The following is a 72089-nucleotide window of genomic DNA, read 5'->3' as shown; positions in this document are numbered from 1 at the left end:
AATGTCCCAGGGGAGTAGTGAGAGAAGAGATTCATAGGAGGGTTGAAAATAGTCGCTAATTATAGGACATTTGTGGTCCATGAGGGTAAACTGTCAGAATCAAGGCAAGCCAATTGGGTATGAATATGTGACTTTGTTCAAAACAGATATCAAGTCAGAGCCTAGAACCAAGAGAAGTGTGTAAAGACTTTGGAACTACCACGATGTAAGCGCCTTAAGAATGGATTACTGTGTTTCTAGATTATCACATTAGTTACTATAGGGAGATTTTTACAAGATCTCAATTTTGATCCTTCAACTGGCAAACCAATCATTTTTTCCTTTTCTCCAGGAAATTGGCCCAGTGTCTACAGAGTAAATCTGTCAAGCTTCACCTCGTCTGAGTTTTCAGGCTTCTTGTTATGAAATGACATCAGTGTTTCTCATAAGGACAACTATAAAGCATTCCAAATTCAGATCCCAATATCCATGAATAAAATAGCATTGGAACACAGGCCACACACGTCTTGCTGTTTCATCTGTCCTGTTGTTTTGTTTTATTTTGTTTTGTTTGTAAAGCAGAAGCTGAGAAATTAGTAGCAACAGAAATTTTACAACCCTCAAAGGCTTAAGACTGGTCCTTCAAAGACAAAGTTTGCTGGACCCCAGAATAGAACCCGTTCTCTTGCCTACCTATTTCCTACGCTCTTCATAGACCTAGCTTTCTGATTCTATACATGGTGCACAGTTCTGCTCCCTCAGCTCAGGGCTGTATACAACATCTGCTATGTCCTACATCCATATCTACTGGCATGAGGTGGTGGTGATAATTCTCCATGTGGTGGCTGTGGACTGATAAATCAGGAAGTCCAAGGCCCCACAGAGACTTAAAATAACCATTTTCCCCAAAGTGCATCTTTCTCCTCCCCTGTGCAAACGCACGTGCTGTTTGTGAAGTCCTAACAATTCTAGTCATAATGGAAAGGAATCTCACCCATTTTATTGCCATAGTTACCGAGATTGCAAGTTTAGATGCTGTATTAGCAGTAAGTGCACAGTAATAATAGAAGTCAGGGAGGAAGGAAAGAAAAGGCTCCTGCTTCTCCCTACAGCATCCTTCAGGGCAAATATACCAGAGACGGTTTGCATTAAATTGCAAAGTTAGCGATTTTCTTTAAAAAAAAAAAATCCAAATAATTGTTTTAAAATCTCTTGTCTTCCCCTGACTGGTTAACCCTCATGCAGCCCACCTCATCCTGAAACAATGAAAAGGAGGTTAAAAGAAAAATAAGTGGCCAAGGTTACTATGGAAACCAAAGTAGAAAGCAAGTGAAAGTCAATTTAAGGTTTAAATGCATATGATGTAGAAGTACATGCGTGGACATATTTGCATATAGACATCTATCTCTCATCTTCTGTGTTAGTCATAATGCATTTTCCCTTCTAGACCCACCTCAGGGTTCTTCCAGAGAGATTGTCCTGACAATTATAATTCCCTGTAATCTCTGCCTTCTAGAACTCTATTTGAACTGCAGTCTGGACACAAGATTTGACTTCTTCATAGACATTGCTCTGGTAAGGGAATATCCAGTCCTCTGAGACAGCTGACCACTGTCTGCTCTTTTATCCCTATGCATTTCATTTTAGTATGTACACAATCAGTGTACAGGCTTGCCCACTCTCTTTGACAGCGATCTCCTTTCAAGTCCCAAGTCTTTATGTAGACAGCAGTTTATATTCAGTATTTTCTCAGTACTTCTGTGTCTCCTGTTAGGTGAGGGGTGTCTCTTCAGTAGTTAAAAAGTTTAGCTTACCTTTTGTCACACTGAGTTGTAATTGCTACTTACAGGATTCTTTACCACTCTCCAAAATACTTTGTATACCCTTATTGCTAATGAGTAAATATGAGAGTAAGACGATCGAAATAGGTCAAAACAGCCATCTCCATAGACCACAAACAGCTGGTAAATGTTATTATTATAGCTTCTAATTATTATGATTATCTTCGCAAGTACAAGGTACAATTCTTCCCCCTTGCTTCTAAGGAGAATCTGGAATATATGAGGCAGGTGCAGAAAGGGAAGAGATTGGGGGCTGGCACGAGAAACACTGTATCTTATGAAAAATGGGTCAAAGATCCTAGCATGCCTGGTCCAGGAAAGACAATGGTAACATGACATTCTATTAAATTCACTTCTCAAAAGAGACTCATCCTACAGAGTGTTTGCAGTGAGGCAAGTGCAGGGGCAGTTGCATATTAAAGTTATAGAGCAGTCTGTTTCATATGCATAGGCATGCAGAGATTCACAACTCTTCAATATTACAAAAGATTGTTGTGTGGAATACTGAATTTTCCAGCACAGGGAGCATGTAGATGGTAACCATATGACTGTGACCTGGGAACCTTTGGTGAAAGATTTGGTGTTTGTTTGACAAGCTACCACCAGGAAACTGTGGCATGATTTGATGCAGGTAGGAGAAGCCAGCCATGACCAGGACAAAATAGGTGTAAGTAGGAGAATCTAGAAGATAGTTTAAAGAGCTCACAGCCGACACTGGGGTTCTTGCATTAGTAGTTCCTGTGCACCAATGACTGCCTGGGAAAGGACTTGAGGTAGAGTGTAACACGAGCCTTGATGCACGCTTTGAAGATGACTTTTTTTTCTGTCTATGAATAAGAAAGAATGGGGTTTGGGGCAGAGTTTCAGGCCTGGAAGACACTATTCAGATGTCACAATAACCATTGATAGTGGCTTGAGTGATGTTGGGAGCCGAGGAATGGAAAGGGGAAAGGTGGAGATATCAAGGGTATGATATCAAAGCAAAAGAGACAGAGTATATCAGACTGTCCTTCCAAGCATATTCCCTTCACTGTGGAGGTGTGCCACCCCTATGGATGCGATCCTGGAAAACAGGCCAAGCTTCTTTATTCACAGTGCAAACTCAGACTGTTACTGGGCTGCGAAGGTTGCAGTCACCTTGAGTGGATTCCCCACGCAGCTCAGCAAGAGGCAGAGCTTTTCCTCTGCTGCTCTGTCAGCTCCACTTTGCATCAAGACTGCTTTGTATGTCACCAAGTTATTAAAGTTGCGGTTTGCAGTGCTGTGTCAGGCGTTGTAGTGCTGAAACTGGGTCAGCAAGAGCTGTCTCTCAGGCAAGACACAGGTTCCTGGTGTCCCCACACACCAGCCCTGGTTGCAAAGATACTTTGCCTACTTCTCCCTAGACACTATAGAGAGAATGACATTGCAACCCACGACCTGGCCTTTCTATTTAGCAACTCTGGTGGTAAATAATTCCCTACATGAAGATTTGAAAGGAGTTCCTTTGTCCTCTCTGGCACTCATTTAGCTTACAGCAATGCAAGGTCAGGGTTTTTAAAGCCTCTTTTGAATCCTTCCTTTTCAGGGATAGAATGACTCTAGGAATTGAGGAATCAGCTATTTCAGATCTAGAGTTTCCCTTCTGCTGCTCTAGGCAGCTCACTGGCAAAAGAGCAGAGACAGGTGCAAAGACAAACATGGTCAGCCACTGAGGGAGTGCATGACAAAAAAAATGCAAAAATCCTCCCCAGTAGTAGGACTGGTGACAAGACAAAGAGTATGGCAGGCCACAATCTCAGAGTCAGAAGACAGAAGAAGAGCCTCAAGTCTGGCTAAAGACAGGTCTACCTCACTGCTATCAAAAATGTGTACACAGCATCTCCTATGTAAAAAGAAATATATTCATGAAGAAAACAAAACAAAACAAAACAGAAAGCAAAGAGAACTGTCTTGCAAAATTTATGTTCTGACAGAAGTAAACCATACATCATAGTGTAAATCACATGATACACTAAAAAGTAACACACTATAGATATTTTCATTATAATTTGTGAGAAAGTTACATGAACATTTATTGAACAACAATGAAGAATGAAGTCAGAAAGAGAGGGACAGAGGAAGAGAGAAAATACAGAACCAGATATAGGAAATAAAAATGCTAAGGATCTGCGTTGTAATTATGTTGAAGGCTGGGCAGGATAGATTACATTACATGAATAATGGCTACATAGAAAAGGAAAGTAGATAAGAGAGTTTAAAAAAATGCATAATCTTATATTGTGTGTTCCATAGAGGAGGAAGAATTCCAAAGTTCGATCAGGACCATTCATAGCAAGGAAGATAGTGACACTGGAATATAGAGGTGATAAGAATAACAGCAAATAAATGAAACTCAGATGAGACCATAAAAAGACCTGTAGATTTATATGATGATTTCAGCAAGATTCATCAATGAAGTCTTTGCCATAATCTCTCAGGAAATTATATTCTAGAACAGTGGTTCCCAATCAGGCATTTTTTCTTTCCAAGGAGTACTGAGAAATGTCCAGAGGTAGTTTGGCTATTAAAGGTGGGGCTAGTCTCTAGTGAATAGAGTGTATGAATTCTCTTGAATATACTCTAGTGAGCAGAACAGCCTTCACAGCACAGGGCTATACCAGTGCAAATGTCAACTGTGATGAACTTGAGAATTCCAGTTCAAACAGAAAAATCAAACTTCCCTTGACTGTCAATCTCCATGTTATTTGAGTAAAATGCACCACCATTTTTAGGAAATATGCAGGCAAACATAAGCATCCAGGAAAGTAGGCACAGTGCCAGGATACCTTCAGAAATGCATAACATGTATTTGCATTTATCATAAAAGAATAATGTATAATTGATGCTGTATCTATTACATTCTGTTACTCTCTATACTAAAAATGTGATAGTTTTAATTTCTTATTTTTATGGTTTTGATATAGGGCCCTACTATGTAACCTAGACTAGTGTCAAAAGTACTGTGAAGCATGGACTAGCTTTGAACACTTTATCTTCTTATCTCTTGTTCACCTCCATTTAGGATCTGCACAGAATGGTCTATCCCAGAGATGGAAATTTAGGGCCATTCTTGGGCTCATATTGAGTCTCATATTTAGGTTATAGCAGCTTCCTCAAATGAAGGAAATGAAATTGGATGATAAAATAAGCTAAAGCTCTCCATGCCCTTCTTTGAAATTTTGCAATACTTCTCTGCTGTCCTTACTCTTTGACAGAGTATTTCTCTTAGCCTTTATAATATTGTTGTGAATCACAGAGAAAGAAGTTCTTACCATACCTATTTCTGATATGTAATAATAGAAGCTCAGAGATCCGCATGATGTGGTACAGAGTTAAGAACAGATAAGAGTCAGAGAATAGAAATCCAAGCCTTGACTTTTCTTTCTGGACTGTCCTTCAAGCCATCACTTTTTACTATTTTCAGTATTCCATGTGGTACCTTACACATACTTTGCATTAAAATTCTTATTAAATGAATATTTAAATCAATTTCTTAGTGAAGAGACCACCATTAGTCTAGGCACTAAGAACAGCATTTAATAAATGGGACCTCATGAAAAGTTTCTGTATGGCAAAGGACACTATCACTTGAACAAAGTAGAAAGATGAAAGAAAGGGAAATTTGGTTTACCAAATGCATATATGATAGAGGGCTCATATCCAAAATACATAAAGAATCTAACAAACTGGAAATAACAATAATAAAATACCAAGTTGGATATGAATCTAAACAGAGTTTTCTAAAGAGGAAACTCAAATGGCTGTAAAACACTCAAAGAAATGCTCAACATCCATAGTCATCAAGGAAATGCAAATTAAAACTACTTTGAGACTTAATCTTACACTAGTCTGAATGATTAAGATCAATAGAAACAAGTGACAGTTCTTGGTGATAAGGATGTAGAGTAAGGGGGACACTTGTAGTAGTGCAGACTTGTTTAGTCAATATGGGAATCAGTGTGGTTTGTCATGGATCTGGGAATAGAATTTTTTCAAAATCCCTTTATATCACTTTTAGGCAGACACCTAAAGGTCACAACATTCTTTTTTTTATTCGATATATTTTTTATTTACATTTCAATTGATTTCCCCTTTTCTGGTCCCCCACTACCCAAAAGTCCCATAAGCCCTCTTCCCTCTCCCTGTTCTCCTATCCACCCCCTCCCACTTCCCTGCTCTGGTTTTGCCCTATACTGCTACACTGAGTCTTTCCAGAACCAGGCCACTCCTTCTTGGACATCGTTTGATGTGTGGATTATGTTTTGGGTATTCCAATTTTCTAGGCTAATATCCACTTTTTAGTGAGTACATACCATGATTAATCTTTTGAGACTGGATTATCTCACTTAGTATGATGTTCTCTAGCTCCATCCATTTGTCTAAGAATTTCATGAATTCATTGTTTCTAATGGCTGAATAGTACTCCATTGTGTATATATACCACATTTTTTGCATCCATTCTTCCATTGAGGGATATCTGTGTTCTTTCCAGCTTCTGGCTATTATAAATAAGGCTGATATGAACATAGTGGAGCATGTGTCCTTATTACATGCTGGGGAATCTGCTGGGTATATGCCCAGGAGTAGTATAGCAGGATCCTCCGGAAGTGACATGCTCAATTTTCTGAGGAACCGCCAGACTGATTTCCAGAGTGGTTGTACCAATTTGCAATCACACCAGGAGTGGAGGAGTGTTCCTCTTTCTCCACATCCTTGCCAACACCTGCTGTCTCCTAAATTTTTAATCTTAGCCATTCTGACTTGTGTAAGGTGAAATCTCAGGGTTGTTTTGATTTGCATTTCCCTAATGTCTAATGAAGTTGAACATTTTATATGATGCTTCTCAGCCATCTGAAGTTCTTTGGGTGAAAATTCTTTGCTTATCTCTGTACCCCATTTTTTAATAGGGTTATTTGGCTTTCTGGGGTCTAACTTCTTGAGTTCTTTGTATATATTGGATATTAGCCCTCTATCTGATAGAGGGTTGATGAAGATCTTTTCCCAATTTGTTGGTTGCCAATTTGTCCTTTTGATGGTGTCCTTTGCTTTACAGAAACTTTGTAATTTTATGAGGTCCCATTTGTCAATTTTTGATCTTAGAGCATAAGCTATTGGTGTTCTGTTCAGGAACTTTCCCCCTGTACCGAGGACACAACATTCTATTGCAGACACACTTTCTCAGCCATGTTTCTTGCAGCTCTATTTATAATAGCCAGAATTTAGACTAGATGTGCATCAAAGTATGAATATGGAAGAAATAAAGTTGTACATTTTTGGGACCATGAAAGGCACACTTGTTCCCAATTGACCTAAGGCTTGAAACCCCAGTGACCCTGAAGAGATGGTAGGCACTTCTCTTGATTCTGACAGCGTCTGCACTGCCACGGTACCAAGTATCGGGTGTAGGTCTGGGGGATTAACAAAAAACACAGATGCACGGGTCATTCTGCAAGGAGAATGCCAAAGCTTTACTGAGAGACCAGCAATATATATACACTAGAGGCCAAGGAAGGGAACAGGAAAAAGCAATTATAGTCATAGGTCAGGCACCTGGGAAGTCCGTACCACACCAGGCAGGAAGGCAGAAATCAAGCTAAGCCACAGGATGTTTTGCTCTCAAGAAACCTGTGCAAACACCTCAGCTGGGGGCGTTGAGCCAAGCTCTCTGGTTCCCAACAGATTCCTTGTCACCAGGCCCCTGTCACTAGCCACAGCTCCCACCCACATAGATTTGTGGCCATCAGGCACATAAGGGCAATACTCTAAGCCTCTGCACAGGTAGAGGACGTGACCTATGGCCATATAGGCTCAAGACAGATCTCCATTTTAATGAAGTACCTAATGTCCTAAATGTTTAGAAAATAAGCTTTCTTTCTTAAACACTCCTCCTTGCAAAGGTATTTAATCTCAGGCCCACCTACTCTTGTGATTCAGTAATGTAGAAATAAATGACTGCTAAGAACATTCTAATAATCATGGGTTAGATTTTGCTCAGCCATCATTAGAGTAGCTTCATACTGTAGTAGAAGAGAACAAACACAGAGACTAACAACTGGACAATGTGCAGACAGTGAGCTCCCTTGGAACTTTCAATCTTAAGTGGAATGTGTACTTCAAATTCTCCCTTTCAGTGCTCAAGAAACTCTACAGGAAAAAAAGTTTCTAAGGGCCAGGGCTGACAGAGTACACCAAGGACACAAAGCCTGCTAAACAAAGCAGGATCAACACACATCTAAGCTCACAGAGACTGTGGCAGCGTGAGCAGGGCTTGCGTGGGTCTGAGGCAGATGGGCTCTCAACGTAAGAGAGAAAGAAGACACAAGCTCCAACTCCTAACACAGAAGCTACCTCTGATGGAAAACTGCTTGCAAATGAAAAGTTTGTTTACCCTGACAGAGACTCTCTTTGGGTATAAAAACCACTTTTAAAGGCTGGCCCCACGCAGGGCAATAGATGGTCAACATTAACTAACATCATTGGTAATTTTGGAGGCTTAAAGCTTTGTCATGGTAGTTTGTTTGTATTTGTTTAACTTTCTTACATCAAAGATCTTTTGATTATACTTTAATCAAAAAGTTTCCAAGTTTTGTATTTCTGTGATATTCCTGTGTGTTTGACATACATATCTCTGAATCTTCTCCACCTGTGTGTTTCATGTGCTTTTTCCTTGACTCTGACTTCTTTTTTGTTGTTGTTGTTGATTTTGCCCTATTCTGGTTTCATTTTTTTATTTTAGCTCATTTTATTTTATATATTTTTTTAGATACCCACTTGTTTTCAAACAAGAGAGAGAAGGAAAGGGAATGGATTTGGGTAGGTGCAGAAGTGAGGAGGATCTGGTAGGAACTGGGGAAAGGATATCCATAATCAGAATATATTGCATGAAAAATATATTTTCAATACAAAAAAATTAAAAAGAATACAAATAGTCTTTCTAAAAACCAGATAACATATGGCAAATCCCTGCTACATCATAAGATATTATGAAGTTTTTCTTATCCACAGAACTATAAGAGTTGGAATTGTACAGTTTGTTTAATGACAAGTATTGTGGTGATTACTAGGGAGAATTTACTACAATTTCTTTTAAAATTTTCACATTTATTTAGTTTGTGTTCAGACATATACATACGCTATGTGGTCTCTGGGAGTTAAACTCAGATTACAAGGCTTGGTGGCAAGCCTTCATGCTCTGAGTCATCCCACCAGCTGAAGAAGTGTATTCATTTCTTCTACATCACCATCATGAAGAATCAGCTGAAGTTCCACTCCACATCCTTCGACATAGTATTCACAAAGCTCTTCATTACAAGGAAGAAGACTTTGGTGAGTGAGTGACACATCCATTGAGCAGGTTCTACAACCTTGGAGGATTGCAGATCATATCAGTATAGACCAACTTCCAAGGTGATATTTGTCATGGTGGTAGATATCTCCAGCATGGATCTCTTAGGCAATGGAATCTGTAATTGCAGTTTACGTAATGAAAATCCTACCACATTTTATATCTTCCCTGTGTTATTTTAATCAACATGAGAAAATAAGTATTTATTTAGGAAATAAAACCTAAGCGTATGTTAATTTTTTTAGGAATTTCTCCTAGCAAAGAACTACATCAGTTAGAATATTTTACTGAGTGGTCTTTCATCATTTATGGCTCTTATATTCTGGCCTTGCACTCCAACCAATTCCACAATTTTAAGTTTTCTGTCCTATTTTTTGAAATATGGTAAGTTCCAGACAAGTAGTTCACAGCCTCAGAGGTTAAGACAGGCTAGGGGTTAGGAGTATATGTCGGACATGGTCCTTCTGAGTTGCTGCTCACATGGCCCATGAATGTACTCTTTCTTCATATCTTCATTGTAGGAATTTGTTCTTAGTCCTCACTTAATCATTTATTACCACCCTACAGTGGTGGCTTAAAATCATTGTCATTTCTTTTCTCATTTAGTAACAGCTGTGTTTAGAACATTTGTAAAACTCTTTATCTGGAAACTAAGAAAGAAAACAAAATAAAATTTATATTCCTAGGAGCACAAACATCATATTTGTGAATTAATTTAGATCTACTAGGTAATATGTTAGGCCACGTAACAATCTGATTCAGTCATGTGAGATACACAAGGGGAAAGACTGTTTATATTATCAAAAATGGGGTGACTGAGAAAGGGTTATAAAGCATATAAAAAATGAGTCATAGAAGACAGTTCAGGAATTTGCTTAAAGTAAAAGAACATTACAGAAGAACAATAATGAAAAGTCATGTCACCTCAGAGAAAGCTCGGAGTGTCACAGCAGTAATTAGCAATACTAAGCACTTATTATTGGCTGGACAATGCATAAAATATTTTACATACTCAGTTCTAGTGAACTTTCTGTAATTTTGAATTTTACCTACTGAATAGAAGAACCTCATCTTCCATGAAATCATGCAATCTGTAAGATGAACTATTAAACAATTTTTTACCTTATCATCACTAAGTCCCCATTCTCAGATGCTTCATTATGGTGCCCATTCATGTTGTTGATAGTGAGACTATGGCCTGGAAGTGAATTCCTTTTTTTTCATTGCTATTTATATTTATTGTTTATTTACTTATTCCATGTATAGTCAAGTGCTTAGTAACCAAATATTAATACAAAATCATAGAATTTGATTTTTTTCTTTTTTTTAATATTTTTATTTTCTATATTCTTTGTTTACATTCCAAATGATTTCCCAGATCCCCCCTCCCCATATGTCCCATAAACCTTCTTCTCTCCACCCATTCTCCAATCACCTCCCTCCTTTTTCTCTGTCCTTATATTCCCCTCCAATGCTAGATCAATCCTTTCCAGGATCAGGACCCTCTCCTTACTTCTTCATGGGAGTCATTTGTTATGCGATTTGTGCCTTGGGTATTCAGGGCTTCTGGGCTAATTAATATCCACTTATCAGAGATTTCATTCCATGTGTATTCTTTTGTGATTGGGTTACCTCACTTAGGATGATATTTTCCAGATCAAACCATTTGCCTAAAAATTTTGTGAATTCATTGTTTCTAATGGCTGAGTAGTATTCCATTGTGTAAATATACCACATTCTCTATATCCATTCCTCCTTTGAGGGACATCTAGGTTCTTTCCAGCTTCTGGCTATTATAAATAAGGCTGCTATGAACATAATGGGGCATGTGTCTTTATAGCATGCCAGGGAATCCTCTGGGTATATGCCCAGGAGAGGTATAGCAGGGTCTTCCAGAAATGTCATGTCCAGTTTTCTGAGGAACCACCAGACTGATTTCCAAAGTGGTTATACCATCTTACAGCCCCACCAGCAGTGGAGGAGTGTTCCTCTTTCTCCACATCCTCGCCAACACCTGCTGTCTCCTGAGTTTCTGACCTTAGCCATTCTGACTGGTGTAAGGTGAAATCTCAGGGTTGTTTTGATCTGCATTTCCCTAATGACTAATGATGTTGAACACTTCTTAAGGTGCCTCTCGGCCATCCAAATTTCTTCAAGTGAAAATTCTTTGTTTAGATCTGTACCCCATTTTTAATAGGGTTATTTGGTTCCCTGGAGTCTAACTTCTTGAGTTCTTTCTATATATTGGATATTAACCCTCTATCAGATGTAGGGTGGAAGTGAATTCCTTTATTGAATAATCATTCAGCTTTACCTATTGGCTTAGAAACTTGAACAACTTCTGGTCTCTTTCCACTATTCCACAGTTATTCTGTGCAAAAATTCATTGAAGAGATTTCAAGATTGAGACAGAAGTGTTTTCCTTTGTTTTGTTTTGTTTTCCCACAAGTTGCTGACAAGAACTAAGTATACATCCTCAAAAAAGAATGTTACCCTTCTGGTGTGAATAGATATATCAATACAAATTGCATCTCAGTCTTGTGCATCGTGAAATGGAAAATACACACAAACAGAGAAATTTCAGGAAAAATGAAAGGGAACCAAGAAACAGTGAACCAAGGGAAGAAAGACTGGCAAGTCTTCAGGGAGGAAATGGGAAGATAAAGGCAGTGGATTTCAGTCAGGTTGAAGCAGAGGAAGCACTAGGGAGTTGAGAGTCACATGGAAGGCATGTGATTCTGGAAATAAAGAGAACAGAAGAGGCTCTTCTTATAGAGAGAAGCAAATAGAAGAACACACACTACTACAGATGGCTTTGTATAAAACCCAGAGGAGAGAAATGGGAAAGTCATTATATAAAATGAATGGAGGCAAAGACAAAGAGGTGAGACAGTAAATCCTATTGGAGATGAAACATACATTCTACAGAGAACAGTACATGACAGAAGAAGTTACAACATGAGGGAAAAAAAGCAGTAAGAGAAAGTAGAAAAACCAAGAGGCCTTGAAGTAAGCCTTGAGGATGGAAACAGAATCTCAGAGAGAGAGGAAACCAAGTCACAGTAGGCTACATAAAATACAAAGAGGAAACAAAAGATGTGGCCTCTAAAGGAGGTGCAAGTGGTGACAAGCACAACAGAAGGAAGGTTTGTGAACAAAGAAGACAATAAATGATTTATGTAGGAACCTAGCCAATTCTTTTTTTTTTTTTTTTTTTTTTTGAGACAGGGTTTCTGTGTAGCCCTGGCTGTCCTGGAACTCACTTTGTAGACCAGGCTGGCCTCAAACTCAGAAATCCGCCTGCCTCTGCCTCCCTCTGATAGGAAATTCTTGCTGATCATTTGTATTGTGCCTAATATTTATCTACAGTCTCTAATTACATCCTTCTAATAGTATTGCAAATTTGGGTGTATATTACAGATGCATGAAAGAATGTTGGTTAAGTTCCTGTGACTAAATTTGCTAGATGTTTGGTAATGGCCAGAGTATGCCTGAGCCCATACCCATCTCTTCACTTTCATCATCTGCAGCCATCGACATTGCTGTGCCATATGCCAGTAACAAGAGTAATGCAATTAGAGTTAGAAAATCCCAGTAGCAGCTTTTATTCATTAGATCAGAAAACTAGGGAGGGAAATGTATAGGTAACTTTTGACTCATGGTTTCAGGGGTTTCACTGCATCATAATAGGAAGAGGGCAATGCAGTAGAACAGCTCACAACAGGCTGATATGAAGCAATGAGAAAGAATTCCTGTGTTCTCTTCTCCTTACCACCTTTCCACCACTTTGTCCTTAACCTATGAGATCATGCTGTGCCCATTCAGGTTCATTTTCCTTCTTAGGTTATTCTTTCTGGAATCATTTCCATAGGAGTTTACAGAGCTTAACTAACCTTCTAGGCACTTCTCATTCCAGTGAACTGATGGCCAAGATAAAAGATCACAGATTCTTTGATGTTAAAATAAGGTATTGTTATTTTTGTCATGCCTGGAATATACAGATCACTCCATAAAGATTGATTTTCATGATTATGTTTTCCTAGAAACTGGATCCAGAAAAGTGATACGACTTATGTGAGCAAGGAAACAAAGTGATTTTGGGAGCTGGAGATCTGGGTTAGGAGTTAAAAATGAACTGCTCATTCAATGGGCTCAACTTCAATTCTCAACCCCCATGTTGGGCAACTCACATCCACCAATAACTTCAGTTCTAAGAGACCTGATGCTCTCTTCTGAACTTCAAGGACACCTACACTCATGTGGATATAATCTCACATACACATATACACATAATTAAATATGTTAAAAATAAATATTTTAAAGATAGATATCTAAATGCAGTGGACTAGATACTACAATTCCTTATCTATAAAAATTGTAAATGTTTTTCCCCATTCCAACCTTAATTAGCATCATGTGGGTATTTTGAAATTAGCCATAATGGGTATTGAACAATGAACTTGGTAAACACTATCAGGACCTTCTATTTATTTCATGTAGAGAGATATTGTGGATAAAGAGCAATGAGTTTACCACATCTATTTGAAAATGTATGATTTTAGCTACATTACAAGAAATGGTATTTGTTTAAATTACTTTTTCTTTCTCATAAAATATATATATATATTTTCTCTCATATGTATATGAGAGAGGGGGGAGCCATACTTGAAGAATCAAGATAATTTTATTGTAAGAGTAAAATTGACTTATTTGGAAAAAGGTCTTAACTGTTTTATGAAAAATCAAGGTGTTGATAGTGACCTATGAAGATGCTTGTCAGTACTTGGAATTGGGCAACAGCCATTCAGACCCAAATATTAGATTACTGAATCAGAGAATAGTTCTGCCACAAAGAGCACTTTCTAGAGTCAGAATGTCAGTGGTTACATCCTGGTATTCCCTCTTACAAGGATCTTAGGCAAATCCTTTAACTTCACTGCTGCAATGTTATTTGTAAAATGATGGCACTAACAGTGCTTCTAAGAGGAAGTCTGTATGGCCCAGTGAATTGATAAAGGGCAAAAGATTTGCACAGTTCCCGTGACATGAAGATCCTTCTCTGCATCCTGGCCTCTGGAAGTACAACCATCTGGAAACTGGACCTGGGGAACTGGTATAATGTATGTGAAGCATGAATAGAAAATCTAATACCCCCTCTCTGATTATCTCAGGATATTATCTGAGACAATACATTCAAATACTATATAACTCCAGCAGGGTATATAGGGGTACTTGAGCTTTTCTTAGAATAGAAGAGGACTTAAAATATAATTTGTAGACCTGTTCTCCAATTTCACCTCTTCCCTCCTCCACACACGTAGTGAAAAATAGACAGACTTTGTGTTTCTTGGTTTTGCCTAGTTATAAAATCACCTAGGAGATATAAATGAAAACATGCTTCCCATTCTTAATTTAGGAGGTATTTTGAAGTCCTTAAGAAAACAAGGATCCATAAATACCTCTTTTTCAAAGCTCTCTTACCTACTAACCTTTGATAATCAGCTTGAATATACTGCTGCTTTAATGAAGGCCATTGAATTAATTCTCTGGGCTGAATTTATAAAGAAAAATTTGTAATATTTTGCACTTGTACTGTTATTTGGTACCTGCTCTACAACATTTGGGGGCCTCACTAAAAATCAAGGCTGAGCTCATCTTGGGGATATTGCCTTCAAAATTTGATCAGGTATTGCTCCCATGAGAACTTAATTTCTTTTGAAATCATTCCTGGATTTTCCCCTGTAATGTTCTGCCATCGCTGCTTGCTGTAATGGTCAGCAATATGAAGTGTTTTCTTAGGATATCACACAACCTGGCATTTTAGCAATGCTTACAACACATGCTGTAAAGCTTCACAAGCCACAAGTCCAACCGGAGCACAATGTACCAGCTGCTTTGATTTGAGAAGTGATAGAGTTTTAGCTAGACCTTAAAAATCTTAAAACTGGAAATGATTTGAAAAGACAAAAACTGAGAGAAGGGAAATAATAAAGCTCCCTGTTCTAGGAAGGGATGAAATTATTGATCTTTGGACTCTATGAAGGAAGATATTAGTTGATCTCTACCCCATGTGATAATGTAGCTGATGGATTAAAGGAAGTCAGAAGCCACTGGAAATCGTTTGGTCCATGATCACAACTCAATCAGTCACTGAGTAGAGAACTAGCATTCTTAAAGCCTCTTTATATGTCTGTGTTCTACTTCCATAATCTTATTCCGCCCACATCTGAGAAGGTAACCAAAATTATACACAGTTGACATGTTGTGTTTATTATATTTCTCATTGCTAAGACTAAATACCTGACAAAAAGTAACTTAAAGGAAGAAAGACTAGTTTTCCTTTTTCTTTTTCTTTTTTAAATTTTCTATATTCTTTGTTTATATTCCAAATGATTTTCCCTTTCCTGGTTCCCCCTCCCCATAAGTACCATAAGTCCCCTTTCCTTTTGCGCATTCTCCAATCACCCCTCCTACTTCTCTTTCCTGGTAATCCCCTACAATGCTGCATCAAGTTTTTCTAGTACCAGGGCCCTCTCCTTCCTTCTGCTTGGGAATGATTTAATATATGATTATATGGGTATTCAGAGCTTCTGGGCTAATATCAACTTATCAGTGACTGCATTCCATGTGTGTTCTTTTGTGATTGGATTACCTCACTTAGGATGATATTTTCCAGTTCCAACCATTTGCCTAAGAATTTCATGAATTCATTATTTTTAATTGCTGAGTGGTATTCCATTGTGTAAATATACCAAATTTTCTGTATCCATTCCTCCATTGAGGGACATCTGGGTTCTTTCCAGCTTCTGGCTATTATAAATAAGGCTGCTATGAACATAGTGGAGTATGTGCTTACTAGGTATGTTCAGTGTGGCCCACTAAACACTTTATACACAGAAACATAAATCCCCCAAGCCTTCTTGTAAGAATAAGGGTATAATTTTCCCATTAGATAATGAAGATTTAATAGATAAATCATTTGCAAAGTTTTAAAAATTAGTGACAGACATGAACTACAAACCCACATTTCTCCATCAGGAGACTTTTCAAAGTGTCAGAGCCTCAGGGATAGGAGAGTAAGGTTTAGAAAGTGGAAGGAATTATCTTAGATTATTCCACTAGGCTGATTCCCCATCCATTGATTTGTCAGACATGAATTGAATATCTGCTATTTGTCAGGAACTAGGCTAGTCAGGGAGAACATAACTATGTCTTTGAATCTATACCTGAGCAGATTCATAAGGGAAAAAATAAAAAGCGGCCATAAATTACTTAAAAAAAATAACAAACACCCCAAGAAAGTCAGCAGAGAGGTCATCAAAGGTTGGAAGAAGGCTCCACAAATTTCATTTGGCAAAGAAATTCAAAAGGAGATAGTGGCACATCAGACATTTCAGTATTAAGGGAAGAGTGAGATTTGGATACCAGCAATGGGGAAGGGGAGGTACCTAGAGGTGACAAAGAAGACCATGGATGGAAAAGGAATGATTATTTCCTCATGGACTTCAGGTAACTGAGGCTTGTCTAGTCTTCTTTACTAAACAGTTATCCTCTCGTGTTTTAAATCTAACTTGGATGACACAAGGCCCAAACTGTCATTGTCAAAAGGAGCAGTTTTTCCCCTTTGTCTAGTCTTTCCAAGCTATGAAAATCCCTGTACTGCCTTTGTTCAACTCCACACATGAATCTTCAACAGGAGAGGAAGTCATTTCAGTGGCTAACTGATAAGCAGAATTATGATTGGGATCAAAAACACCATAGATCTTGGAAAGATTTACTGTGCTTACAATGTAAGAAGAGATATAATTCATCTTGGGGAGGAAGGCATTACAACAATGACATGAGTCAATTGGTCACATGGTATCAACAGCCTGAAAATGGAGAAAGGACAGGAAGTGGTACTGACCTAAGCAAGGTCAAGACTTAACCCAGTGACTCACTTGTTCCACATAGTCCCCAGGTAAAGGTCTGTCCCAAGAAACAGGAACCCTTGGAGACTAACTGTTCAAACATATGAACTAATATGGGACATTTAATATTCAAACAACAATGTGTAAATCCACAAAGGTTAAGAGGCTGTTTGACTTTCTCAGAACTAGGTGTGCAAGAGGTAACTAGGACTCAGTCAAACTTGTCCTTATATCTCAGAATCATAAAGCTGTGGCATTAAGTTTCAGGTTAGCAGACAGACAAAATGCATAGATAGCAGCCCTTTGCAGAAGAAACTGGAGAAATACATTGGCAGAAAGGAAGAGAGAGGATAAAAGTATATTTATCCACAATGTACACTAGCATTTATTACAATCTCAGCGATCCTGCCTTGTTGTCTACTGGCTAATGTATTCTATAGGGACTTTGTGGGATCAAAAAGAGGATGACTTGTCAGTTCACAGGAAGTGGAAAAACACAAGAATTACTATTAATTCCACTGTGCACTTTGAATCTCCCAAGGAACTAAAAGGAAAGCTTTTGTTTTACTTTATTGTTTTTTCTTTTTTTCTTTCTTTCTTTTTTTTTTTTTTTTTTTTTTTGGAAAGGAATTCTTTCCCACACCTACCCTCACCATTTCCTGCATCATGGTTGGCCTAGATTGTATTTTGTTCTCCGCTGATATTCAATTAAATACTACAAGACTGAGCCTTTGTCTTTGAATTTTTAAAAGGTGTATACAGTAGAAAACCCACTCTGTAAGGCCTCTTGACTCTTTCACTGAGGGCCTCTGCTCAAATTAACTTACCTTCTGTCTGTTGTCACCACAGTTCTCTCTATAAATACCCAGAACACTAGATACTAAGATAAATGGGTAGAACCCAAGTTGATAGGTCAGGCCACAGGAGACCTCTCAGTTGCTGCTTTCTCCTCAGAAGGAAACATTGCATTTTTGGCCCTGAAGGTCTTACTCTGTGCTTTATAGGACACAGCTAAGCCTTCAGAGTATCATACTCTAAGTTCCTTCTGTTACAAGATCAGAAAGCTCTGTGACAATTGAAAGAGCTGTTGAAGATGTAGTCTCTCTTCTCCATGTTTTACTGACTGGCCCCTTGAGCCTTATGTTCTTCTGATTCATTCTGTCAAACTCCTGGTCCCTATTAGTGGTAGACATCAAAACCATTGTTTATCACTTAACCCAGTTCTTATTTATTATGAGTAAAACAGGAAGCAATTGCAATGTTTTTACCATTCATGTTACAATATTACATTAGGACATTTTCATGATCCATGTATATAATGGACAGATATGTAATTCATATAAAAATACTAAATGTTAAGCATATCTATCTTATATCTTATAAACCTCCCCTATTTTACCCTCCTCCTTAATTTATTTTGTTCTTCTGGAGCATTTTTGCTGTCATGTCATATAGAAAAACATGACTTTTGTAGCTCTATAAAATGTAAGAGTTATATGTGAGAGAAAGCACATGAAATACTTTCTACAATGCCCAACAGCAGAACGACAGAGAAAAGTAATATTAGATGTGTACAAAAAAACTTGTTGTCCATACACAAAGTTAAGTTCTATCACTTGTAGCATAGTGGGTAAAAGTAGATATAAACTAATTCATCAAAATTACTTCTGGCTAATTTCTTTTTTTATAAAAACTAATGGGATTTACTGTGGTATCTTCATCTGTGCAAAACACTGTATGAACTGACTGTGTTCATTCAGTATTATTACAGATGCTAGACCATTAAGCATGCCATAGTTCTTAGTAAAGGTTCAACTAACACATCAAATTTTTAATTATGTTCTACCTGTAAGAAATAAAATACATTGTCTTTCTGTGCCTAGCTTAGTTTGTTTAACATAGTTTTCCCAAGTTCTATGGATTCCACTGCATATGACAAGATTTTATTCTTATTTACATTTGAATAGTACTCCATTGTGCTTATATGCTATGGTTTCTTCATTTATTCATGCCTTTATAGACATCTAGATAACTGCATATTGGGCTATTTTGTCAGTATCATGATAAATATAGGTATACAGTTGTCTCTATGGTATGCTAGCTTGGATTCTTTTAGTTATATTACCAAGAAGGTTAAAATATGTCACTGGATTTTAGGCTTTCTTCATTCAAGGAACACCCATAACTGATTTCCTAGTAGGGAAATTAATTGACATGCTCCTCTATAGGATTGAAATTGTTTTCTTCTCTTCCATGTACCATTTGATTGTCAGTTTTTGTGTTACTTCTATTTTTGTTTTATTTATTCTTATTTTACTTTAGTCTTGTCTTTGACAATAGGCATGCTAAAGTGAATGAATTACAATCTCAACCTAGTTTTTATTCTCTGATGCCTATTGATATTAAACACATTTGTATCTTTTATTGACCATCTGTGCTTATTGAAAATTTATTTAAAAAGTCTTTTGCCTCTTCTTAATTGGGTGACTTTGATTTATTCTTATTACTTTTACTGTCATGAATATATTATTGTATATTAACTTTTTGAAGATTTTGAGTTTAATGTTATCCTTTTATTTTTCTGAATTTTATTTCCTATGATTGTAGTATCTTAAATAGAAAATAATTGCTTATACTTAATGTATAAGCAATCTTGATATCTTAACGTATTTCCCTTAGGTTTTATTCCAGTATTTTTATAATTTTCAATTTTATAAATGTTTAGACATGTTATTAATTGTATTCCATGTATCTTACTTCATAAAAAACACCCTATATTAAAGTAGCTTCAAATATTGCAAAGAATCTGCTGGATCCAACCAAAACCATTTCCCATTCAGCTCAGGGTAATCAACCTCTGTGTATGTCCATATAATATTTTTCTCATTCCAAGAGATGTCAAGCATGTTGGTGAAACATCAGGCTAGCTGAATTATGATAGACCAAATGCTCTAATCAGACACATATAGGTTTCCATATTACATTTCACTGGCTAATATTTACTGGCAAATTCATTTGGATAAATTACTTCCTCATTCTTAGCCTTATTTTCTCTTCTGCCAAATGAGGATACTAAGAACACCCATCTCCAGGGCTTGGTGGATGAAAAAGAGAAGATATATAAAACAACTAATACTATACTTGGCACATGATAACTGCTCCTAGAGTGGGACACTCAGCATAAATTGACTTAATCAGTTTTGTTATTACTTCTGATGTTTTATAGTTGGAGAAGAAACTCCTATCTTGGAAAGAATAAAGAGTAATTGTTGTGAAATAGCTTAATAGTGATCACCATAAATACTGGCCTTTAACAACACTTGAATGATATAAAACAGATGACATAGAACTCTTGCAGGTGACTGACTCTTTTATACCCATGTCCTCCATTTCTTCCTCTTCCTATTATTATGGGCCATTGTGGTCTTGATACCATTCCACTTTTGCTGTTGTCGACATTATTACTGACCCAGTATCTCCTTTACCCAAAGTCAGTGTCATGGAATAGGAAGAAACAGGTTTGATTTAGAGCCAAACCATGCTCCTCATTGTCCTCATAACATGAGAAAGAACAATGAGCTATCTGAGAGAGCAGAGAGATTATCTCAAGTTTGTTGTACAAGTATACCTGTTGCCAGAGTTTACTTAATTTTCTAGAAATTTTACATTATCTTCTCAAACCAAATCATATTTCCCTGGGGCATGGGATAATTGTCTCATCTCTCTTTACCTTTCAGCATCTGGTGTACCACTTCAAAAATGAAAACAAAAAATAGTCTGTTTGCTGGCATGATAGCAGATGATTTCTAAGTGATATGTTCTGTGTAACTGTATTGTCGATTCTAGGAATGCACCACTGCCATGTCATAAATCTTTTGAATTTCAGGCACAAAAATAGGGGAAGGAGATCTTGTGTCACTGCATTACACAACTGCCCATAACTTCCCAGGCAATTACACTCTTTACACAGTGACTCTCTAACTCTGATGTTGTAACAGGCAAGAGTGTTTGCCAATTTCTGGAAAGGGTGGAGTTACTCAATTCCCAGGACGTCTTTATAACAAAACAAATAACTCATATTACTTTAAGTTTGATTTAGAATTTCCTCAGTGTCAAAGCCAGTTCATAAGAATACCACGATAAGAACTCAATCTTCCTCAACCTTGGGTCTCCAAAAAGTGAACTTTGTGCTCAATCTACTTTTACTCATGCTATATTTTCCATATTTCATAGAATTAGGACATCAAAAAATGTTAGTGCTTGTAAGTGACTCCTATGATATATTTGAGTAAATATTTATTTAAATATTGTCCTCCAGTGATGGGTCAGCAAATAGACATAAGGTAGCAATAAATGATTGTTAGAGTCAGATGATGTCAAACAAGTATTGGCAACTACACAAAGACTTATACTGTACTCTCTATTATCCCTGTGTTATGAACATATCTCAGCTTGCTTTATCTCATATTTATTCCTTTTATGCATGCCATTACTTAATGACTCTTTGTCTTATTCTGTCATTGATCTGTTTGCAGTGCTATTGTTATAATATTTTCAGCTATAACAAAACATTTTCTATACTCATTACATACTTCCCCTATAACCTTCATGTTTACATAATACATACATATATGCATGATTCTCTCTCTCTCTCTCTCTTCTCTCTGTGTGTGTGTGGGGGGTGTGTGTGTGTGGGTGTGTGTGTGTATGTGTACAAATGACCTAAACTACATACAAATTAGGGAGCATGGTTTTGACATTTATCTCTGCCCCTTCATGCATCTAGTATTGTGGTAACAGCAAAGCAGCTTCTTTATGAATGTTAGATTGCATGAAATGCAAAGAGAAGAATGCTTCCTAGGAGGAAAAAGAACTTTTTATCTGTCTGTAAATTTCTCTGATCTCATTTTTGAAAGAGAAGAAAGAAAGCACATAGTGTTAGACATGAAATCAACCCAGGCCTGCTTGATTCCCAGATCTGAAACTATTCTTTCCTACATAGTGAGATAAAATATGGGATATTAGTTATCCCATGCCAAAAAAAGGTTATAGAATTAGCAATCAGAAAGAGAAGGAAAAGCATAAAGAAGGAATAAACACTAACCAATAGAGAAGTTGGAATTCTCATGCTGTGGGTGTAAGACTAATAGGAGAGAGAAAGAGAACTAAGAGACACAGAGAAAAATGGGAACCAAGTTAGTGTCCACAAATGCTTAAAATCTGTTCCACACATGGCGCAAAAGGTAAAGGTATTTCCTACCTTGTCTGACAGTCAGAATTCGATCCACTGTACCTATGTGGTGGCAATCTATGGCAATCTAACTCCCATAAATCTTACTGATATCCTCTGATTGCTAAAAGTGGCTGTGATCTGCACATACATGTATGTGTGCACATGTGCCCATGCCTACACACTATTGGAATGTAAGCAGGAAAAGAGAGAATAAAGAATAGAAGATAGTGGTGGTACATGTCCAGAGAACATAATTGAACTTCTGGTTACTGGACGAGCATGCTACCAGAGTCGAGAGATTGGTATAAACGGGAACACAGGTCTTGTGAAGAGTAAAACTGACTGAGGGAATGTGTCATAGCTCAGAAAATGACAATGGAAGGAAGTTCCTGGGATGCTTAGACTCCTGGCCTAGGTCTGTGAGCACCCTTTATAGCTTGGGCAATCAGACAGCATAAAAAATAATTATAAAGCAGGAAGAAAGAGTGAGCAGAGCTCTCTGCTATCACTAATCTCCAATAGTGAAATTTATGCAGAGTTTACTCTGAGCTGACAAGAATTCACAGATGGTAAGAGGCACAAGGGGTCGGATGGTGCTTCCATAGCTAGCAATGCGGGAACCTATGATATATCACTTTAAATGTCAAATGTAGGAAACAAGGATAATTGCAAGCATTAGTCCAAGACGTGCTTGGATTTAGACAAACTGTATTTCTCTCCTTAAGATTATTCAAAGTGGCCGAGTATAAAAAACATCACTGCTAAACTTCAAGATAATCTTGTAAAAATGGTGCAAATGATTAGTGTACAAGCTTCTTAATACATATGCATGACGGAAGGTGTTTTTGGGATTATATGATTTGGCAAAAGAGGTACATATCATTTATGGTATTTCAATTGCACTCTGTTGAATTTTCTTGAATCCCTAGTCAAACTTGACTCTCAAAACTATTCTACATACGGCTGTACAAATACTGTCACATTGTAAACAATGAATCTGAACATGGGGTGAAGAGAGCCAGGAACTGGCCTTTATATTACATTATCACTGGTTGCAGCAGTTAACCAGCTGTCCCTCCTGTTTCCATAGTACTTTGTCTACCACCTAACTGATCTCAGTTAAATCCTTTTCAGGAACTGAGGAAAGAGTGAAGATTGCTAACGCTTGAGTGCTTACTGATTGATGAAAGACTCTTCTAGTCCTTGTACACTACAATAATGTAAGAATCACAGTTCAGGAGAGCAAAAGAGTTGTATGGCAGGGTTACTGTTCTAATTGCAGAATAGTATTGTGGGCATGTGAATTTACTTCATCTTTGGAGTTTTACAGATGTGGAGACTGTCTTGCAGAGGTGGAGATGCAATAATAACACAAACTTTAGCCCATCATCTGACAGGGAGTTGCTTCTTTCCCTTTGGGGATTGCACTGGTGATCCCTTCAATTTTTTTCATTCATTTATTTATTTGTTCACTTTACATCCCAAGCTCAGCACCCCTCCTCCCAGTGCCCCCTCACACAGTCCCTTCCCCATTCCCCTTCCCCTTCTAATGTGAGAACTGTAAGGCACCCAATCCTTGGGTATGACCTGACCCTGGCACATCAAGTTACTGCAGGACTAGGTTCATCCTTCACTCACTGAGGCCAGACAAGGCAGTTAGGGGAACATTATCCACAGGCAGGCAACAGATTCAGGGACAGCCCCTGCTGCAGTTGTTGGGGCATCCCCACATGAAGACCAAGCTGCACGTAGGCCACATATGTCTAGCATCCAAATTCCTGCCCCTGTTCGCTCTTTTCTTTGTGTTTCAGTCTAAAGGGATGAGTCTCAAGTTGAAACAGTCATGGATTGTCCAATCCCTTAATCTCTGCTCCATTTCTGTCCCTGTGCTTTTTGCAGACAGGACAAATTTTGGGTCAAAAGTTTTGTGAGTGAGTTGGTGTCCTTATCCCTGCACTGAGGGGTCCTACTTTGCTAAAGGAGGTGGCCACTTCAAGTTCCATATCCCCCATCCGCCACTGCTAGGAGCACTTAGCTGAAGCTAAAGTCATACCCACAGACTCCTGGGAGCATGCCCATGTCAGATCTCTGACACATTATAGAGATGCATGCCTCTGCCCCCAGCTGCTGATATCCATTCCTAGCCCTTGCTCCTCTCTCTCTCCACATCTGCATCTCTCTGCTAAATTTTGCTTTTGCCCTCTAATACACTCATTTCCTGAACATACATGTATTTTTAGAGAGGTCATTGTTTACCTGTCATAAATCACGATAAGTAGAAATAACAAGAACATTAACCATAACAAATAAACCATGCCCTGCAAAATAATGGTCCTAACTCCCTGTGCCATTCTGGGAGAATAATACTTGAGATCAGAGCGAGTTTTCTAGTGGCTAATCTGCACCTTGAATGGCACAACCAGATAGACACTAATTCAGTGAATGGCAGAAAGGAGGTTCCCTATACTTAAGCAGTGTAGCTCTCAGGCAACAGCCCATGCTGCAGAAGATGAGGAAGAGTAAAGATTCAGCAGGACCCTGCAGCGAGCTGAGTACAGCATTAAGCAGAGATTCAGCCCAACAGTTCATTTCAAAAGTGCTTTTTGCAAGTAGTAAGTTTCTCCAGCTTGTGTTTCCCACTGGGGAGCCATAGACTCCTCCAGAAGATTCAGGGTTGCTAGTTTAAAGGTCAAAATGACTGAATATTAGTGCTCACTGCCTTACCTACCCTCAAACAGGAATAAAAAAGGCTTCCTGTGAAGACTGACAATTATGTGGTAAGTCTGTACAGAAGAGCCTGGTGCTTTACAGAGAAAGCCATTTGTTGCAGCTCCGTATGTCAGTGACAAGTGAATATTCAGTTTGCAAATGGGAGGTAAGCTAGACTTGTAATGTTCAGGGTTGATAAACCAATAAATTAAAGCTGTCAACAGATGCCTCAGAGACCTCATGACAGATCATGATATTATTCTGATATAAGCTTATGCTGTATCTCAACTTCCAAAGGAGATGAAGAAGGCAACATATAATGTAGAAACAAGAAGAAATAAATGACTGACAGACTATAACTTCTATTTGGGTGTTTGAAGATTACATCAAACTGGACAGATTCTTCCAAATGAATCAGATCAGACAGGATTGAGAAGAATCAACTATACAGTGTAAAAGAATTAAATCATCAGATAATTGAAGCACCTCCTCTTTTTTTTTTTTTTTAAATCACGTTTCATTCTGTTGACCATACTTTGGCTTTCATCAGTAAATCTCAAGGACAAAACACTTGGCCATATTAAACATTGTATCCTGTTTCCTATTAAAATAGTAATTTACATTGTTTATACTTAAAATTGCATATAGAATATTTTAAAAATATAGATTACTAAACTCTAATACTCAAATAAAATTTCTAGCAAGAGAGATAATAAAAGCAGAAATATACAAAATAAAATAGAGCCAAAGTCATCAAGTGGTTCTTCAGCCTGCTCAACTTTACCATCTTGTCATATTCCTATTTTTATGATTTCCCTTGCAAGATCTGCTTCAAACTTTGTGATGTCCTTGGTGAGAATAAAACACAAATACAGGTTGGGTGACAATGTTATGATAGGTGTTATTTTAAGAGAGACACATACATACAAAATTACACTGCACCACTTTTTCTTTATTTGAGGTCTGAGAACACCTAAGACATCCCCAACCTTCATAGAAGGACTTTGCTTTTCCTTGCAAGATAGGAGGTCAAGATAGCCTCTCCAACTTGAAATTCTTCACTTATTTCCAGATAGAGTCCCTTGAATAGAAAACCTGTTCCTTTAGGAGAATCTGAGATGACCTTGAAGAAAGGCGTTACCCTACATACAAAGTTAATTCCCAGCCTGGGAACAAACTGACCACGTATCTCTGTCTTCTTTCTGATCCTGGCAAGATAAAGAAACAGGATGTGAGTAAAGAATTTTGCTTGCTTACCTCTGGTCAGTCATATCTTGCTTGTAGTAGGTGACACAATATTGCTCATGTAAGACAAGAACTCAAATTGGCAACCAACTGGCTTTGATTTAATTACATGGTGTGATAGCTTCCTAGGAGCAAACAACACGATCCTTTTTCCTAAACACAGGTTTAATTTTCAACAAAACATTTCTCACATAAATACCACGTTGTTTCCAAACCCTTATTGTCATTCCCAGAAAGGCTTGCAGCCTTTCAGAAACACATTATTTTATAATTATAATCAACACTATTAGAACAGGACAATTTGTACCAAAAAGCACATTTACACTCAGACTCAGCACTTAGCACTGTCACAGGAGGGGCCATCTTCATTTCCATAGAAATCAAGGAAAGTCACATGCAATGCCTTTGAAACCTTCAATTTTTAGATGGTAAGGGAGTTGTTGACCTTGTCCACAGGATTCTCCTGTTAGTGAAAGAATTACCCCCCAGCAAAAAAAGCCCCAACAATGAAGCAGGATATTATGTGGTAAGAAATTAGCAACCCCGGATAATAGACGAACTTGGATTCTACCCTTCGAATTGGAGAATTTGCCCATTGCTCAGTTTTATTGTATGGGAAATGACAATGTGGCTAAGAGCTGAACCAGAAGGCAATTTCTGTAATTACATTAAAACAGTTTCATGTACATATCAATTATTTGGCAGATATAATTTATTATGACAATTTTTAATACATTATAAGTTATAAGATGCAGGACAAGTTATCTATTCTCTCTGGGCATCCATTTCTGCATTTTGGCTAAGTGAACTCTATCAAGATAGTATTGCTCATTTTATGTGCTAGAACCTGAGCCTCTTGGGTCCTTCAGGGACTATGTAAAGATCATATACATAAAAGAAGAACTGGAACTGTATATCACTTTCCACCCTAAAGGACATGCCCAGGGCATTAGGCTTCCACTTCATTAAAAATAAACAATATTTGGACTTTGTTCATTATAAACTCTGGAGAAGGGAACATTTAGCACTCTGTCCTTAAGAGCACCAACCCTCCTTGCCTGTTTTTCTATTCTTTCTCAGAGATGACTCACTGGCTGAGACCACATGTCTGGGATATCCTGCTTTGGGAGGTTTCCAGGATCCTCCCAAACTAAACTAACTTCATGCCAGGTTCTGGCACAGATCATTCTGGCATGTGCCCCTTATATAAGATAAATTAAGAGCTGTGCTGGGTCTGCCCAGAATGATTTCATTTGTCTTTGTAGTAGAATGACTCTCAAAGGCTAGGTAGGCAAACTGAAATTGATACGTAAATCTTTTCAAAATTATCATGAAAAGATATAATACAAAAAAATTCAAACCTAAATCAACTCTTTGCCTTTTCTAGAAGAACCGATAAGTACAGAAGGCACTTTAACATGTCCTTCAAAATTTTGCACCCTCCTTCTTTAATAAGAATTAGAATAGTTGATGATGTAAATATATAAGACAAACTCTCCAATCTCTTATGTTTCAGTGCATCTGCAAAACAGATGCTTGAATTATGAGTGGTAAGTTGAAATACTTTGGATTCTTTAATTTAATAAAGCTAAAGATAGGCACAATGATATCATTAGGAAATTCCATCAAAATGACATACTCTCCTGCCTCAGACAGTCCAACTTAAATTCCATATCAAGGTGCACTGAAAAAGTCAGTGTTGTTAGATGCTATTAGCTTAACTCTTAATAACTCTTAATTGAGTTAGTTTCTAGTGAAAAGTCTCAGCCATTTAATGAATGTTTGAAAGAGTGCCCAATTAAAAATCACATGACAGAAGAAATCCTTCAAGTGAAGAATGTTGAGAAATTGCTATAAAGACAGAAACAGCTGGTCCTGTTAGCCCCCTTGTTTGTGTGGGTGAATTAGCATAAATGGAAGCCTTTTGGAATGGATAGTTACCAGAGGAAATTCTTAACTCCAAAAACTGTAGTCCACAGTGCCTCTGTCAGCTCCTCAAAGTTCCGGCTTTAAACTCTCATAATAAATAAATAAAAATACAGAACAGTGGCATTCAAATCTTGACATAAAACAATAAAGTAACTATTTGATAAAGTCAGTTGTATATTTAGTTTTTCCCATTTAATGCCTTGTGTACTTTGGATGTGTTAAGAAAAGGCTTGAAGCCTTTATTTTCTTTTTTTCAAATAAATATTAAAATAGCATGTTATGTCATAAATTTTCATCCGAATATCTGGCAAGGTATATTTTAGTCTCTCTCAGTACACCCCTTTTCATGTTCAGTGATTCTCTCTCTCTCTCTCTCTCTCTCTCTCTCTCTCTCTCTCTCTGTCTGTCTGTCTGTCTGTCTTTCTCTCACTCTCTCTCCCTCCCTCCCTCCCTCTCTCCCTTACTCCTTTCCTTCCTCCCTCTCCTTTCTTTCATATTTATTAGATATATTCCCTATTTGCATTGCCAATGTTGTCCCCTTTCCTGCTCCACCTCTCAAAATCCCCTAACCCTGCCCTCTTCCCCTTGCTCACAGATCTACACACTCCTGCTTCCCAAAATGGCAACGAACAAATTGGGAAAAGATGTTTACCAACCCTATATCTAACAGAGGGATAATATCCAATATATACATAGAACTCAAGAAGTTAGATTCCAGAGAACCAAATAACCCTCTTAAAAATGGGGTACAGAACTAAAAAAAAATTTTCAGCTGGAAAGAACACAGATGTCCCTCAATGGAAGAATGGATATAGAAAATGTGGTACATTTATACAATGGAATACTCTCAGCTATTAAAAAATGTATTTATGAAATTCTTAAGTGAATGGATGGAACTAGAAAATATCATACTGAGTGAAGTGACCCAATCCCAAAAGAAAACATACGGTATGCACTCGCTGATGAGTGGATATTAGCCCAGAAGCTTGGAATACCCAAGATACAATTCACAGACAAAATGAAGCTCAAGAAGGAAGAACAAAGTATGGATACTCTGGTCCTTCTTAGAAGTGGGAACAAAATAGCCACAGGAGGAGAAACAGATACAAAGTGTGGAGCAGAGACTGGGGGAGAGACCATCCAGAGACTCCCCCTCCTAAGGATCCATCCCATATATAAATATAAAACCCAGACACTATTGTGGATGCCTGCAAGTGATATGGCTGTCACCTGGACGGCTCCACCAGTGCATGACAAATACAGAGGGGGACTCTTAGCCAACCATTGAACTGAGCACAGGGTCCCCAATGGAGAAGCAAGAGAAAGGAACCAAGAAGCTAAAGGGGTTTGCAGTGCTGTAGGAGGAACAACCATTTGAACCACCCAGTACCCCCAGTGCTCCCAGGGAATAAACCACCAACCAAAGAGTACACATGGAGGGAACCCATGGCTCCAGATGCATATGTAGCAGAGGATGGCTCTGATGAACATGAAAGGGAAGAGTGGCCTTTAGTCCTTTATTTTCTAATGTGATTTTTGTGAATGTTCATCAAATTGGATAGCAGGCAGAATTTAATCAAAGATCATACAAAAAATTAGCTGAATAAGGTTTTACAGTATCCACTAGAGAAAGCTATTGTTAGAACTGCCCCCCCAATATACACATTCCACAAAATTTTAGAATACATGGGGTCAAGCAACCAAGTGAAGAAGGAATTTAAAACATCCATAAAATTGACAGAGAGTGAGTGTCACAGCTGTGAAAACTAAGTTGACAGCTAAGATCTGATTCTTAGGACTTAACATTCTTAACTGGTAAGAATGGAAGACAACAGCTCACCAAGAAAACATGCATAAATTATGCAACTGTTCTTCAGTAAACAGGCATTGTCTGTTGACTTTGTTAGGCATGATGCTCAACACCAGGGAAACAAATGTGATGGTTAAGATATGACCCCCAGCCTCCCAACTGCCCCCTCACTTGATTTCTAGTGATTTCTCAAAAGGCTATAGAGTCAAAGAGGAAGCTTGGTCAACACATAGGAATAGAAGCTAAGTCAAATAGAAACTATCTACTTTAGTCATAGGGACTGTCATTGTCCAACAGACTGGGAAAACAAATGTGACCAAAACGTATACATTGAGAAGGCAATTTAGTGTTTCTCTCTGACTACCCATAAGGAAGCCAAGAGGGAAACTCCTCGACAGTGCCACCCTTTTAACTTTATTAGTTTTTAATGGACTAAAAGTAAATACATGATCTTTATTTTATTCTTAAGGTGACTAGCACTCAGACAGATGAAGCCCAAGTCACACACGTGATATAATTTGAAAATGAGTTTAGGAATTCTCCAGTAGTCAAACTATCTAAAATTCCAGAAGAATTTTAGAATGAAACCTGGAATACACAGCTAAAACTTTTCATTTCTTTCTTCCATTTCTTCTGTCTATATTTCTTTCTTTTGATTAAACTCATTGCTCCAATATATTTTTTTGAAAGCTCCCAAGCCCTTTATGGAAAGAGTTGTTATAAATAAACCACTCTGTGCATAATGCATGCATGCATATGTATTTGCTTAATGATTCATGGTTTAAGTTGAAAAACCCTAACTGGCACTAACCACATAGAGAACTGCGGCAGTTTCACTTCTTGTTTTTCTAGCTTAGAGCATGAAGCAATGGGCTAACATGCTCAGGTTTTTCTCTGAGAGGGAAAAGGCACAGGCTGTCATCTTGTCTCTTGTGTGCTATTTGGCTGATTGGCATGACATTTATTGCAATAGAATTTCGGTTTTCCTGAGATTTTTACCTCACAGCAGTCAGAATGGCTAAGATTAATAACTCAGGAGAGAGCAGGTGTTGGCGAGGATGTGGAGAAAGAGGAAGACTTCTCCACTGCTGGTGGGATTGCAACGTGGTACAACCACTCTGGAAATCAGTCTGGCATAGAAAACGGGCCGCGACACTTCTGGAGGACCCTGCTATATCACTCCTGGGAAAATACCCAGATGAGTCCCTGGCATGCAATAAGGACACATGCTCCAGTATGTTCACAGCAGCCTTATTTATAATAGCCAAAAGCTGGAAAGAACCTAGATGTCCCTCAATGGAGGAATGGATACAGAAAATGTGGTATACAATGGAATACTACTCAGCAATTAAAACCAATGAATTCATGAAATTCTTAGGCAAATATTTGGAACTGGAAAATATCATCCTAAGTGAGGTAACTCATTCACAAAAGAACACACACAGAATGCAGTCACCGATAAATGGATATTAGCCCAGAAGCTCTGAATATCCAAGACACAATTCACATATCAAATCATTTCCAAGAAGAAGGAAGGAGAGGAATGCTGCCTCTTGATGCAGCATTGTAGGGGATTACCAGGACAGACAAGTGGGAGGGAGTTGACTGGGGAATAAGTGGAGGGAAGAGGGATTATGGGACTTATGGGGAGGGGGAAACTAGGAAAGGGGAAATCATTTACAATGTAAACAAAGAATATAGAAAATAAAAAAAATTAAAAATTAAAAAAAGAATTTGGGTTTATATCATAAAAAATGGAGAGATTCTTGATCTGCTTTTTCACTAGATTAACAAGAGACAAATAATTAGGTGGCTATGTTCCAATTTGAATGGAATTACAAAAATTGCAGGCATCCTAATTAATACTAATAACTCTATTCTCTCTCAAGCATATTGTTTAAGATAGTTGTGAAGAATACATAATAGGGCTGGCTTTCTTTTGTCTTCTTCTATTGTTCAGCATATTATTTCTTTCCATCTTTGCTCACATCATCAAAAGTTCCTGAAACGCCAGTTGCTTCTGTGCCTGGCATATTTAACGTACAATAAAAGAACTCCACCTTTATCTATCTGGTCACAAATTGCAAGTTTGTGTTCTTTTCCAAGGTCAAATCACATTCCACTGCAAGTATATAGCATACTATCTGTATGTATTAACCTGCCAATGAACATTAGGGTTGTTTCCATAATTGGAATATTATAAATACTGTCATAATAGACAGGGAAATCTGATTTATTTATTTATTTCAAAATTTTTATTGTTAGATCTTGTAATAGTTCTATTTTTGTTTTCTTTATCAAGAAACCTCCATACTTTTCTGATTTGTCTCAACTATTTAATGCCCCATCAGAAATATAAAACTGCTTTGTGCTCTTTTTTCTCTTTATCGTTAAACACACATACAGGTAAACACACTTACACAAAACACACACACACACACACACACACACACACTCTGTGCACATGCCAGTACATATTCAGTGTTCATGCTGACTGGATTAAGATGAAAGCAGAAATGTTTACTTCCAACATTCAAACATCTCACAAAGGATGTCCAGTAATGGGAATGATGAAGGGAAAAGATGTTAAACTTTCCTGCCCCCTGAAAGGTTCTACAAGTCCTTCAGAGAGTATCCTTGCTGAGAAGGAACATCAATATGTAGTCTTGCCATTCAGCTCTGTGAGCTTCTATGGTTCTGAACTAATCAAGAATAAATGGCGAAGTTTTGATTTCTGTTCCTGTACTCCTCTCCACTTTTCTCTCCCGATTAAAAATATTTCTACCGACAAAATTATTTTTAACACTGACTCTGTGACATCCATAATTTAGTAGGTAATAACTTAAGAATGACATCCAGTGACAAAGTGACAGAGTATATTTTACACACTTTCTTGAAAATTTGTAGTTAAATATGGGCATTCTCAGCATACCTCTAACAACCTTATTTATGATATGAGTTTATAGTCAAGTCATGAAAAATGATAACTGAATTTATAAAAATAAAAGTATACTAGGAATTTTTATTTAATAAATATAGCAGTCTAAGGATATCTGTGAACATGTATCAATCATATTTCTTGTAGAATTAGATAAAAAAAGAAAATGACATATAATGGAAGATTAAATTGGAATGAGGGCCTCTCAAAAGGAACCATTTAAATTGCATTCAGTAGAAAAAAGAGAAAGTAAGCACATATTCTATACAGTTTAAACTATCAAAACTCTTCTAGGTTAACTGAAACACAGTACATGTCATGGCTTATATTCAAAAAGTCCAGGGAATAATGATGCTCCGTTCTGTTCTCCCTGGGTCTTAGTCTCTTCAGTTTAATAAGAAAGATAAACTATCTTGATTATGATTCTTTGCCTGAGTTAGTTAATTCATATACCTTGAAAGTAAGGAGCTTCATCACAGTGCTACTTCCGTCCATCCTGTAAGGTCCATGAGGTCAGCAGCATTGTGCTCCATGGGATCCCTGTCCGTAGCAGAACCCCAGGTGAGCTGTAGTATTTAGTCAATGTAAACAGAATGGATTTTGGTCCCAAAGTTTTGTTTCCCTCAATTCCAAGTTGCTGCTTCTTGCTCTTCCTCTGCTGTTCCCTCGGGATTCAAGCCTTTTCCATCCAACAGGGCTTTTTTAAGTCTTCTCCAGAAGATGTGTCTCCCCAGAGGATTGTCCTCCCACTCCAGGTAGGTGTTTCGGCTAAGAAGGCGATACAATTCCACCTGCTGCCTCAGCAGGGACTTCTCTACCTTCTCAAGGACGATGAAGATGATGCCCGAGCGGCTACTCAGAAACTGCCATGTCTGAGCAATCTCGTATTCAAAGATACACCATCGGCTCTGGATGAAGTGTCTAGACACCACCACGATGACTTTCCGGCTCTTGTGGAAGCCTTCCTGGATGATGTTGGCAGCAATGGCTACACCAGGAATAAAATCTCTGTAGTGAAGGCAAAGGCGAAAGCGGGGCACTCCTTCTTCTAAGTTCTTTACCAGCTCATTTCTCACCCAGTCTTCATTCTGACTTGAGTAGATCACAAATGCATCATAGATGCTTTCTCCTCTGCTGTACCTTTTACAGCCAGCAATAAGTATCAGGTGAAAATAGAAATGGTATATTAGAAATGCTACAGTAGATACTAAAAGCACACTGACCACGGATGCACTGATGACAGTCTTGTACATATAACAGGTGGAATTCTTAAAATCCAACACTAGAGAGGTGTTCATCTCTACAGGTGTTGCACATGTCATTTGTTCAACATTCACCAAGAACAGCTTCTGGTCCTTGACCCACTGCAGGAAGTTCTGATGTTCACATATACAAGCAACAGAATTATTACTAAGATTGAAGAAAGCTAGACTCTTTGGAAAATGTTGCAGTATTCCATTGGATGTTTCTATGCGATTGAAACTGCAATCAAGAGTTCTGAGGGAATACAGCTGTTTATAATGAGATAGATCCAAAAACACTAGGTTGTTGTGACTCATATTTAATAACTGAAGTCTATGGAGTGTGTCAAATACTCCCCAAGATATCTGTTCCAACTGGCATTTAGAAAGATCAAGGGATGTCAAGTTTGTTGTGTTTGTAAAGACATTTGAAAGGGTGTTGTCTTTGAAAGAATTGCCAGCCATCTTTAAGGTGTTGAGACTGGTCAAGCCAAGAAATATGCCATCGAAGTCAATTTTGATGTTAGTATAAGAGATGTCAAGGTAAAGGAGTTTTTCAAGGGATAAGAATGGTGAGAATTCTGTAATCTTTTTTAAAGTGGAATGCTGAAAATCCAGGTATTCCAGCTCTTCTAGACCCATGAAGTTGGCATTCATAATGATGACACTGTTGAAGCTGAGGTCTAAGTGCTTGAGGCTGTTTGTTCCCAAATCAGAATAAGAACAGCAACCGATAAAGCTCAGCGCATTTCTACTGAGATCTAGATATCCTAGACTTGGCAGAGTCACTTTTTTAAAACTGATACTGCCTTTGTTCGCAGTTAAAGTCAAGTTTTTAAGAAAGGGTAAATCCAGATTTGGAAACTGCTTAAGTTGACATCTAGTGACTGATAAGGATTGCCATTTAAAATGTTTAGGAACATTGTCTAGGTGTTTCATAGAAACACCTGCTAGAGACATTGCAGAAATATTCGCCAAACAATTGAAGTTAACAATATCATCTGAAAAATGACTTGTATATGTTAACCTGAACTCATCAATGGTCACATGACACAGTCCCTCCATGACAGAACTGTTAAAACTTTCCAGATTCCTTTCATTTTTAAATTCTCCCAAGATCAACCGATGGACTTGTAAACCAGCCAGGTTTTGAAGGCAAGTTTTCATTACATTTGAGCTATTAAAATTGCTTCTTAGAGTCAGTTCATGGAGCCTAATTCCTTGAAAGGCTTGGGCTTGAATGAAGTCAATTGGGTTCAAAGACAGGTCTAAAGAGAGATTGACTTGTGGATTTTCACGTAGAAACTGTAAGTCTTTGACAGAAATAGTTTGAATATAGTTATAAGAAAGATCCACATGTTCTAGGTTTGTCAGATTGGAAAAATATTCAGGTAACTTAGAGGAATGTATGAAATTGTGAGCCACATTGAGTTTCTTTAAGGTTATAAGCTGTCCAATAGGGAAGCTCTCTAGAGAGGCCAGTTTTGTCTCCACAGCCACCAGATTCTCTAAACTCATTAGTCCAGAAAAACATCCTGGGGAAAAACTCTGGATAGGGTTTCCTGTCAATATCAAGGTTGAGAGCTGGTATAAGCCATGCCATGCCTTGCCTTCAATTGTCTCAATTTCACACCTATGAGGAAAAGAGATACCAATTATGTAGTTTTGCTTAAAAAAAAAAAACCTTTCTAAGAACATAACATTCCCTGCCACACAATAATGCAAACAGATATGATACAGCATGTTATTGTGAAGAGAAAAACATACATAGCAAATCAGTTGTGTGAGCAGGAGCGGAACTGCAGATTTGTCATTTTTACACTTGCTACACTGATGATAAACTATTATACTATGTACGGCAGCAAATCCATCAGAAGAAAATCAATTCAAGATCAATAACTGGGGCACATTAAGGCAGTTGAATAGGATATGTAGTAGCCTTAAATTAATTTAGACAGTTCTCTCCACACACAGATGTAATTTTACATCTAATGGGTGTAGGCAATATGGGTGGTCATTATTTGTTATTCATGACAAATGACTGATGAAAGTCAATTTCAAAAGCATAATAATGACACATAGGTGTCAGGTGTCAAGAATGGCATCAATGTTTACAAAACTTAATTCATATACGAACGTTAGGTATATTAAATATGTCGTTATCACAGATAAAGGTTAATAATTGGTGACATGAGTAAGTTTTACGGAAGAAGAAGAAAATGTACTATGAATGTTCACATCAAAAGGATTGACCCTCTCTTGGGAGACGAAAGCACACTACTCTGAAAATAAGTAGTGGAAATTTTTATGATGAATGAGTGAATGTGAAGAATAGATGAGATAAATAGCAGAAACATAAGCTGTATCACACAGCAGGCATGCCACAATGAGGAGCCACAACAGTCTCTGTGGCTGCAGGGCAGCAAAACACTGAAGAAGACTAAAATGATGCTGTAGCAAGATTGAGTTGCAAATAAAATAAATACTCACATGCTCAATGAAATCTTCTAAATTTTATCCCAAGATAAATAAGCAAATGAGTCATTTCCAAATCTAACCCAATTACCATCAATCACTTTTCCTATTATTCTCTTGGAATATGCACAGGTAAGAAAATAGTTTTGGTCTGTGATTTAGGTATTCATTAGTAATTTGACAAAAGGTAGGGATATGCTAAGAAGAATACTGCAAGAGGAAGCCATGTAGCCATGTTTACACTCCTCTCTTCCTTCAAGATCTTGGAAACCCATTATTCTGTGAGTTTCATCATTCCAACTCTATATAAGATAACAAAGTTTGATTCTTTCTCAAGTTCCCACTTTTGTTATGATTCTATTGTTCATACACACATGCACATATGTATATATGATGTCTAAATCATATATATATGATACATACACACATATATACATATATATGATTGTGTTTATGTCATATATAGATAGCCATGTACAGCAAATTAGGGCAAAAGGGGAAAAGATGTAAGCTTGACTCAACTCTGGTAAAGTAAGCACTATTGTCATAGATAAGTCACTCAGATCCTTCAAAACCCAGTTTTCTTAGCCCCAATAGGAAGTGTGCACATTTCTAGAATGAAAGGATGGTTACCTGGTCTAGAACAAATTATCCTTAGAAACTCAGTCTAGGTCCTGCACATCAATCTCCCCGTGGAAAGGCACAGGAGTAAATTGTCTGCTCTGGTATAATGCAAAATATTCTGTGAGCTAAAGGAAGTTGCCTTTTTCCTAAGAACACATTCAAAACCTTTAAGGAATGTTCTTTCATTATATTATAGATCAATTCTCAATTATACAGTATGAAAAACTATATCCTCTTTATTAAAAAGACATTATTCTGTTTAGTTTTTTAACCTGCCTATCTGGGTTCCCTACAAATCTCCCTGGGATAATTAAAATTACAATTTAATAAAGTGATTATGATAGCATGTTTTCAAACTCATAAAACTCACTAAATAATTTTAATAAACTTTCATTTAGTAACTTTTCGCCATTGAGAGAGGTTTATCATTTTCACTTAATAGGTGTGAAGACAGACTCAGGAAAAGTTACTTGTGGCAGGGCACATGTCTCAAATGTTGGAGAAAGCACAGGCTCCATTTTTCTTCTCCCAACAGAATTGTTGCCTTTGGAATGATTTATCTATCAAGACCATAGTAAAGAATGTAATACATTTTCTAGTTTACTAATGTTTTACAGTACTGTCTGCTCTTCAGAAGACTTTTATTACAATATTCTTGATATTTATCAAGATTAGATATGATTAGAACAAAAACATATGTAAAACATTTCTGTAGTTTTATGAACATGGAAGAAAAGAGGTTCGTTATCTACTTCAACATTGAAAGATGCCCCTGATCATTACAGCCCACTGATGTAAAACTGAGGCAGAACTGGAAGCTTTGGTCCCTGCTGGCTAATTTTCAGCAGAAAGGTGTCATGAATTCTGGTAGGGGAGAAAAGTCATTACTGGTCTATTCCATCTATAAACCATATGAACTATAATATGAATCTGCCAGACAAGATGTGTACAGTGGTGAAATGCTGGCATAACTATTCTAGTGGTAACAAACCATTCTTGGATTAGATTTTTGTCCCAGGAGGGTATCCAAGGCTAGTATTGTTTACCTGTTCAAAAAATGTTGATTAGAGAGGTCTATGACTCTGATGTTTGGGGTGTGGATATGGCAGTGATTATTGTAGTTTAGTTAAATTAGCATGGCACCAGACTTCTGTCTGAATAATGACATTTATATCCATTAACCAAAGTCACTTCCCTTTATAGTAAATAGTAGTGAATGCAGATATTCTTAGATGTGCAAGATAATAGAAGGAAAAAATAGTTCTGTCATCATCGCTGAAATGAACATTCATAACAGTCCTTCAAAGGGTCAGCAACTATAAAGGAAGAGAAATTTCACAGAAATGTAAGAGCTAAGGGACAGGGAGCGCAGGTGCTCTCTGTGGGGCATGACACAGCCTTTGCAAATCTGATGTCATAGAAGCTGTGGTTGCACAGGGCATGCCAACAGAAATCTAGTGATCATGGAGGGGACCATGGGATCATTTTCTCTCTGCTGCTTTTAGATTCTTGGGGAGAGACAGTCCATGGTTTCAGTTGCTTATCAAATGGTTAACCTCACCAGTCTCCAGTAGATTGTTCTAAACCTACAGTCACATGGAAAACCTGGATAAAATCAGTGAGTCAAACAATAAACAGAAGGTATGAATATAGATGGAGACATTTTGGAAGATGTCAGGGCTAACAGTGGTCACAGCAAACTCAGTGTGGGTGAAGGTAAGAGTAGCAGAATGCATTACATTGATGTATGAAATTGTCAACGAGCAAAAATAAACAATAAAAAAGATTGAGCTTCCCATCTGAAATATTGGTTAAAGGTTTCTGTGTTCCAACAAATGGTATGCTGCACTGAATCAGAAAGAAAAATCTTATTAACTTCTTCTTGTCCATATTTGATATTTTACTTGGACATTGACATCTTTTTCCTAAGTACGTGTTTTTCTCATTCTCTACACTCTTTTCTACTTTCAGTATTTCAGGTATCTTGCATATGTACTCATATCTCAAAATCTTTCCTGATCCTCTCACATATAACAAAACAGCCCCTCTTCTAAAGGACACAATGTGATGCCCTTATTTTCATATATTTTATTACTTAATGTTGTAAACAGCAGTATTTGTGTTGCTTAACGTTTGTTTGATTTGTTCTATATGTCCAATAACAAGGATAATACTTTAACTTAATAATTTATTAAGGAGGATTTTATCCTGCTTGATAATTACAAGTATGGGTGATGTGTCTACAAATTCTTCTTCTGTAGCTTAGACACACAACATATAATATATGGTCCATAAATATCTAATGAATTAGTTTAAAATAATGTAGAAGTTAGATATTCTTATCCAGCTGCTCACCAAACTGAAACCAGGTAAATAAAAGTAGCATCTCCCAGAATTCACAGCAAGTAGCAATGCTACTGAATAGAAGAGTGAAGGAAGTTTAGCTAGAATCATCTAGGTTTTCTGAGCCAATAATGCAATGTTTTAAAAATAACTACTTCACATTCTACAGCACATAAAAGTTTATTCCTTACCTGGATAAATCCAGCCACTGAAGTTCTGAGAAACTGGAGAAGCTATAGCTTCCTAATATCTTTAAGGGATTGAAGCTCAGATCTATGTTCTTGGCTGAAGAAGGGATGTCATGAGGGATTTTGCTGAGATTCTGATCCATGCATTGGTAGGTAATATTAGGAACTACCTGTAAATATCACACAACAAATGTTAGGTTTGCAACTGTATGTGTTCCCACTCCTCTCCAAAGACGACAAATGGGGTGATAAATCTCTCACAATACATGCCAGTCAACATACCATTCGCCTATCCATTCATTCATCATGATTTATTTTGTTTGAAACACGCTTTCATATAGTCCAGTCTGGCCTTCAATTAGCTATACAGTCAACACAACACTGATCTACTACTGATCTATCTGCCTCTTCTACACAAGTACTGGCATTCCGGGGATCATGCCCATCCTTCTCCATTTATTTATGTACTACATCATATTTACAAAATGTCTTATTATACCTATCAGGAAGAAAAACTATCCCCTGCATTCTCAATGTGTTAATATTCTGCTAAAACAAAATTATATTTAAATGAGAAACAACAGAATCAGGCCTTAAATAACTCTCAAGTCTGAAAACCTTGGTTTCATAAAGTGTTCTGTGCCACTTGGTACAAAGCACATATTTTTAATTACTACTCTTTGAAATTATAATTATATCATTTCCCCTTTCCTTTTCCTCTCTTCAAGTTCTTTCTTACTCCCCTTTCTTTGATATTTTTCAAATCCATGGTGCCTTTTTGCATTAATTGTTTATATATATATATATATATATATATATATATATATATATATATGAATATGTGTATAAACATAATCCTACATATATAACCTGTTCAGTTCATTTAATATTACTCATATATATGTTTTCAAGGATGACCATCTGGTATTTGGTAACCAGTTGGTGTGCTGTTTCCAGGGGAAGACTATTTCTCCCACTTTATAAACAGAATCATTACAGAAAATCACAACCAATTAAAATGCAGAATTCTGGAGCCCAGTACCAAGGGAAACATTTACAATATAACTCCCATACCTACAGATCAGTGATCATTGCAGCAGAGGAGGCTGAAAGATTATGAGTCAAAATATCATGAAACTTACTGTGATACTGTGTTTCCAAATGTCAAAAGCTGTGCTCATAAAGTCTCCCTAATATGACTGCCTAAATATGAGTTGTAAGGGTTCAACTAGATATGCTACCATGGATTAAGTGGAAAGCCCAGGAGTCTTTATGCCTACACAAAGAACTAAGGAATACTGAGTGTAGGACAAAGCTTTGTTCGTGTGTTGGTTTGATTTTATAATATCTTATGTGAACCTCACTAGTTTTATGTAGAATATATGTATGCTTGTACACAGTTTTATGTAAAATTATCATTCTAATTAATTATTTTCATTATATACAGCTACATGGAGAGTACCAATAAAGATGTATGGACATTTCCTAGCTACTGCCTTATGTTTGACAATTGCCTTTTGTTCTTAGGCTCATTGACTTTCCCAGTTTGATAGTTGAATCAGAGGCAGTCTTGGAGGGCATGGATTCTAGTGCAGGAAAACTGTGTTCAGGGTCGAGTGTTTTCGCTATCATAGTCTCCACCTAAGTTTATGTGTTTTCTCACATTTATTGTGAACCCTATGCCATATCATTCCATGTAAAGTCATAATTATATGATTTCATCCAGCAAAATGTTTTGTTTAACCCAGTAACCCAGTGAGCTTTGTTTTCTCTTATTGAAAGGCAATAAAATTTTCAAAGGGCTAAATGAGATCAGAGCTTATCTCAAAGCTTGCATTAATTAAAGTGATAAATATTAATGCTAATTATCATTGGGTACTATTGATTCCTTGATGCATATTAACATTTACTTATACCTTATGTATTTTATACTAATCTTCAAAAAGTCCTCTAAAGACAAAGAAAATAAAAGAGGTGAGATAATACACATATAGTCAGATGATTTGTACATACACAGGCTCCTTCATATATGTCTACCTAAATGGTACTCATCATAGAATTCTTGAAAGCAATGTATCTAAGAGAGTAAGGCGCCAGACAGAAATTCTTCTCTCACTCTCTTTTACTTTCTTTACAGGTTTTGATGACAAGGCAAGTCTATTGCCTATATAATTATTTTCTAAATCCTTTTCATTTGATCAACTGAACCATGATCATTGATGCTCTGATGACTTTTGTTTGTTATTTGTCTTCAAGACTCAGAAAGGTACATGGTGACCTCTCAATACTCAGTAGACATTTCAATAGGTGAATGAATGAAAAATATTGTGTAATGGATGGGACACGGGCCCATTTAAGCCAAATAGTAGGCTATTTTCTGCTAAAGGCCATGGGTGGTACAAAAACACATGTTACAGGATTGCTGATGGCACTGCACTCATAGAACAAGCTAACAGAGATGGGAAATAAATAAGAATTACAAAAGCTACAAAGATACAGATTCTAGATTCAGAATGGGAAAGCTGAGTAAGGAAATGTGTGGAAAAGGAAAACACGTGTATGTCAAAAGGAGAAAAGAACATAAGCAAATAATAATGAGTGGGAGCAAATGTTAACAAACTAGCCAACAGGTACAGAAGGAGAGCCCGATGTCATGGAGAAGCCACAGGCAGAATACGAGGACCTCAGGTGGTGTCCAGAAGTAATTTTTTCGTTGGTTTCACACATACAAAACATACAGCCAAAGGCCTATTATGATCTAGGCCAGTGGTTCTCAACTTGTGGACTGCTACCCAGTTGGGGGTCAAACAATCCATTTACAGGAGTTGCATATCAGTTATCCTGCATATGGGATAGTCACATTTTTGGTTCAAAACAGTAACAAAATTATAGTTATGAAGTATCAATAAAAGTAATTTTATGGTTAGGGGTGAATACAACCTGAGGAGCTGCATTAAAGGGTCTCAGCGTTACGAAGGTTGAACCACTGAGAGGCATTGGTGGCATGCTGACAAACCCAGCAGTAATCCTACTTTCTTGTGCATTCTATACAAAGGGGAGGATAAATGATGGAAAAATAAAAGACAAAAGTACAAAATGATGTGATCAATGAAAGAGTATATGGAGAGGCTAAAGGGAAAAATCTACATGAGGCAATCAAAAAAAAAATCACCCTGAGGAGACATTCACACAGAGATCTACTTAAAATGAAAAAATAAATCCTAAAATCAAAGCCCCACATTACAGTACTGCAACTACAAGCCACACATAGCTCTGAAACATGAAACATGCGTAGGATAAATCAAAATATACAGTAAACCAAAAATATTGTTGAATGTCTAATTCTTTGTATCAAAAATTGAACATAAACTATCTTCATAATTGCTCAAGTATGTGGTAGGATTCTCCCCTAATAAATATTACAGGAAACTAATCACTGGGTGAGTAGTGGGACTTCTAGGTTGGGAAGAGCAAGGCAGGAGAAAAGAAAAGCCCCCTTTGAATGGTTGAGAGCACAGAGGAAGAATGTAGGCATCCAGGGGATGTTGATTCGAGTGGTGGATCCGCCAGTATCTGCCACCCAAGGATTTTTTAAATTGGTTATTTTATTTATTTACATTTCAAATGTTCTCTCCCTTCCTCCCTCCTCCCTCTCCCCTGCCTCTATGAGGGGGCTCCAGCACCCACTCAGCAGCCTAGTGTTCCCCTATCCTGGGTCCTCAAGTCTCCACAGGACCAAGAGGCTAACCCACTGGAGGATTTTTAACAGAGATTAGTTTACAAAATTAGTCCTGCACCCACCAGCGATTGGGTTACCTGTTGAATCTAAACTAAGATTGTGTGATGTTTTCCTTCATATGGTGACTCAACTGGGTTCCAGAGAAAGGTTTAGAGACAGAACATGGTTTGCAAAAGTACACCCCAGGCAACTGCAGGACTTTGGAAATGTGGGGCATACATGGCAACAGCCAGCCATGAGAAACTTAGCAAGCCTGGTGGAGAGAGAGATTTCAGAGCTCAGGAGAGGCAGAGACAGAATTGGTGAGACAGGCGACAGGTCCTGGCTAAAGGAAAGAATGTGGTCTCTGCCTGTCCACAGGGCTAGAGACAGACTGGAGGCCAGTGCTTAACTGGTGTTAGTGTGGGATGCTTTTATTATATTTCACACAACATAAGTATATTTGATTACATAAAAAATCACTGAAACTAAGTCCATCCATTTATTTTTAATTTTCCAATTTGATCAATAGGGAAAGTTTTCAACTATATATGGGGATTCCATAATTTTAGCATATGGAGCCCTGATCTAGGTGAAAGAAGATGTGGGTAGGTAGGTTAGGCAGTGCCCAGGCCCTATGGGATGAAGCAACCATCACAGTTCTAAAGAATATAAAGGAATGATTTGATAAGTCTAAACCCTTGGACCAGTAACCACAAATAAAGAAGAATTTAAGTTTGGATACAGAAAGAACTATAAATTAGGAAACTAGGCAGTAATCACCCCTGAAGACAAGACCAAGGACACTGAGACCGCAGGCGAGCTTTGAGAGTTGACAGAGCACAGAAGACACCAAAGGCAGTAGGATTTTATCTTAGTGTAGCACTGGTTGGAGATTCTATCTCTAGCAATATAAGTGAGGATATCAGAAAGTAAGACACTGGGATTATAACTTCTTTAAATGAACAGTATTTTTTCCCATATGAACACTGTGTCGTAACTCCCTGTACCTGTTTTGGGCTTCTGAGCCAACCTCACCTGGAATTCCTTCCTTGTTTGCTCAGTTCTATTGTGAGCTTCTAAGATAATTGCAGTGGTCTGGGCAGGATGAAAACAAGAGTGAGTCACGGTCAGATTACTCACCGCTCAGTATCCACCAAGGGAGCGGTGGCCTTGGCGGATGTTTTACTTTGCCCTGTCTCTCTCCTTCACTCCTCCCTCCCTCCCATTTCTTTATCTTCTAGAATTAGTTGCAGAATACTGAAATCTCTTAGAAAACTCATAGTTGTGTGTGTGTTTTATAGAAATTCTTTCATTTAAGAAAACTGTTACATTTCTTCATTTGTGTGTGTGCTCATGCATACACACACCTGCCAAGGCAGACACTTGTTGCAACTCAGAGGACATCTTAAAGGAGATTCTATGCCTCCACCATGTGAGCCTCGAGGCTTGGACTCAGATTATTATCGGGCTTGGCAGCCACTGACCTGACATACTGAGTCACCACTCCATCTCTCAAAGATGCTTCTTAAGAGGCAGAAACCACAGTTACCTTCACGTGGTTTGGAAAAGGAAGGAATGACTACTACAGGCTCAGTATCCAGAGTTCCCACAGTCAGCCTTGATAGTAACAGACTACTTACATTTTTCTAGTGATCACAGTCATTATTTCATTGTGGGAATACTGGCTTTAGAGATGTTCAGTAGTTTCTTTAACGTCTCTCGGGCATGTCACAGAACAATGCCTTTAAACTGCTTTTACTAATTTCAAGTCCGTAAATCATGACTCAGATGCCGCCGTAAATGGAACAAGACAGCCGTGGGTGCCTCTTCCTCCCCTGTGTTAAGACTGAGGCTTTTGTTGCCACAGCTTCTCAAGTTTTGGGTTAGTTTAACTCCTTCTTGAAAAATAAACTAAGCAAAACACACGCAGGAAGCTCTGAGCCGAGGACAGTTTTGAGAAACAAGGAAGGCGAGCAGGAAAGGGTGCGATCACCTGCTATGGATCGAGACACATACCTCTATGCAGGGATTCAGACTTTCCAGGCTCAGGCAGGAGAGGGACGATGCCATGATCAGAGTTCCAGCCAGGAGCAAGGGAGGCTTCATCCTGGCATTTTCTGCGACCAGTGGAGGACGTGAGAAAGCATGACCATGACGATCTGGAACTGGTGGCAGGGCAGAGTCCCTGGGGCACCTGCCTCTTCTCTTCCAGTGGGTGCCCCTCTGCAAGTATTATATTCAAGGAGGAAGTGAGAGTGCCAACCTTAGCATTCTCACTTTTGGTTTTGTTCTAGAATCGATCAGCCCTGTCTCAGGAGGGAAGTTAGAAAACTGAAGAGTAAAACAGGAAGGAGAAGGCGTTTGCTGGAGGAACAGCAAGAGGAAGCTGGCTTTCATCCCAGGAAGTCATCTGACCTCGGGGGTTGGGGAAAGCAGGGAACTGGCGTGGAGCAACATCCTCATTCCTTCTTTATTTTCAAGAGGATGCTTACTGCTCCAGCTAGACTTCCGAGTCTCCCAAACTAGAGGAACACGTTTTCTCACAATGCTGAAGATTAAAAAAGTCAGGATGAAGATGTCAGTTGTTGTGTCTAGTGTCCTGATCTTTTCTTTTACCAATATGTGTACATGTTTGTTCATGGGGGGATAGATATTTCGTGTGTGTGTGTGTGTGTGTGTGTGTGTGTGTGTGTGTGTGTGTGTGTGTAAAAGTCAGAGCTCACTATTGAGTGCCTTCTACAGTTCTCACTTCTCAACCTTCTATTAGTAATAACGACTTATTATTAGAAATAGGAACAGAGTGTTTATTAGGAAAAGGAGAACATTGCGAAGGACAGGAGAGGGCTAATGAGCTGTGGGAGAAACGCAAGACGCTCCACCATAGTTTTAGAGCTAAGGTCTCCAACTGAACCTGGTACCATTTCATTGGCTACACGTACTGATCAGTTAAGCTTTGAGATCCCCCATCTGTACCGCCTTTTCCTAGTGCTGGCACTGTAGGTATCAGCAGTATTCAGGTTTTTGTTATTGTTGCTTTTGGGGTTTTTTTGGTACTTTGTTTTTTTATTTATTTAATTTTTTTTTAATGTGGATACTGAGAATCCGCAGGTTTTCATGCATTTGAAACATTCCATCAACTGAGATATCTCCCAGGTCCCTGACCTAATTTTTTATTAGATATATTCTTTATTTACATTTCAAATGATTTCCCCTTTTCTGGTTCCCTCCCTAAAAATCCAATAAGGCATCTCCCCTCCCCCTACTCCCCCAATCAAACCCCCTCCTGTTGCCCTGTCCTGGTATCCCCCTATACTGCTGCATGGAGCCGTTCTAGGACCAGGGACCTCTCCTCCCTTTGATGTCCAACAAGGCCATCCCCTGCTACCTATGTGTCTGGAGACATGGGTAACAGCATGTACTAGCTTGTTGATGTTTTTGTCCCTGGGAGCTCCGGGAATACTGGGTGACTCCTAAGTGAGGTAACCCAACCACAAAAGAACGCACATGGTATTCACTCACTGATAAGTGGATATTAGCCCAGAAGTTTGGAATACCCAAGACACATTTCACATATCAAATGATGCCCAAGAAGAAGGAAGAACAAAGGATGGGTACTCTGGTCCTTCTTAGAAGGGGGAACAAAATACCCACAGAAGGAGATACAGAGACAAAGTGTGGAGCAGAGACTCTAGGAATGACCATCCAGAGACTGCCCCACCTAGGAATGCACCCTATAAACAGTTATAAAACCCAGGCACTATTATCAATGCCCACAAGTGCTTGCTGACCAGACAGACCTACGTATAACTGTCACCTGGGAGGCTCTGCCAGTGCATGACAAAAACAGAGGGGAACACTCTCAGCCAGCCATTGAACTGAGCACAGGATCCCCAATGGGGGAGCTGGAGAAAGGACCCAAGGAGATGAAGGGGTTTGCAGCGCCCTGACCTCTTTTTAAAAATAATAGGTTCTATTGTATTAAGACAGACCTATAAGACATTATTTTATTTTAATTATCACATTAAACTCATGACATAAGATGAGGCACTGGGAGATGAATTTTCAAATTGCAGTCACAGAACCAGGCCCAGTCTATGAATTTCAGGGAATAGTACATAATTCTACATGTGACATTGCTGGTGAAGAAATGGTGAAGGGATTCAGATGTTGCTGAAGTCAAGCTCAGGCCAGAAGTCTACTGATCAGATCACATTGTCCAAATGATTTTATTTCCTGAGCCGTCTTTTCTGCCCTGTAAATCTGAAAACATTTTTACCCTACCCCCTTTTTACATATTAACATTATTTGACATATCTAAATACTAATATTTAGGATACTTATTCTTAGAAAGCGGTTATTCCTCCTGGATCATCTGTGGACTCTTGGAATATGGAAGCTGCCCAGGGAAGCTTCTGATAAGATGAAAACACCAGCAACCTCCAACCTCCATCGAGACTTCAGGAGAACTGATCTGCAGTAGAAATCTTCCATCCCCAAATTCTCCTTTCACCATATAAAAACCAAAGAGTACACGTGAAAGGATCCATGGCCCCAGAGGCATATGCAGCAGAGGATTGCCTTGCTGGACATCAAGTGAAGGAGAGGCCCTTGGTCTGGAGAAGGCTAGATCCCCCAGTATAGGGGAATGGCAGGAAAGGAAAGCAGGAGTGGGTAGGTTGGTGAGCAAGGGGCGGGGAGATGGGATGGGGATTTTAGAGGCAGGTGGCTGGGGGCGAGACCAGGAAAGGGAACAACATTTGAAATGTAAATAAAGAATATTTAATTATTCTAAGATAAACAAACCAAACAAAAGATAAATATATTTAATATATTCTAAGATAAACAAACAAAAACCCAAGACCTTGCAAAATGAAATACAGTCTCCACAGTCCCATGGAGAGATTGTGTCCTTTCACTGTTCTGATTCGAAGATAAATGAGCTTCTGAAGAGAAGGAAAGTATGCATGGCAGCAGTCAAATTATACAAGCTACCAAATTTCCACTTCCACCTATGAGAATGAAAGGATAGAATTAGGGAGATGGCTAATCAATTAAGAGCCAATTTTTGCTCTTCTGAAGGAAATGGGGTTAGCTTTCCAGCACTCATATGGTGTCCCACAACTATCTGTAATTCCAGTTCCAGGGAATCTATTTCTCTCCTCTGACCCACATGGACACTACATATGATATACATACAAATATCTATGTAAACATACATGCATACATGCATGAAAATAAAAAAAAATCTTTAAATAAATAGAAGATAACTGCATTTATCCTGTGTGGTTGTATTAAATTAGCCATAGCATAGTTTCTCATTATATCCCATAAAAGATAACTATGACAATTATCAAAAATTGGGTAATATTATGATAATCATACTTCCTCAAAGATTTGTTGTAAAGCTTTTAGAGCTATGTCTGAGGAAAAGCAAGGTCATATAAGTTTCTGATTAATAGAAGTAGGATAAACATCACTGGTCCAGTCGACACCCCCAAGGTATGTCATAAGCACCTCAAAAGTACTTTAGCTACAGCTATGCTACAAAAGACTAAATCACCATCAATCAAGTGCAGATTCTGTCAACTATTCCTTTCCAGAGGCTCTCTGGAGCTTCTTGGCCACCAGTCAACGTACAAGTTCAATAAGAGACACTGTTACTAGGGAATAAAGTACAAAGTCACAGTAAGGCACACAAGTCCTCCTTTTCTTCACATGCAGATATATGAATCTGGGTACACACATGGGAATATGACACACACACACACACACACACACACACACACACACACACACACACGCACACACACACAATCAACTGATCAATTTAAAAGGACAAAAGTAGAAATCTAGCTTTTCAAAGTTAATCCCTTCCTCATCCACTTATCTCAGGACACATTTAGAAATTGTGCCAAACTCTAGAAACTTCAAATATAAAATAATTCTAAAATGAAATTCCTCATTTTTACCCATCATTGACTGTGTCTCTTTGCTTAGGCTAGAGCAAAACATTGTAAAACAGTCTTAAAGGATCTAGACTCTCATCTTCTGAAGTCTGAACTTTCCTAACACCCATTATCCTCCAATCAGTGTCTGTAATACATACAAAGTAGAATATGTCTTAACTGCAATAGTGATAGTGCTGGGGCCTCCAGCCTTCCCTGACACACTATACACGCAAACAGGATAGTACACAAAGTTCGAAAGTAAAAACGACCTTGTGTAATAATTAAGGACAGATTACTGATAAGTGTGTTCACTTCCTAGTATGCATATATCTTTCTTGCTACCATTGGAAAGGAAGCCCCTGACTGGGTAAAAGAAGCCTAAGAGAAAAAATCAAATAATCTCTTCTAAATTATGCCTCATGAGGTATTGATGCACATGCTTTATATACATCTTCATTGAGAGCTTTCCTAACTATGATAGGAATATTCAGGAGAGTGCTTTACATGACTATTTCTTTTTTTATGAAAACCTAATAATAATAATAGGCCAGCATGTACTGACCGTAACAAGGCTATTACAGTCTGTCAGCCTCTTCTGGAAGACATACCAAGTACAAAGTAGAAAAGCAAAACCATAAGCAGTCAGGTTTTATTTGCTAAATCTCAATAAATATGCAAATGTGGTCTTGCAATGATTAATATTTTGATGCTTAGCTACCATCATGATGTCAGTATTTATCCTACTATCCTGAATAGGAAGTCATTTAGTAGTCTACATTATTATCCTGCTGCAGGTCTAACAGAAGACCTACGATCATTTAGTCAAAGGAAGAATCCCATCTCAGCCAGAGACAAGTAAGTATCTGGTCAAACTTGGCAGATACTGAATATTCAGTAAAAACTAAAATACAACACATACAATCAGTGTTAAATTAATGTAAATTCTATGGTGACCTAACACATACACATAACACGAACCATATTTCTTGCTCATAAAATGGGCAGTAAGATTATTAATGGTTGCAAATAGGTTAGGACCAATTCATCATCAGAGTCTTTTTATTTAATTGTGCTGCTACATTTTATACATAGCCTTGGAGTTTCTGCAAGATCTGAAAGGAGAAGGGAAGCACACCCATATATGTAACTAGGTTTACTCTGTCACCGCTGATGTGCGTCACCTACTCTCTCACTCTCTGGTTATAACCCATCCTAAGATTTTATCAGTTAGAAATGGGTATGTCCTAACCATTTCACCTCCAGTCTCACTTCAAGTACACATACACACACAGACAGAGGGTGAGCACACATTTCACACACACACAGAGAGAGAGAGAGAGAGAGAGAGAGAGAGAGAGAGGAGAGAGAGAGAGATTGCTATAAACTGCAGTATCCAATACACAGTGCCAATGGTGTACTATAAAATGAGTAACGTAAAATTTATTTTCATCACTAAAATGTATATAACACAATTTTACAGCCTGTATCTGCCCATTTCATGGTGTTTAAAAGACTGTGAGAATAAATAATCACAATATAGTCTGATACAGAATGTTTCCCTTAGCTTATCATATATTAGAACATTAACTTACTCCTTCCTATATCTAACATTTTTGAGTTTCAGTGTTTTATATACTAACATCTATCAGTTCACAATGGGCTTCTGACTGATGATGCATTGCAGTTATAATTGGCAACGGTTTTAGTTTTTTCTTTGTGGTAAGTAAAAATATGTCTTGCAATCAATCAGTAGCATGCTGTAGTTAATGGAGAAGTATTTGTCTATAGTGAAAAATTAGTGAAAACGCTGGCTAAATAGACAGAAAAGTTTGTTTCCTAGGGGCCACTGCCATAAGCTAGTCTCTTACCTTACCTTGCCTTGCCTGTGGCATTGTGGTCATAGAGATTGGAAAAAAAGAAACAAACTCTGAAGTAAAAGATTAAGAACATATCACTCGGCAGCGGCGGCGGTAGCAGTGGCTGCTCCAGCTGAAGGGCCATCAGCGGTGGAACCAAGGCGACACAGGGTCCAGTTAGGCCCTGCGCCCACGACCACTGACCTTCGCTGACCAGCCGGGCGGCAAGCAGTTGCGGTTCTGCGGAGCCTTTTGCTGCATGGAAGCCACTTCAGAACTCGGCTTCCCGCCAGTCAGGAGAGACTCACCTCCATCTTGATCCCGGGCTCCAGAAATCGGTCAGACTGAGGTACACAAACATAATCCTAGGCCCAACACCGCAGGGGTCTGAGCCAGACGGGCGTTGGCCTGCACCCAGGCCCTGGGCTGTTCGAGTGGCCATCGGGGCGCCAACCCAGCCAGGAGTTTTTTTTTTGCCCCGGCCGGCGCACGCGCCGCCATTTTGCCTACAGGAGCCAGAGTGCTCGGGAGGGCAGAGACTGCTAACAAGCGTAGCCTGAGGCTAACAAAACGGGGGTCTACGCCCCAAAAGGCACAGGACTGACCCCAAGAACTGGGCGGCTTGGTGGGCCATCTGTGTGTCAACCCGCCCAGGAGGTTATTAGCACAACAGACTCTCCCGGTACTTTCGGGGAGCGCGGACGCGCACGCCCGCCATCCGGGTCACCTGGCGGACCCAAATAACAGTCATAGCCCTAGGGGAACTTTGCTCGGACCTTGGCCTCCCAGGCATTTGCCTGGACTCAGGGCCCGGGCGACAAGGCTAACCTAGTGTGCGCCAGCCCGGTTGGGGAAATCGGCTGCCCAGCGGAGTGAGCAGAACACAGGGGAGGTCACAGCAACATACACCTTCGGAGCTCCCCGGGGGTGCACACGGGTTCCATCTGGCCCACAGACACAATCTGGGGCAAGGCCTCAGGCAGAAGCCCTCAGGTCAACTTTCTCCGCTTCAGATCAGCCTGGGTGGCCGCCACATCTCCAGGTCCCTCAAGAGGCTAGTGGGGGCTTCCGGGCGGCCAGCTGGGAGAAGTTGGTGTGCTCCAATAAATCCTGCGGGCCCCAGCGGGAGCCTTCAGGTGCCTGCTTCGGGATCTGAACAGCCTGGACAACAGCACCCTGTCTACAGGCAGTGCAGAGTGTAAGCTGTGCACCAGAGGCCAACGGGGAAGGGGCAGCTTGCACTAGTGAGTCCAGCACTGACAAGACCAAGTAACACCAGTGAGAGCTAGATGGCAAAAGGCAAACGCAGGAACGTCACTAACAGAAATCAAGGCAATATGGCAACATCTGAACCAAATTCTCCTCTACCAGCAAGTCCTGGATACCCCATCACACCAGTAAAACAAGATTTGGATTTAAAATCACTGGTCATGATGCTGGTACAGGAACACATGAAGGACATTCAGGAGAAAATGGATCAAAAGTTAGAAGCCCTTGCAAGGGAAACACAAAAATCACTGAAAGAAATCCCGGAGAATACAAAAGCCAACAAGGAGGAAATGCAAAAAACACTTAAAGAAATACAGGAGAACTTTGGTCAACAGGCTGAGGTCATGAAAGACGAAACACAAAAATCTCTTAAAGAAATACAGGAGAACATTGGTCAGCAGGCTGAGGTCATGAAAGAAAGAACACAAAAATCTCTTAAAGAATTACAGGAAAGCACAAACAAGCAAGTGAAGGAGCTAAGCAAAACCATCCAGGATCTAAAAACAGAAGTAGAAACAACTAAGAAAACTCAAAAGGAGACAACTTTGGAGATAGAAAGCCTTGGGAAGAAATCAGGGGACAGAGATGCAAATATCAACAACAGAATACAAGAAATAGAAGAAAGAATCTCAGATGCTGAAGATTCCATAGAAACCATGGACTCAACAGTTAAAGAAAATGCAAAATGCAAAAAGCTTGTAACCCAAAATATCCAGGAAATCCAGGACACAATGAGAAGACCAAACCTAAGGATTATAGGCATAGATGAGAGTGAAGATTTACAACTTAAAGGGCCAGCAAATATCTTCAATAAAATTATGGAAGAAAACTTCCCTAACCTAAAGAGAGAGATGCCCATGAATATACAAGAAGCCTACAGAACTCCAAACAGACTGGACCAGAACAGAAATACTTCCCGTCACATAATAATCAAAACACCAAATGTTCTAAACAAAGAAAGAATATTAAAGGCAGTAAGAGAAAAAGGCCAAGTAACATATAAAGGAAGACCTATCAGAATCACAGCAGACTTTTCACCTGAGACTATGAAGGCTAGAAGGTCCTGGGCAGATCTCATGCAGACTCTAAGAGAACACAAATGCCAACCAAAACTACTATATCCAGCAAAACTCTCAATCACCATAGATGGAGAAACTAAGATATTTCACGACAAAACCAAGTTCACCCAATATCTATCCACAAACCCAGCCCTAAAAAGGATAATAGGAGGACAACACCAATACAAGGAGGGAAACTTCACCCTGAAAAAAGCAAGATAGTAACCTTTCATCAAACCCAAAAGAAGTTAAGCAATCAAATTTAAAAAATAACGTCAAAAATGATAGGAAGTAACAATCACTATTCCTTAATATCTCTTAACATCAATGGACTCAATGCCCCAATAAAAAGACACAGACTAACTGACTGGATACGTAAACAGGACCCTACATTTTGCTGCTTACAGGAAACACACCTCAGGGTCAAAGACAAACACTACCTTAGAGTAAAAGGCTGGAAGACAATTTTACAAGCAAATGGTCTCAGGAAACAAGCTGGAGTAGCCATTTTAATATCAGATAAAATTGACTTTCAACCCAAAGTCATCAAAAGAGACTCTGAGGGACACTTCTTGCTGGTCAAAGGAAAAATACAACAAGAACTCTCAATCCTGAACATCTATGCTCCAAATGCAAGGGCACCCTCTTTCATAAAAGAAACTTTATTAAAACTCAAAGCACACATTGCACCTAACACAATAATTGTGGGTGACTTCAACACTGCACTTTCCTCAATGGGCCGATCAGGAAAACAGAAACTAAACAAGGACACAATGAAACTAATTGAAGCTTTGGACCAATTAGATTTAACTGATATATATAGAACATTCTATCCTAAAACAAAAGAATATACCTTTTTTTCAGCAACTCATGGTACCTTCTCCAAAATCGACCATATAATTGGTCACAAGACAGACCTCAACAAATATAAGAAGATAGAACTAATCCCATGCCTCCTATCTGATCACTATGGAATAAAAGTGGTCTTCAATAGCAACAGAAACAACAGAAAACCCACATACACGTGGAAATTGAACAATACTCTACTCAATGATACCTTGGTCAAGGAAGAAATAAAGAAAGAAATTAAAGACTTTTTAGAACACAATGAAAATGAAAACACAACATACCCAAATCTATGGGACACAATGAAAGCAGTGCTAAGAGGAAAACTCATAGCCCTGAGTGCCTCCAAAAAGAAAATGGAGAGAGCATACATTACCAACTTAATGACACACCTGAAAGCCCTAGAACAAAAAGAAGCTATTTCACCCAGAAGGAGTAGAAGGCAGGAAATCATCAAACTCAGGGCTGAAATCAATCAAGTAGAAACAAAGAGAACCATACAAAAAATCAACAAAACCAGGAGCTGATTCTTTGAGAAAATCAACAAGATAGATAAACCCTTAGCCAGACTGACCAAAGGGCACAGAGAAAGTATCCAAATTAACAAACTTAGAAATGAAAAGGGAGACATAACAACGGAAACTGAGGAAATCCAAAAAATCATCAGATCCTACTACAAGAGCCTGTACTCAACACAACTGGAGAATCTGGAGGAAATGGACAATTTCCTTGACAGATACCAAATACCAAAATTAAATCAGGACCAACTAGACCATCTGAACAGTCCCATAAAGCCTAAAGAAATAGAAGGAGTCATAGAAAGTCTTCCAACCAAAAAAAGCACAGGACCAGATGGTTTCAGTGCAGAATTCTACCAGACCTTCAAAGAAGAGTTAACACCAATACTCTTCAAACTATTCCACAAAATAGAAACAGAAGGAACACTACCCAATTCCTTCTACGAAGCCACAATTACGCTGATACCAAAGCCGCACAAAGATCCAACAAAGAAAGAGAACTTCAGACCAATTTCCCTTATGAACATCGATGCAAAAATACTCAATAAAATTCTTGCCAACCGAATCCAAGAACACATCAAAACGATCATCCACCATGATCAAGTAGGCTTTATCCCGGGAATGCAGGGTTGGTTCAATATACGGAAATCCATCAATACAATCCACTACATAAACAAACTCAAAGAACAAAACCACATGGTCATTTCATTGGATGCTGAAAAAGCATTTGACAAAATTCAGCATCCTTTCATGCTTAAAGTCTTGGAGAGAACAGGAATTCAAGGCCCATACCTAAACATAGTAAAAGCAATATACAGCAAACCGGTAGCCAGCATCAAACTAAACGGAGAGAAACTTGAAGCAATCCCACTGAAATCAGGGACCAGACAAGGCTGCCCCCTTTCTCCTTATCTTTTCAATATTGTACTTGAGGTACTAGCTCGGGCAATTCGACAACATAAGGAGGTCAAAGGGATACAAATTGGAAAGGAGGAAGTCAAACTATCATTATTTGCAGACGACATGATCGTCTACCTAAGTGACCCAAAGAACTCCACTAGAGAGCTCCTACAGCTGATAAACAACTTCAGCAAAGCGGCAGGTTACAAAATCAACTCAAGCAAATCAGTGGCCTTCCTTTACTCAAAGGATAAGCAGGCTGAGAAAGAAATTAGGAAAATGACCCCCTTCACAATAGCCACAAACAGTATAAAGTATCTTGGGGTGACTCTTACCAAACATGCGAAAGATCTGTATGACAAGAACTTCAAGACTCTGAAGAAGGAAATGGAAGAAGACCTCAAAAAATGGGAAAACCTCCGATGCTCATGGATCGGTAGAATCAATATAGTTAAAATGGCCATTTTGCCTAAAGCACTATACAGATTCAATGCAATACCCATCAAAATCCCAACTCAATTCTTCACAGAGTTAGAAAGAGCAATTATCAAATTCATCTGGAACAACAAAAAACCCAGGATAGCTAAAACTATTCTCAGCAACAAAAGAAAATCTGGGGGAATCAGTATCCCTGACCTCAAGCAATACTACAGAGCAATAGTGTTAAAAACTGCATGGTATTGGTACAGTGACAGGCAGGAGGATCAATGGAACAGGATTGAAGATCCAGAAATGAACCCACACACCTATGGCCACTTGATCCTCGACAAAGAGGCTGAAAACATCCAATGGAAAAAAGATAGCCTTTTCAACAAATGGTGCTGGTTCAACTGGAGGTCAGCATGCAGAAGAATGCGAATTGATCCATCCTTGTCTCCTTGTACTAAGCTCAAATCCAAATGGATCAAGGACCTCCACATAAAGCCAGACACTCTGAAGCTAATAGAAAAGAAACTGGGGAAGACCCTTGAGGACATCGGTACAGGGAGAAAGTTTCTGAACAGAACACCAATAGCGTATGCTCTAAGAGCAAGAATTGACAAATGGGACCTCATAAGGTTAAAGAGTTTTTGTAAGGCAAAGGACACCATCAAGAGGACAGATCGGCAACCAACAAATTGGGAAAAGATCTTCACCAATCCTACATCAGATAGAGGGCTAATATCCAATATATATAAAGAACTCAAGAAGTTAGACTCCAGAAAACGGAACAACCCTATTAAAAAATGGGGTACAGAGTTAAACAAAGAATTCTCACCCGAAGAACTTCGGATGGCGGAGAAGCATCTTAAAAAATGCTCAACTTCATTAGTCATTAGGGAAATGCAAATCAAAACAACCCTAAGATTTCATCTTACACCAGTCAGAATGGCTAAGATTAAAAATTCAGGAGACAGCAGGTGTTGGAGAGGGTGCGGAGAAAGAGGAACACTCCTCCACTGCTGGTGGGGTTGCAAATTGGTACAACCACTCTGGAAAGCAGTCTGGCGGTTCCTCCGAAAACTGGGCACCTCACTTCCAGAAGATCCTGCTATACCACTCCTGGGCATATACCCAGAGGATTCCCCACCATGTAATAAGGATACATGCTCTACTATATTCATAGCAGCCCTATTTATAATTGCCAGATGCTGGAAAGAACCCAGGTATCCCTCAACAGAAGAGTGGACACAAAAAATGTGGTATATCTACACAATGGAGTACTATTCAGCCATTAGAAACAATGAATTCATGAAATTCTTAGGCAAATGGATGGAGCTAGAGAACATCATACTAAGTGAGGTAACCCAGACTCAAAAGGTGAATCATGGTATGCACTCACTAATAAGTGGTTATTAACCTAGAAAACTGGAATACCCAAAACATAATCCACACATCAAATGAGATACAAGAAGAAAGCAGGAGTGGTCCCTGGTTCTGGAAAGACTCAGTGAAACAGTATTTGGCAAAACCAGAACGGGGAACTGGGAAGGGGTGGGAGGGAGGACAGGGGAAGAGAAGGGGGCTTACGGGACTTTCGGGGAGTGGGGGGGGGCTAGAAAAGGGGAAATCATTTGAAATGTAAATAAATTATATCGAATAAAAAAAATCCTCTACATAAATACAAAAAAAAAAAAAAAAAAAGAACATATCACTATGACAAGAGCAAAACTGAATCCTTGGGGTGAATGAAGAAAAAGTTCATTCCATTAGAAGTGTTGTTCTTAGATCTATGTAATTTGTTGGAGTATGGAAATCATTTCCTGGTACATATTTCACTTTCTCGAAGCAAGTAGAAGCCTCAATGTTTCCCTCAAAATTTGAAGCGTGATATCCTCTTTTGTTCTTAGACTCTCATTTCCAATCTCCTATTAATGAATATGCTGTGATTCAATATTTTTATGGTACAAAATTCCCTACACTAAGAATCTGAATTTACTAGCACTGTGCCATCTCTCCAGTTAGGCACCATCCACTTCACCTTAATGTTTACACAACAAATACCTGTCATGTTTCAGGAAAACTGTTTTCCATGCCCTCTAGACAGTCATATCCTCCAAGACAGCAGCTGAATCTGCTCTGCCTCTGCATCCTTGATGCACATTACAGCGTTTGATACCTTGGAGGAATTCAGTATGAATGTTTATGGTAAAAACTTTCCAAAACAATAATAATTGGTTTATGTCTCATTTTATACATTGGACAGTGAGACATAAATAAGGGCAGACTGTGTCTGCTACATCCTTAGTTCCAGCCCGAATGTTCAGTTGTGTCTGCTTGGCATAAGTGCTCAATACACTTTGAATTAAAGGAAGGCAATATTCTTTACAATTGTTCTTTGTCATGAATACTGCCTATTATATTTCTCCTGTTTAAGCAAGAAATAAAATTAAAAGAAAAACCAAAAAAATATACATTTCCTTTTTCAGAAGGTGACTAAGTAAAAATACTTAGAAATAGTTTCTTATGCAATACTGGGCTAGATTTGCAGTCTACACATCATTGTGAATAGCACACAAGAAGGTCATTCACAGTGTTATGACATGCATTTTGCAAGGAAATTGGTGAGGGCATTAGTAAATTTTTTTATTGATAAAATTCTGCTTAACTCCATGAATGAATCTCTGCTTTCCCACATGGAACAAAATGATGCACAGATATTCAAATTTCAGAAGTATATACAGAACACTGGAAAGTGTCTAATAAACCTAAAATGCTAAGGTCAAAAGTGACATAAAATAAAAATAATACTCATTTTGCGCTCAGTCATTGCAATATTCTCACTGTTTTTTGGTTCCCCCGAACCCCTGGGTGTTCTGGGGCTCTTCAACTAGGACATGACACCATGGGCCCAGCTGCTCCAGAGCCTCTCCTCTCTCCTCAGGCATTTGTTTTACTTTGATCAATCACAAACCCTTAATTCTGCTGTTATCCCAGCCCAGCTGGGGAGCACCTGCTAGAGGATTGACCACTTAAAAATCTCTATGGTGGTGTTCTCATCATCCCTAAATTCTTCACCTTTGAATGTGCTGACAGAGGAGTTTGAAATTAGACTCGGAGCCATATGGCAAAGCCGAGGGGCAGCATATGGCCACAGATTGCTCGGTGCTGATCTATAGAGTCTTTAAGCTCACCTTCCATCACACTGTACACGGGAGGCAATGGTATCACTGGAGTTCTGCACACTGGGCCAGTCTTTCCTTCATGTGGAAATGAGAGACTCATATTTAGCATACAGAACAATCTTGCCTTCATTTTTGAGCAAATATAAAATGTGGAGGGAGAGAAATATCTGTACTATTTCTTTGTCATCAGTGGAAAACAAACTGCTTGAGATTAGTTAATGTATAACTTTTCCCACTAAAACATGGCTTTAGTCAATCCGAGAAGACTTTACTTACATATGTAGGGGATAGTCATGAAAACTGCAGCTGACACATATCCATCCTGTACAAACCTAGAACATACTCATATTCAGTAATGCAAAGGGCTGGCAGTTGGAGAGATGAGAAACAGAGGGTTCTGAGTAAAAGACTGAATGCTATATTGTTTAATAGTGAACTGAACTATTTAAAGATGAGGGTTTACAAAGTAAAATCATAAAGAAATCAAATATTAATAATCAAAGAGAAAAATATGTGTACATAAGACCACATTCCAAGAGGCATCTCTGAAAATCACTATCAACATCACCTAAATTGAAACTAAAGAGTAACTTTATACTTGTGTTAAAATTATGAAAGTGATGGGACATTTGGCGGTCATTTGGCCATGTCCTAACATTAGTCTCTTACAAAGTCAAGTATCACAAATGGTCGTTTGATCCAAGGGTGTGGATATCAAGCTGAGATAATAAATGTTATAGTTCTCTCTGAGAGACATCCCTGACTACCTCAGTGGATCTGGAGAGTCTTATTTCCTTTCAGTTCGTCTATTTCAACTGTTTCAACAACTGGATACATTACCAAATAAAATTTAGAGGACTGAGCTGTCAGTAGTATGGAAGCCAAGAAAATAGGTTCTATCCCATTAGTGGAGAAAAAGCAACACTCGATTCTTGGCAGCACAAATTCAAACTTTAGACTACAGACAGATGGAAGGAAGGAAGCAATTGGGAAATGTGGAATGCTTCCCTTTCCCAGTAGACAAGTAGTTCATAAGCTAGAAGTTAGATTTAGGGATGGATAGAAACCTATATTCTTAACCTCAAATATCTAGTATGTCAGTATATCTCACCAACGTGGAAGAACTGGGTGACTACATGACTATCTTGCTTCAGGTGCTATAAACTCTCACTATTATCACTAAGTTTCAGTGGATTGTCTTTAATATATTTTCATAATTAACTATGTGTCCTCTGCGCTGTGAAGACAATATATCTATTGTTGATGTAAAACACCATTCATTGTTTTCTTCTTTCATTATTATTATTTTCTATATACATTGTTTACATTCCAAATAATTTTCACATTCCCAGTTCCCACCTCCCCATAAGTCCCATAAAATGTCTTCCATCCTCCCATTCCTCAATTAACCTCCTCCAACTTTCCTGTCCTGGCAATCTCCTACAGTGCTGCATCAAGCCTTTCCAGGACCAGGGCCCTCTCCTTCCTCCTTCTTGGGAATGATTTGATATGTGAGTTGTGTCTTGGGTATTCAGAGCTTCTGGGCTAATATCCACTTATTAAGTGATTGCATTCCATGTGTATTCTTTTGTGATTGGGTTACCTCACTTAGTATGATATTTTCCAGTTCCAACCATTTGCCTAAAAATTTCATGGATTCATTATTTTTAATTGCTGAGTAGTATTCCATTGTATAAATATACCACATTTTCTGTTTCCATTCCTCCATTGAGGGACATATGGGTTCATTCCAGCTCCTGGCTATTATAAATAAGGCTGCTATGAACATAGTGGAGCATGTGTATTTATTGCATGCCAGGGAATCCTTTGGGTATATGCCCAGGAGTGGTATAGCAGGATCCTCCAGAAGTGTCATGCCCAGTTTTCTGAGGAACCACCAGAAAGATTTCCAGAGTGGTTGTACCCTCTTGCAATCCCACCAGTACTGGAGGAATGCTTCTCTTTCTCCACATCCTCACCAACACTTGCTGTCTCCTGAGTTTTTAATCTTAACCATTCTGACTGGTGTGGAAATCTCAGGGTTGTTTTGATTTGCATTTCCCTAATGACTAATGATGTTGAACATTTCTTAAGGTGCTTCTCAGCCATCCGAAGATCTTCAGGTGAAATTTTTTGTTTAGCTCAGTACCCCATTTTGAATAGGGTTATTTGGTTTTCTGGGGGTCTAACTTCTTGAGTTCTTTGTATATATTAGATATTAGCCCTCTTTCAGATGTAGGGTTTGTGAAGATCTTTTCCCAATTTGTTGGTTGCCATTTTGTCCTTTTGATAGTGTCCTTTGCCTTACAGAAACTTTGTAATTTTATGAGTTCCCATTTGTCAATTCTTAATCTTAGAGCATAAGCTATTGGTGTTCTGTTCAGGAACATGTCCCCTGTGCCCATGTCCTCAAGGGTCTGCCCCAGTTTCTTTTCTACTAGTTTCAGAGTGTCTGCTTTTATGTAGAGGTCCTTGATGCGCTTGGAGTTTAACTTAGTACAAGGAGATAAGAATGGATCAATTCACATTCTTCTGCATGCTGACCTCCAGTTGAACCAGCACCATTTATTGAAAAGCTATGTTTTTTCCACTGGATGTTTTCAGCTCCTTTGCCCAAGATCAACTAATCATAGGCATGCGGGCTCATTTCTGTGTCTTCAATCCTATTCCATTGATCTCCCTACCTGTCACTGTACCAAAACCATTTAGTTTTTAACACTATTGCTCTCTAGTATTTCTGGAGGTCTGGGATACTGATTCCCCAGTTCTTTCACGTTTGAGAATAGTTTTAGCTATCCTGGGTTTTTTGTTATTCCAGATGAATTTAAGAATTGCTCTTTCTAACTATATGAAGAACTGAGTTGGGATTTTGATGGGGATTGCTTTGAATCTGTATATTGCTTTTGGCACGATGGCCATTTTAACTATACTATTCCTGCCAATCCACGAGCATAGAAGATTTTTCCATTTTCTGAGGTCTTCTTCAATTTCCTTAATTAAAGACCTGAAGTTCTTGTCACACAGATCTTTCACTTGTTTGGTTAGAGTCATACCAAGATACTTTATATTATTTTTGGCTATTGTGAAGGGTGTCATTTCCCTAAATTCTTTCTCAGCCTGTTTATCCTTTGAGTATAGGAAGGTTACTGATTTCCTTGAGTTGATTTTATAACCAGCCACTTTACTGAAGTTGTTTATCAGCTGTACGTGTTCTCTGGTAGAGGTTTTGGGGTTACTTAAGTAGACTATCATATCATTTGCAAATAGTGATAGTTTGAGTTCTTCCTTTCCAATTTATATCCCTTTGGCCTGCTTATGTTGTCCAATTGTGCTAGCTAGGACTTCAAGTACTATATTGAAAAGATATGGAGAGAGGGGGCAGCCTTGCCTAGTCCCTGATTTTAGTGGGATTGCTTTAAGTTTCTCTTCATTGAGCTTGATGTTGGCGACCGGTTTGCTATATATTGCTTTTACTATGTTTAGGTATGGGCCTTGAATTCCTGTTCTTTCCAAGACTTTTAGCATGAAAGGATGCTGAATTTGTCAAATGCTTTTTCAGTATCTAATGAAATGTGATTTCTTTCTTTGAGTTTGTTTATGTAGTGGATAGCATTGATGGATTTCCATATATTGAGCCATCCCTGCATTCCTGTGATGAAGCCTCCTTGATCATGGTGAATGATCATTTTCATGTGTTCTCAGATTCGGTTGGCAAGAATTTTATTGAGTATTTTTGCATCGATATTCATAAAGCAAATTGGCCCAAAGTTCTCTTTTTGTTGGATCTTTGTGTGCCTTTGGTATCAGCATAATTGTGGTTTCGTAGAAGGAGTTGGGTAGTGTTCTTTCTGTTTCTGTTGTGTAGAATAGTTTGAAAAGTATTGGTGTTAGGTCTTCTTTGAAGGTCTGATAGAATTCTGCACTAAAACCATCTGGTCCTGTGCTTTTTTTGGTTGGAAGACTTTCTATTGCCCCTTCTATTTCTTTAGGGGTTATGGAACTATTTAGGCATTCTATCTGATCCTGATTTAACTTTAGTATTTGGTATCTGTCTAGGAAATTGTCCATTTTCTCCAAATTTTCCAGTTGTGTTGAGTATAGGCTTTTGCAGTAGGATCTGATGATTTTTTTAATTTTCTCAGTTTCTGTTGTTATATCTCCCTTTTAATTTCTAATTTTGTTAATTTGGATACAGTCTCTGTCTCTTTTAGTTAGTCTGGCTAAGGGTTTATTTAACTTGTTGATTTTCTCAAAGAGCTACTCCTGGTTTTGTTGACTCTTCGTATGGTTCTCTTTGTTTCCACTTGATTGATTTCAGCCCTGAGTTTGATGATTTCCTGTCTTTTACTCCTCCTGGGTGAATTAACTTCTTTTTGTTCCAGGGCTTTCAGGTGTGCCTTTAAGCTGCTAGTGTATGCTCTCTCCATTTTCTTTTTGGAGGCACTCAGGGCTATGAGTTATCCTCTGAGCACTGCTTTCATTGTCTCCCATAGATTTAGGTGTGTATGTGTCTTTGTTTTCATTAAATTCTAAAAAGCCTTTGATTTCTTTCTTTATTTCTTCCTTGACCAAGGTATCATTGAGTAGAGTATTGTTCAGTTTCCATGTGTATGTGGGCTTTTTGTTGTTTTTGTTGCTATTGAAGACCACTTTTACTCCATAGTGATCTGATAGGAGGCATGGGATTATTTCGATCCTCTTATATTTATTTGTTGAGGTCTGTCTTGTGACTAATTATATGATCGATTTTGGAGAAGATACCATGAGGTGCTGAGAGAAAGGTATATTCTTTTGATTTAGGATGAAATGTTCTCTCTATATATCTCTTAAAACCAATTGTTCCAAAGCTTCAATTAGTTTCACTGTGTCCCTGTTTATTTTCTCTTTTCCTGATTAGTCCATTGAGGAGAGTGGAGTGTTGAAGTCACATAACAATTATAGTGTTAGGTGCAATGTGTAATTTGAGCTTTAGTAATGTTTCTTTTATTAATGATGGCACCCTTGCATTTGGAGTATCAATGTTCAGAATTGATAGTTTTTCTTGGTGGATTTTTTCCTTTGACTTTAAAGTCTTTTGATGACTTTAGGTTGAAAGTCAATCTTATCTGATATTAGAATGGCTACTCTGGCTTGTTTCCTGAGACCATTTGCTTGTAAAATTATCTTCCAACCTTTTACTCAAAGGTAGTGTTTGTCTTTGAGGTGTGTTTCCTGTGTGTGGCAAAATGTATTGTCCTATTTACATATTCAGTCTTTTAGTCTATGTCTTTTTATCAGGGAATTGAGTCACTTGATGTTAAGAAATATGAAGGAATAGTGATTATTACTACCTGTCATTTTTGATGTTATTTTTATATTTGAGTGGTTATCTTTGTTTGGGTTTGATGAAGGAAGGTTACTATCTTGCTTTTTCCAAGTTGTACTTTCCCTCCTTGTATTGCTGTTTTCTACCTATTTTCCTTTCTAAGACTGGGTTTGCAGAAAGATATTGTGTAGATTTGTCATGGACTATCTTGGTTTCTCCATCTATGGTGACTGAGAGTTTTGCTGGGTATAGTAGTCTTGGCTGGCTTTTGTGTTCTCTTACTGTCTGCATGAGATTTGCGCAGGATCTTCTAGTTTTCATGGTCTCTGGTGAAAAGTCTGGTGTGATTCTGATAGGTCTTCCTTCATATGTTACTTGCACTTTTTCTCTTACGGACCTAAGTATTCTTTCTTTGTTTAGTACATTTGGGGTTTTTGATTATTATGTGACGGGAGGTATTTCTGTTCTGGTCCAGTATGTTTGGAGTTATGTAGGCTTCTTGTATATTCATGGGCATCTTTCTCTTTAGGTTAGGGAAGTTTTCTTCCATAATTTTGTTGAAGATATGTGCTGGCCCTTTAAGCTGTAAATCTGCACTCTCATCTATACCTATAATCCTTAGGTTTGGTCTTTTCATTGTGTCCTAGATTTCCTGGATGTTTTGGGTTACAAGCTTTTTGCATTTTGCATTTTCTTTGACTGTTGAGTAAATGGTTTCTATGGAATCTTTGACATCTGAGATTCTTCTATCTCTTGTATTCTGTTGTTGATATTTGCATCTACGTCCCCTGATGTCTTCCCAAGGTTTTCTATCTGCAAAGGTGTCTCCCTTTGTGATTTCTTATTTGTTTCTACCTCTGTGTTTAGATCACTTCACTTATTTTTTTGTGTTTTCCTCTAATTCTTTAAGAGATTTTTGTGTTTCCTCTGTCATGACTTCTGCCAGTTGACCCAAGTTCTCCTGTAATTCTTTAAGTGGTTTTTTGCATTTCCTCTTTATTGTCTTCTATCTTTTTACCCATATTCTCCTGAATGTCTTTCAATGATTTTTTTGTGTTTCCCTTGTAAGGGCTTCTACCTTTTGATCCATTTTCTTCTGTATTTCTTTAAGTGATTTATTTATGTCCTTCTTGTGTTCCTCTAACAGCACCATGACCAGTGATTTTTAAATGCAAATCTTGATTTTCTGATGTGTGGGATATCCAGGACTTGCTGTTGTTGGAGAATTAGGTTCAGCTTCTGCCCTATTGCCTTGATTTCTGTAAGTAATGTTCCTACATTTGCTTTTTGCCATCTGGTTATCTCTAGCATTAGTTGGTTCTGTTGTCACTGGCTGGTGATTGAACCTCCTATGAGCCTTTAAGACTATTTTCTCACCACGGTATGACTGGGTTTCCCCTGCCACAGATTGCTGATGTGCTGCCCTACTCTTGTGTGCCATTGGAGCCCTGGTGTGTCTTTCCCCAAGCAATGTTATACTGGGGTTGTCTCTGTGAACCTGGTGCTGCCTGTCTACTCCATCAGGGAGCAAAGATGGTGGATGCTAAAGGGACATTTTCCAAGTGCTGATTACTCTGCAGGGCAAACGTACCCCAACAGGGCCGGCACATAGAGAGCCTGCAGATCTGCCTAGGCCCTGAGTATAGGCAGAAGCCTGACAGGCTAAGACCCAAGCGATCTTAGACTCCGGATATGTCTGTGTACCTGGAGCTGCCTGTCAGATCCGTCCAGAGTCTGGGAGCCAAAATGGTGGAGCCATTCATTATTTTCTATGAGAGACTTATCAATGGATCACCACATATTACCATAGCAGAAATTAAACTCTGATACAAATTATTTTTACTAGTATATTAATATCAAATCATGAAACTAGTATTCATAACATAGTAAATAAGAAGAGAAGGTAAAGAGAGTACTATTAAATATTACACACACACATGCGAGCTTTACAAATGGAGAAGAAAATTGAACACAATGTTAAAGAAACATGGAAAATAAATTTTAAATAATTATAACTCAATATAACAATACCTTGAGTTGGGTCAAAAAGACCTTGAGTGTTAAATATCAACTTTCTCATGGTGGTCCTTTGTTACAGACCGTGGGTCTGCTGTGGGATAACCAGGGTCCTCTGGTCCAGGAAGGCACAGGTCCGGCTGAGATGACAGACAGAACAAACCACACACACACAGAGGTGGTTTGAACTGAATGTATTTTGGAGCTCTAAGGCAAGGATTTTTATACAGGAAGAGTTGGTATTACTATTTCAAAAGAGGTGGCCAGTGAGGCAGGCACAATTATCATAGCCATTTGGTACAAGGAAATGCAACATCAATCAGGAACAAAGTTTCTCAAGTAACAGATACAGAGGATCAATTTACAGATGCCATCAAATTTCCTGATTAGAATACAGAGTCACTCATAGTTTACAGCAAACCTTCAAAGAGTTTGAAGTTTCTTATACCACCTGGGTCTTAACAAGTTCTTGTGAGAAATCCTTATCTAACATTTAACCTTCTATCTTGTGAAACTCAGTACTGGAGTGCCTGAGCCATCCTCATATACATAAGCGCAGCCATAAAAACCTGAATGTAGTTGGAAGGTAGTAATTATGTAAACAACTATGAGGCAAGGCACTGAATTTCTAAAATGGGGGTTGGCGGTCAGGACTTCAAAGACGGGATTATCAGCCAGGCCTTAGGAATCCCGGTGAAGAGAGAAAAGGAGGAAGTCAGGGCAAACTGCTGCTTGAGAACTAAGGGCTCATCTTAAATAGCCAGAAAGTAAGAGAGTACAGTAAATTGCCAGGTGAGATAATCAGCCTCCACAGCTTCCAGAAAGTTCCGTTATTCCCAGGAGGCATTTCTTTTCCGCCTCTGTCTGTAAAATATCATTTCTACAGACATCACTGGGCCACTGCGGCAGTCCTTCATCAAATAGTCACTTGTTTTCTGACATAAATTAACTGGTTCTTTGTTTTTATGCTGTGCATTTAAAAGGTGGTAATAAGGATCAGAAAGACATACATATATACAGACAGGCAGACAGACAGATGGACAGACAGACAATTAATTTCCCCTTTCTATCCTTGAAGGATTATTTCAAATTCAGCCTTCTGTAAAAGTCATATATACTTAAAAAGATGTTTCTATTTTCTATTCTCTCTCTCTTTTATTTCCTCTAATAATTTATTTTTTGTCTTTTAGTGAGTTTATAATTCATTTATTTCATGCAGATATTCTTGGCTTTCTGTTCTCTAATTTTAATTGACATTCTAGAAGATGAGTCCCCTTGTCATAACAAAGTGACAATCCATAATCCTAATAAGCATATATAAATTTAAATATTTTCTTATCCAAAGAGCTACTGGCACAATATTTTACTCATACTCCTCCCCCCCCAAAGGAATGTGTGCTATTGCTCTATTGCAACCATGAGATAAACAAATTGGAAAAACAATGAGATAATCAAATTAGAAGCAAAGAAAAGCAGCCACTTAAACTTGGAGAAGAAATGAATGAGAGCCAGAAAGCTAAAATCTAGTTTCTTGACTTGTGTAGACCTCAAGCATAATACCTATATTTCCACTTAATTATTTCATCTGCAATTTAAAGGTATAGCTCGGATTATAGAGAATTTGCCTACACAAAGACTTGGTTTCTACTCTGATTGCTACAAAAAGCAGGTGTGGCAACCTTTGTAATCCCAGTATTCAGAATGTGTAGGCAACAGGATGAGAAGTTCAAGGCCAGTTTCAGATACATAGTGAGCTTGAGATATAAAAGCTCTTCATTAAAAAAAAAAAAGAATCATCCATAAAGGAATGTTCAAAGCTTTTAACACGCTAAGCAAGGAATGTAGTGATAAATGTAAAGTCATAAATTCCCAGAAATTTTACATTTAAGAACAAAACAATTTTAATTGAATAAAAAATATTGTACAACGAGAAAATGATTGCTTCTATAAAGTAGCACAGACCACTTCAGCTTCTAAAACAAAAATCTCTTTTTCTTGTTTCAATTACACTATCAACTTGAACAAATAGCCCATTACTTAGAAATGTTTATTTTTAACAAATAGAGAATGCTGGACATCTCCTTCAGAAATTTGTCTGCCTTCAGAGTATTAAGCCTAGATAATTAGATTAGTCTCACCCTGAAAAGATGCTGCTGCTCTGCAGGTCTATGGGAAAGCCTGGTATAAATCTGTAAGAGAATCTAACATCTCAATTAAATGGACAATGTAAGACAAAAGGATAAGATACAAAGAAGGTAGGCTGAATAATTTTAGGAAATAGGTAATTCAATTGCTTGCTTGTAGAAAAAAAAATCTTCATTTAAGAACAGGTTCTCAGAAGCCATCAGCTCAAAATGCAAACATAAAATTACCATAACAAATGATTCAACAATAAAAACCATCTAATTTTTACAAGGGCGATTGAAAATTCAATATTTAATTATACAATGTAAATTTTGGACCCTTTGGACCTTTCCCAGATTACAGAGTGCATCACTCCTGATTTTATCATGAAGTTTCTTTAAATTAGACCAGACTTCTAAACAATTTGCCAGGAGCCATCTTTGCCAATGTCAGTAATATATACGAATCAATTAGCATCCTGAAGAGAAGGTACCTCTTAGAGAGGGACTGAAAATATACACTGATTACACCAGAAACTTTTCCTTCTGGAAAAAAAAAAACTAATCTGATGTTTTCATCATTTGTTTTTTCTTTGTTTGTTTGTTTGTTTTTCAAGACAGGGTTTCTTTATCCTTGCACTCACTCTGTAGACCAGGATGATCTCCAACTAAGAAATCCTTCTGCCTCTGTCTCCCAAGTGCTGAGATTAAAGGCAGGCACCACCACTGCCTGACTTGTTTTTCCTTGTTTAGAAGTAAGAATATACTTCTAAGAACAAGGAGAAGGAGAAGAATAATCAGAAGAAGCTGACGATAAGGACAACAACCACAAACACTTGAGACAATGTTTTCCTCTGTAATTTATTTAAGACAGATTATTTATTTCTTGAGAAATGAATTTTTGGTCAAATGAAAAGTAAATATTATGGTAAGGCCTCTAAAATCAATGTGAAAGATTTTAATCCATTTGAACAATATAGAAAAGAATGGAAGAATAACAGAGCAGAAATGCCAAACCTCTACCCTCCAAAAATAAATTTCAGAAATTAGAACACATGAGTTTGTTTTAATTTCTTCTGTATTTGTTGCCAGAGAAATTAATTTAGGCTAATTATACATATTCACCTATCAGAATGGGATAAAAAGTATTTTCTTTATCAGATTATCTAGAACAGAATACACAACTATCTAGGCTAGTGGCTAACACATAGGAAGTTTGTTAGATATGCAAAATATTATCATTTTCATGTTATCCATTTTTTCTTTCCTTTAAGTTATAGATGTGTACTATAAATGTAACTTCTGTTTCTGGATGGAAAGCATTGATAGATGTAGGTAGAGCAAATAATGGTATTGACTAGTAACTAGAATTGTATCAATCATCCTACTGGCCATTGTTTGGCATTTCTTATGATGGAAGCATTCCTAGCCATTGGTATCTAGAAGATAACAAAGATATTAGAAGCAAGATACTAGCCCCATTTTCAAGAGTCTCGAATGGTTCCCTGACTGACTTGTAATACAAGCTCCTCAAAGCCCTCCTACTTATCTTATTTATCAGCATCACATGATCCAAGCTATGTGATTATTGGTATTTGATAATATATTTGTCTTCTATTTACTCATTTGGGGGGTTATGCATGTGCATGCCTTGCTGTACACACATACAGAATTCACAGAACTGCTTTAGGGACTGAGCTTTCTTCTTCAGTCATGGCAGCAAGTACCAAAACTTGCAGAGTCATTTCAACAGCATGTATTTAGATTAATTCTTTCTTTTTTAAGTTTCATTTATTTTCATCTCCTTACCAAGTTAACTATTTACCCGATACATAAAATTCTCAATACATCAAGTAGTAGTTTGAGACTCCTTGCCCCAGGGAGTGGTACTATTTGAAGGTAAGGCCTTGTTGAAGTAGGTGTGGCCTTGTTGGAGGAAGTGTGTCACTTTGGAGGTGACATTTGAGAGGGAACTTAAGGGACTTATGGGGGGGGGGAGTGCGAATCGGGAAAGGGGAAATCATTTGGAATGTAAGCAAAGAATATAGAAGAGAGAGAGAGAGAGAGAGAGAGAGAGAGAGAGAGAGAGAGAGAGAGAGAGAGAGATCCTTCCAGCTGCTAGAAAGCCAGTCTTCTCATAGACTTTGGAAAAAGATGTAGAACTCTCATCTCCTTTTCCAGGACCATGTCTTCTTGCATGTGGTCATGCTTCCTGCTATGATGATAGTAGACTAAACCTCTGAACCTGTATGTCAGCACCAATGAAATATTTGCCTTTGTGAAAGTTGCCTGGGTTATAGTGTCTCTTCGCAGAAATGGAAACCCTAACTAAGACACGTTTCTTTCCTAAATATCTCTTTATAATTGAGAAGGTACTTTCAGATTTATGAACTCAAAGGAATGAATACTCAGCATTCTCAACTGTGATGTGAAAATTAAACAGCTGCTCCACTGTAAAAAATACTTTAGAGAGATGTTCCCTGTCCGTTCTCGTCATACTGGTTTATTTGTTAAATTAACTAACATCCTCCACCCTACATAAATACATGTAGGGTGGAACAATGAAATGAAATACAAGACAAAGAACTCAGACAATATCAAAAAGACAAGGAAAGAAAAATAAAATAAAATAAAAAAAATTGCCTAGAAATAGTACAAAGCTTTGATGTTCGCTCAAAAGTAAGGCTTGTAGGACAATGCATGCAGCCATTGAACTGTCCCAAGCGGAGTCCTGTTCCTTTATCTTGTATTTGACAGTGAGTTTTGAATGGATTGAGCAGATAATAGATTCTTGCTGAATCTACTTAAAATTGTTTTTCACAGAAATTTGAAAAGTACCCATCAACTAAAGAGGCAAGGTTAATGAATATCATTATATTGACATTATGAAACATGTTAAAAGTAAATTAATTAAAGTTAATAATGTGAGTCATTGGGAAGGCAAATTTTAATGTTTGTAGTTCTTGGTGTGTTTTGTAACCTCAGTGGTAGAAATAGAGTCTTCCATCCTTACTAAAACTCACTCAAAGCACATTTCTGAGGAATTGGATGAAATGTAGTCTTTGATCTAAGATTATTCACAAAACAACTTAA

The 72089-nt window shown here is 38.2% G+C and overlaps 1 protein-coding gene across 1 annotated transcript; it reads right to left on the bottom strand.

The window, feature by feature from the left end:
- Positions 1-29766: 29766 nt before the first annotated feature.
- Tlr4 (toll like receptor 4) lies at positions 29767-45914 on the bottom strand. The gene is made up of 3 exons (XM_052176648.1): positions 45569-45914; positions 39835-40001; positions 29767-35834 (listed from the first exon to the last, which is right to left on the bottom strand). The coding sequence occupies exons 1-3, from the start codon at positions 45656-45658 to the stop codon at positions 33584-33586; spliced, it is 2508 nt and encodes an 835-aa protein (XP_052032608.1). The 5' UTR covers positions 45659-45914; the 3' UTR covers positions 29767-33583.
- Between the last annotated feature and the right edge of the window lie 26175 nt (positions 45915-72089).

This window comes from Apodemus sylvaticus, chromosome 3 (genome assembly GCF_947179515.1).
Source record: "Apodemus sylvaticus chromosome 3, mApoSyl1.1, whole genome shotgun sequence".
NCBI lineage: Eukaryota > Metazoa > Chordata > Mammalia > Rodentia > Muridae > Apodemus > Apodemus sylvaticus.
Note: the sequence above shows the minus strand (reverse complement) of the source record. Positions and strands in the feature narration are given on the sequence as shown.

What these genes read in the sequence shown, in the direction of transcription:
- Tlr4 (XM_052176648.1), bottom strand. Translation starts at nt 45,658, where the DNA reads ATGAAGCCTCCCTTGCTCCTGGCTGGAACTCTGATCATGGCATCGTCC. An exon ending in GTCTGAATCCCTGCATAGAG is followed by an intron (nt 40,002 to 45,568) that starts GTATGTGTCTCG and finishes TGATATTTACAG; the next exon opens with GTAGTTCCTAATATTACCTA. An exon ending in CAGTGGCTGGATTTATCCAG is followed by an intron (nt 35,835 to 39,834) that starts GTAAGGAATAAA and finishes TTTTCCTCATAG; the next exon opens with GTGTGAAATTGAGACAATTG.